Source organism: Anolis carolinensis, unplaced genomic scaffold (assembly GCF_035594765.1).
Source record: "Anolis carolinensis isolate JA03-04 unplaced genomic scaffold, rAnoCar3.1.pri scaffold_8, whole genome shotgun sequence".
Classification (NCBI taxonomy): domain Eukaryota; kingdom Metazoa; phylum Chordata; class Lepidosauria; order Squamata; family Dactyloidae; genus Anolis; species Anolis carolinensis.
In genome coordinates, this window is record NW_026943819.1 from 24,130,945 (window position 1) to 24,203,033 (window position 72,089).

Consider the following 72,089-nt stretch of genomic DNA (forward strand, 5'->3'; position numbering starts at 1 on the left):
ATAGAGGTAGCCTGGCCTTTGTGGCCTGGAGGCACCCTCTGTTTGGGAGGTGTTAACTGGCCCTTAGAAACCCCGGTGGCATCATTAGTTAAATCCTTGTGCCGACTGAACTGCTGACCTGAAGGTTGCTGGTTCAAATCTGCGAGATGGGGTGAGCTCCCTTCTGTCAGCTCTAGCTTTTGGGGACATGGGAGTTGCCTCCCAGCTAACGCATCTGGGTGTCCCCTGAGCAACATCTCTGTTGACAGCCAATTCTCTTACACCAGAAGCAACTTGCAGTATTTTCTAAAGCCACTTCTGACATGATTTTTTTTTTAAAAAAACCTGGCCCTTGATTGTTTGTTGTCTAGAGTTCTCCTGTTTCTGAGTAGTGTTTGAATTTTGGTGTTTTTTAATACTGGTAACCAAATTTTGTCCATTTTCATGATTTCTGCTGAAATTGTCCATCATGCCTGTGGATTTCAATGGCTTCTCTGTGTAGCCTGACATAATGGTTGTCAAAGAGGTCTAGGATTTATGTGTTCTCAAATAAAATAATAATAATAATCACCAGAATTAAGACAGAAATTAAATAATAAACACCATTCAGAAATAGGAGAACTCCAGACAACAAGCAATCAAGGGCCAGTTAACTTTTCTCAAACAGAGGATGCCTCCAGGCAACAAAAGTTCAGATTCTGGCTTAACCATTTCTGAGTCAATTGGGGAAGGAGCAGGTCTTTTGAATGGCTGTCAAAGGGGATAAAATGTTTTCCACTGCATTGTATGGCTATGTCAAGATTCCTTTTGAGCGGAGACTCAGTACCAGACATCCTTTCAGACCTGAAAGTACATTTAACCTCTGTTATTTCCTTCAAACACGGTCTATATTTCTTCTGTCTGTTAAGGTGACACAGATCCATTCCGTTCTTTAGCAGCTAGCTGATACTTCATCCCAAGTAAACATATCAGAAGTAGAATTGACCCGAAGACCAGCTGGATTACATCTTCCCACAACCCTAACATTTTAAACTTGCCCTGCCAATAAGATGCAGATAACAAGACTGGCCTGCCTCAGACCACGAGCTGCAGCGAGGATTATTGAGATAATATGTGTGAAATGCTCTGAGAACTTCAAATGTACTGTGCATATAAATGCTATTAAGCACCGGCTTATCGCTCCTGCTGTAAATTTCTCAGTGGTGTTTAATAGGTTTACAGCTAAAAGTAATATCCCTCCAGGAGCATAAGCTTGTTACAGTAGGAGACTGACTGGGACGTGAATAGGGTTGCCAGGTTTTACCAGTCCCTGTTCCAATGAAGCCTAACCTGCAGATATTAGCAAAGGATTGTCCTTTTTTCATATATTGCAAGTATTACAGGTGAAGAGTCTACAAATCAATCAGAGAGCTCAATGCAGAGGAAACAGTGTGGGCAGTTCTCTTATTGCTTGGCAACCCTACACCTCAAAACGTTTTCACTGTACCACCAAAAATGTATCTATATACCTTGCAGCACTGGGAATGGATGCTGAGTTAGGATATACCGACTGCTGAGCCAGGGCAATGTGGCAAAGCTTGACATTAGCTTGATATTTCAGTGACATTCTCTCCTGGCGCTACAGAAGCACAAATGCTTCGGATGAGGATGCCAGTGGATAGTATAATACAGTTGCAGAGCTGGAAGAGACATAATGGTGCATTTGCTGCCTTCGCTTGTCGAGTCTGGGTATTATATGCCTAAAGCAGAAGCCCTAGAAATCTCTGGCAAGCAAGAATCCACAGCGCATAAGCATCTGGCTTCCTTATCAAATTGCTAGGTAACTTCTCAGCGGTTTGAGTTGGAAGTTTGCAGCAGCAAAGGCATCAATGGGTAGCCTTAGTCAATCCACTTCCTACTGTAAGACAATTACAGTAGAGTCTCACTTATCCAACACTCGCTTATCCAATGTTCTGGATTATCCAACGCATTTTTGTAGTCAATGTTTTCAATATATCGTGATAGTTTGGTGCTAAATTCATAAATATAGTAATTACTACATAGCATTACTGCATATTGAACTACTTTTTCTGCCAAATTTGTTGTCTAACATGATGTTTTGGTGCTTCATTTGTAAAATCATAACCTAATTTGATGTTTAATAGGCTTTTCCTTAATGCCTCCTTATTATCCAACATATTCGCTTATCCAACATTCTGCCGGCCCGTTTATGTTGGATAAGTGAGACTCTACTGTACCTTCAAAGGGTCCTGGCTCAGGAGGGAAATCAGGCAGAAAACCCAGTCTCGTGAGAGATGCAAAAAGCAAAGTTTATTTTCACCACACCTGTGAGAAGGTGACAGCCGTACTCACCGCAGAGGGCTGTACTATGCAAATGGCCATTGCAAAAGCATGTCGTAGCAAACAAAGAATGTATACCTTTGGCTTATCTAAAATTGACCAATGGCTGAGGGTCTTCCTCACCTTCCACACCCACTTGGCATAAGTGATACCTGTGACCTCACTTGTTGATTTCAAGCTAACTTTTGGTCTTGGAACTTTCTGGAGAAAGGCACCAGCTCACAGGAATGGAGGGGCATATGCACAGGCAAAGCTACATAGGCAAAAGTTTACTATTTTCTGGCTTCAGCATTAGGACTCAATCAGAACTATGGGAACAATCATAGAATCATAGAAGTGACCAAAAGTGTCATCCAGTCTAACCCCTTTCTGCCACACAGGAAGACACAATCTACTCCCCCACCCACGACAGATGACCACTAAGCATCCATTGAAGTGGACATAGGATATTATTTGAGAACACAAAAATGCCGGACCATGCCAACAACTATCATGTCAGACTACACAGAGAAGCCATTGAAATCCACAAGCATGTGGACAATTTCAACAGAAAGGAAGAAACCATGAAAATGAACAAAATCTGGCTACCAGTATTACAAAACTCCAAAATCAAAACAGTTCATGAGAACCAACACTCTGAGGGCTTGACTGAACAAAGGATGCCCCCAGGCAAGAGACAAAACATTTCCAATGCTAATTAGGGTGATTAACTGAAACATTAATGCTGACTCCCAGTGACAAAGGGCTCTTGCCACACCCTGGACTCTACACAGATATATATTCTTTCCTTTCCTTACTTAGTTTATCCATACCTCACAACCTCTGAGGATGCCTGCCATAGATGTGGGCGAAACGTCAGGAGAGAATACTTCTGGAACATGGCCACACATCCCGAAAGACATACAACAACCCATCCATTGAAAAATTTCCAGGAAAAAAACTCTATTGGACTCTATATTCTGTATTTATTGTCCTGATTTTAGAGTTTTTAAAATACTGGTACCCAGATTTTGTTCATTTTCATGGTTTCTTCCTTTCTGTTGAAATTGTCCACTATAAATCCCAGCAACTACAACTCCCAAATGCCAATGTTTATTTTCCCCAAACTCCACCAGTGTTTACATTTGGGCATATTGAGTATTTGTGCCAAGTTTGGTCCAGATCCATCATTGTTTGAGTCCATGGTGCTCTCTGGATGTGGGTGAACTACAACTCCAAAACTCAAGGTCAGTACCCATAAAATATTAAGGGGTATTAAGGCATTAGGAAGGCTGAGAACCACATACAATACGTTGTGTACATACTCTACATATTTGGTGCAACCTGAATTTCCCAAGCCCCGCCCACTTCCAACCCTCAATCATGGCGGGAAAGGCAGAACGCCGCTCTTATTCCCCTTGGCTTTGATTGGCCGGCGTCGAAAGGGGGGCGGGTGCAGCGAAAGGATGAGTGCGAATCCCTCATTGGTTGAGATGGATGTCTCTCGCGACTTCTCTCCCCGCCCCTTTCGCTGGGACCCCGCAACTAGAGCGGGTGGGGGCGTGGCTTAAGAAGAGGCCCCTCCCACCGCGGTGACGGAAGCCGGCGCTTGTCCTTGCAGTTGCGCTTGGGCGGCGGCGGAGACGGACGGCAGTGGAGGATGGCGGCAACGACGACGGTTCTCCCGGAGCGGCTGGGATGGTGTCCGCTGCTCTTTCTCCTGCTGGGCCTCACCAGCCCGGCGTCGACGCTGGCCGGTTATATCGAGGCGAGTAAGGCCTGTAGATCAGACTTGGGCCCTCCAGGTGTTTTGGACTCCAACTCCCAGCATGCCTAGCAGCCTCAGGCCCTTTCCTCAGCGGCTGAGGGGGAAAAGGAAGGGGCCTGAGGCTGCTAGGCATGCTGGGAGTTGGAGTCCAAAACACCTGGAGGGCCCACGTTGGCTCAAGCCTGCAGTCAAGATGCAGGGATTTTATTCAGCCCCAGAGAGAAACTTGTTGATATTTGTATTCATTTCTATTGTTGTTGTTTAGTTAGAGTGCTCATTAAGTAATGAGGTGAGTCATACCAGTATGTATGTATATCATAAATGTTCCTTTGTGAAGCAGCTTTGAACTGAAGCCAGGCATTTTGGAGTCGCCTGGGGTGTTTTGTGACTGGGTTTCTGTGAGTTTTCCCTGCTGCCTAGCCATGCCCCAGAAGCATTCTCTCCTGACCTTTTGCCTGCATCCATGGCAGGCATCCTCTGAGGTTGTGGGATCTGTTGTAAACTTTACAAGTAGGGTTTATATATTCAGGGTGGGAAGAAGAACGCTTGTCTGTTTCAGGTAAGTGTGAATGTTTCAATTGGCCAACTTGGTTAGCATTGAATAGCCTTTTAGTTTCAAGGTCTGACTGTTTTTAGCTTTTATTGTTTTTATATGGAATGTCTGTTTTGAGTTGATGTTTTTATGTTTTATGTATGTTTTTAAGAGGATGTGAGCCGCTTTGAGTCCACTCTGGATAAAGGAAGGTGGCATGGAAATCTCTGAAATAAATAAATGATAAGTCGATCCATCTATCTGTGACACACATATATATTATACATATACACACATCTATATCTGTATTCATAGGTGCTTTGTTGGATCTATGAATTGTAATTAATTTATTCAAAGACCATGAAAATGTGTTGTTAAAGTCACTCGGTTGCTGTGAGTTTTCTGGGCTGTCTAGGCATTTTCCAGAAGCATTCTCTCCTGATGTTTCACCTGCATCTATGGCATGCATTCTCAGAGGTTGTGAGGTTTGTTGGAACCTAGGCAAATGGGTTTTTTTTATCTGTGGAATGATGTCCAGGATGGAAGAAAGAACTCTTGTCTGTTTGAGGCAAGTGTGAATGTTGCAACTGATTGCCTTGATTAGCATTGAATAGCCTTGCAGCTTCAAAGCTTGGCTTCTTCCCGCCTAGGGTAATCCTTTGTTGGGAGGTGATTCGCTGGCCCTGATTGTTTTTTTCCTGGAATTCTCTGGTTTTTGAGTGTTGTTCTTTATTTACTGTCCTGATTTTAGAGTTTTTTAGTACTGTATATATGTGTTTGTTTGTATATGTGTGTGTATATATATCAAGTAATTTTATTCAAAAACTATGAAAATGTTTACACAAATGCCAAGATTTTTTTAAAGTCTCACCTACATTCTAACCTCTACTATACTGATACAACAGCTAAACAATTACTACAAGTAACAAAACTCTCTCTATCTCTGTATATACACACTGCACCAAACCTTATACTTAAGTCATTTGCCACAATACAATATGCACTTAAACCCCTTAAGGATGGGATTGAATCCAATTAGGATGGCTGAACTAGTGAGTTAAAAAACGCCGGATCTCCTAGGAACCTTCCTTTTCCTGCCCACTCTGCCTCCCCCGCCCTCCAATTTCTCTACTTCCACTCGATGTCCTCCATTTGCTTATAGCCATCTCTTCCTTCCACACCTTGAGCGCTTTCCTTTCGTTCCTTGCAGCCCTCCCTCCCCCCCAATCAACACTGTAATCTTTTCTAAAGAAGTGCTTCAACCTGAGGGGGAAATTGTTTCTCTTTCCCTAAACCCGTCATCTCTGTTTGTTCTCTTCACATACCTGGTTTGATGATAGATAAATGGGCCCAGGCAGATCAAGTGTAGTGGCAGAATATCTTGAGAATTATATCTTGGCTTCATTTCCCGTATTAGGCTGCTTAGGCATATTTTTCATGAAAGTTTCCTCCGTTTTTTAAATATTTTGACATCCTCAGTTCTGGCCAGAAGTGTTGAAAAACAGTCCTGTGCAATCAGGTGTGTCACATTGAATCCCTTCTTGCCCCTCCTTTACATAACTGTAGTTTTCCACTTTCATTGAAGCTTGATGGTTTCAAATTCTGTTGATCTGCAGACTTGAGCTGTTCCTTACTTGCTTCCAAATCTTGCAGTGTTTGTTTTCAAACCACTCACGGTTTTGGGGATTTTCATTTTGTTTTTTGGTTGCTTCTGGTTAAAGTGCCCTTATTGAAAGATAACAAGCTTAATAAAACTGTGCTGAAAAATGTACTCTTGGTTCTGAATTGCTGTTCCCAGAGCTTTCTATTCAAACTGTTATCCGTAGGAAGCTCATGCTTTTAGCAGTGCTGTTTTATAACAGGATTTTGCCTGTACTCGAGAATACAGCTCAAGCATCTCACGTATGTAAAGCTGTTTTCTACTCCTATGGGAAAGGCTTGCCAGTGTGTCCTTAAAATGGATGGATGTCTGCCATCCAAAGCTTTTAGGTTAAAAACTGTTTTAAATTGAAGTTCACAAAGTGATGGTGCAGTGACAGGCTTGGAATTTGGATTGCTACCTGGTGATTGTATTGAACATCGAAGTCTTTGTCTTACTGTGTGTATAGGTGAATGCAAATGTATGAGTTCTGACCTCTGCATTCTTGGCACAGTAAAAAGAATGGTGAGTGTCAGGTTGGCTTAGGTTCTAGATGCTTGGATTAGAGGACAGATTTTTAAGGGAAAATGATCGATTTCATCAGTTAATGTTGACAGCTTAATAGATCTCGATTAAATATTCCAATGCCGACTGTGTCACATTTTACAGCTTTATCAAAGTATAGTAGGTGTATATGAAATATTTATTTTGTAAAACGAGGCAGATTTCTGGCTTCCCATTGGTGCTGTTTTCATTAAATCTGAAGGTATGACAAACCCTTGCAGTATAGAATGATGTTATCAAATGTAGGATGGCTTTTAGCACTAGGTTTTTAAAAGCTCCTGCCTCCCGAAAGAGGAATGCAGCAGACTGGTAGTCATCTAAATTTGCCTTGAACAAATTGAGGCACATACCCCTGTCATTAGCACAATCCTTACAGTATGTGAAAACATGTTTCAGTCATGCTGTCCTCGTGCCCCGCAGGGCTAATTCTTCATATAACACAGCTATTCTTATAAGGAGATTGTGCTCCCTCTTTGCAGGAGCTGCCTCACTCATTATGTCTGTATTCTTTGGCTGCCTTGAGTAAAAATAATACGTTTTGTCTTCATTCTGTTGTACCTATCATTCTCATCAGCTATTTTGCAAATACCATTTGTATAAGTATTTGGATTAATCAACAACTGTAATGTGATGGCAGTTCGGCAAGAATTAGTCACTTGAATAACCTGTTGTTTTGCCAGGTTGATAACACGGTTCAGTGAGGTTCGGATGCAGGATTCCCACTAAACCCTCTATCGGATTACTTGGCATGGCTGTACTGGTGGAGAACCATGGTATTGCTTTATGATGATGGGTTAATCCTTTGCACCTGTTATTTTTTTCCAACTTGATACCACTTCCTCTCTCATATTTGAGACATGTTCAGCTGTTTATCTGTATCCTTTCTGGATGCTTATGTATTAGTAGCATGCGTGTGCCTCCCCCCCTGCCCCCCAAGTGCAGATATGGTTTGTGCAAATATCTAGTTTTATTTGCATGTTAGTAGCTGAAGCAGAGGTGTACAACTGGTATGATGCTAGGTTTACAGCTTTGTATGGTGGTTTGGGAACCGACCGTGCTGCTTAAGCTCTTGACTTCCATGTATCTGTTTTAATCAGACAAAGGGAGTCTGAACACTTGTTGGGGAAGAATAATGATCGCTAATTTGTTGGCATGCCTATTACTTGGCTTAGGTAAAAGCTAAGATTTTTCTTTATAGTATTTGCCAGATTTTAATTCTGTCACTGGGAAGACAGCAACACAACATGTAAAATGTCAATTGTCTGCTAGGTTGATATTGTTTCACTTGATTATCCTAGCTAACCGCTCCCTGTCCCCAAGACACCTATTAATCTGTTTAAAATCTATGACATGTCTGTTTCCCATTTGTCCTCGTGTTTGTAAGTGTATGTATGTAAAGCTTAACATTGAGCGAGGCATTCATCGGCTACAAAATGGAACAGCAAAAGTAAATTAGTCACTACTATGTCCTTACTATTTCAAGACAGGGGTTGATACCTTGTTTTTAAAGTAACCACTTTTGCCCTCACCTTTCAGATACAAAGGGCACTAAGGCAGTTTAGAGTGATTAAAATAATATACAAGTAGTAATAGAAGACTATGGGCGAACCAAAACATTTGTAACAGTGAGTAAATACTCATAAATTATACAGACAAAATAATTAGATCTTTATAATTTGCCATTATTCTCAATCTTGGTTCTGATGTTGAGAAGGCAAAGGAATGTAAAGCAACGTCTGTAGTGATGGAAGAGAATGATGTATAGGGCATGAAAGAGAGCAGTTCTTTAACTTGCTTCCCAAGCTAATAACTACTAGTGGTTTGATGTGAAATGTTACTATCAATGAATAACTTGGGTTTCCCTAGAACTAATATAGAAACTTAGCTTTCCTTGTATGTCGATTTTATTAGCTCTGGTGCAAATGAGGAAAACTTAGAGGCAACAGTAATCCTATGCTAAAGTACAGGAATACCCCAAAAGGAATAAAAACTGGATGTTTCCACTTTGGATTGATTTAATTTAGAGCTGCCATCAAATGCAGATGGTCTGGTTTGATATAAATCATTTTGTCCAGTGTGCCTTTGGATAGGTCAGAATTGAATTGTTGAGTAAGAACTTCATTTTTGGCTGTGAATACTTTGCTTTTGATACCTTTATTAAGCTAAACAACAAAGTCATTGCATTCCAAATTAAGCATAGCAGTTCATGAGTCGAATAATGTTGAGCATAGAAACTGCTCCACATGGTTTACCTTGACATTCTTTGCTGCAACAAGTAAACCCACATTCTGTCTGAAGATGGATTTATGTGAACAAATAGAATTCACCGCTCTCAACTCTGAATAATACCCTGTATACCTATACATAAGTCTAGACATTTTTATAAAAACATCAGCCCAGAAAATATGGGTTGAGTTATTCATGGGTCAGTGTGAATGCTGTACCTTATCTCTTAATAAAAAAGAACATTCTTTGAGTAAAATGGCAAAAGGCAAGAGTTTAGTCCATCTGTGAAGAACCAAAAAGAAATATTTGGCTCCCTCTACTCTCTTTGCCAAGTTGCCATTTCTGGCCTTTTTGAACAGCTGGGTGGAGAGATGGCAGTGGCTGCCAGGGGGGCTGCTCCCCAAGGCATTAGTGATTTCCCTTCTCCACAAAATGGCCTTCCACTTATCCATGGATCATATCAAAATCCATAATTTTGGCCTCCATTAGTTCAACATACACATTTATTTATTTCGTGTCAAAAGCATTGCATAACAAATACATTTAAAAATGATGAAAAAAATAGAGGAAATCACATGAGGATATACAGTAATTAGAATAATTTGGAGCTATGGGTGGACCCCTTTAATAATAATTATGGGAAAGATTTATATGATCTGAAGAGAAACCGGAGTATAAATTTTATGAAACATCAATCAGAGCCAGACAAAGTAATCAAAAGTAATCATGCTTTTAAATTCCCAAGATTTTAACTGTTGACTCACAGTGGCAAGATTTCTGAATGAAGCCTGCAAATTGAATGTATGGCCAATGTGAAGTTTTTCTATTGTTTTTCTGTTGTATAGTATATTCTGCATTTTACACTGTCTTGATATATATGCCAATAAAGGTTTATTAGATTGGATTAGATTGGAATAATATTTATGGAATCACTTTTGAACAGTGAAATTCGATGTGTTGTGAAATTCGAGCTTTTACCTATTCCAATAATAGTTCTGTTATTCATGTACAAAAAGTAAAAACAGAATGTGGTTGTCATATACCAGAATACAGTTATGATGCAGTACAGTATCCTTCTGAAATGGCTTTAATAGTTATCAGCTAAATCAGAACTTACAATTTGTTTATAGCCTTTGGCTATGCACTTTATGCATTCAACCTCTTTTATAGGACACAGCTCATTGTGTTCAATTGCTCAATATGTTTTAAACCAGTAACTTTACCCTTGAAGTGTTGTAAGCAGCATATAGCTGGTTTGTACTGCTTCATTAGCTCCATTTTCACATATGCATTAGCTTTAGACCCCATTCTTAAAACATTCTCTGTCGCATCATTTTGCCCTTTGTGCATCTGTTTCAGGTCATGAAGCAGAATAGTCCTGGATATGCCACCCTCTTATAAATATTTCTTTTTGTTTACTCTTTCTCATACAAGTTATTCTGCTTCAGTGTAGTATTACGAAATCCTAGCTAGTAGGTGTGGTATTCCCAGTATTTGTTCCTATCCGCAATTTTTTACTCTTTAGATGAGGGAAAATGATGTTAACTGACTGATGAGGTTTAAATTATATGTTGGGATGATCAAAGTTTTATAGTTTGCAAAAGGCAGCTCGTTATAAATTTTGAAAGCCACAAGCCATGCACATTTAGACATGTGTTAAAATAAGTGTTCTAGTAAAAACAACTTCTTAATGGTCAGACATCAATTATGGATTTTTATTTTTGATTATGCATAATTTAAAGGTAGCGAACTTATTTTCACTAAATTAGATCCAGAAGGGTATTTAGAAGAAAACATTTGGTTTTTTCCCCCCCATAATGCTATCCCAAGGTGTTTATCCTGAATTGCATTGTTTTGCAAACAAGAAGAGGGAAACCCCCCAAAAATAAACGTTTCTTCCATTCTGACTTAAAACTTCATTTTCCTTCTTGATGCATGGGTTTCCGGTAGTTTGACGTCATGGCTTTCACAAAATCCTTTCCATTAAGAGAAGATAAAATTAAACTCTGGCATCAGATCAAAAGTGATGCAGTGCAGAGTGGTGAGTCCAAGTTTTCCTTTTCAAATATGTCATGCAATATAGCACTGTGCAACAGTGTTTAAGTTATAGAAGATGTATGTTTGTCTAAGGAAGACCTGCAGATCATGGATGAAGTGGAAAGACCTTTGCTAAGTACCTGCTATTCTCTTCCTTTGATGTCTTGTTAACATCTTCCTTTGTGAAGCTTGAGGGGAGATATGGAGAATTATCTATAGCAGGCATTGGCACATATGGCAGGGCAAAAGGCTTGCATTCACTCTCTTGGAGGACTCCCCCTCCGTTTTGAGAGCCCCTCTCAAAACAATGACACTAAGTGACATTGTATCACTTCCTGCCACCATTTTGACGGGGATTCGAATCAAAATAGAGGTATGGGAATATTTTGCAGTGTTGGAGGAGAATACTGTGTAGTTTTTAATGAAAATTATTTCAAAAGCATGGCCATTTTTAAAATTGGCAGTTGGGGGGCTCTGAAACTGTGATGTTCATAGTCCAAAAGAAGCCCATGAGCTACACTTTCTCAGCAACCCCTGGTATAATGGATGATTGAAGACATTTACAGTATGAGTTTCATTCTGTTGTTTCTAGCCGATGTAACCATGGCAAAATTTGGCTGGCTTGTTTGGTTCAAAGTGCCATCATTTGCTTAACAGCAGGCATCTGTTTATGAAATGTCTTTGTAGATTATGCATGGAACAGCAGGCTTACAAATTAGTTGTCCTAGAGTACTTTTGACTTGGCTTTCTTACAGTATGTACAATGTTATGGCTGGACTTGGACTAATTTTGCTAGTGTGGAAAAACTGGCATAGAGATGAGACGGGAAAAGCCTAAGGTCCACCCCAGCACTGTGGAAAGTGCAATCTGGCTCTCTGGGTGCTAGACTAGAAGCAAAAGTAGCATGATGTACATAAATAATAGAGCTTACAGACATGTGCTTCAGACCCTCTGTACTGTGGGTTGCCCTACAAGTTCACGTACTCATTTTTTGGAGAGCCATTTTCATTATGGAGCATTTGGCCAAAGGCAGAGGTTAAACAAAGCCTGTCATACAGTGAAGTAGTTTCTGTAGTAGATTCATCACATTCTTCTTCTTGATTACAGTACTGAAAATTACAGGCCAGCATGCAGCACTTGCTAACTGCTGTGGTTTGAGTAAGACTGATTACAACCTATAGCATGATCTGTAGAGGTTAAGTGGTGAAAGACTACTGGCCACATTTTAGAAGAGAGCAGGCTTAGAGGAAATGAGAAGAGTTCAGATCTATGTTAGGAAGACTGGCAGAGCTCTGATTTAGAAATACCGGAAACACCCAAACCCACAGAGCTACTTCTGGTGAAGACACAAATGTAATCTATAGGGCAGTTGTTTCGGCTTCTCTTTCATTTCGGCTTCTCTTTCATTAAATAAAAGTACTGCGAAGCTCTAGAGTGGATGAGAATAATATCAGATTGTGCTGTTTATATTCTGATCAGCTTGCTTCTGATCATATATTTCTTGGGAGCATTGCATTTTTATCTGAGTGTTATTTTACCAACTAACTAAATGTTGTGCGGCTCACAATTATCTTTAATCTGTCGTGAAATAGATATTACCTCTTTCATTCTGAAATGTTTTCACTTGTAAACTACAGAACAAAATAGAAGCTCCAAATCAAATTTGTTCAGCAGTTTGCCAAGTATTACATGAAGTCCTACATAGTTTCCCTTTATGGCAATATAGTAAAGAGTTGTAAAATCATAAGAGTTTGGATATGAGTCAGGATATTAATGCTCATTAGTAACACTGACTGAGTTTTAAGTGGCTGATCTGAAATGTTTTTTTAAACAACTGATTTTAAAGTGGAGATAATTGTTTTTAGTGTTTATGTATATTTATAGTTTATTTTATGTTCTGGCATTGAATGTTTGCCATATATATGTTGTGCTCCACCCTGAGTCCCCTTGGGGGTGACAAGGGCAGGATATAAATCTTTTAAATAAATAAATGAAGTGTTATTTTGATTTGAATTTTTCAAAGATGGCTGTACGCCTAAAGCAGTGGTTCTCAACCTGGGGTCCCCAGATGTTTTTGGCCTTCAACTCTCAGAAATCTTAACAGCTGGTAAACTGGCTGAGATTTCTGGGAGTTGTAGGTCAAAAATATCTGGGGACCCCAGGTTGAGAACCACTGACCTAAAGAATAATGGGAAACACAAAAAGCTGGATCCTTCTTAAGAAATTCACAAGTAAAGTATTGGATACTGATATTCCAGTACCCCAAATGGCAATGCAGTATATTTGTAACAGCCTTCAAGTTTTTATGTTCCTATTTTGGAAGAGCACAGTATTTATCATGCTATGTACTTTCTCTAACAAATAGTATTTTGATTTTTAGAAGTTGAGAATCTTGACAGATGTTAATAACGAAAACAGTTTCTTATGATTTCAGGATTTCTTGGGACAGTTCATAATTTCTATATAAAGTATTAGGGCATAATCCCAGTTAGTATTTTATTTTCATAGCATAATATTAGCTTTTATTCTAGGGATCATGGTAGTGCAGCATTTTATCACCTACCTTGTTGAAAAGATGATGAGAATAGAAGGTTTTTCTCACCGGTCAAAGAAGGCAGATAATGCATTCCATTTACTGATAACTTTCCTGTATCTCCTTGGGCGAGGAAGCTGTAATTACTGTATTGATTTTCTGTTGGATTCTGTGTATATATTCCTATATGGAATCCATCCTCCATTGGCTTGATGAAAAGAATATGATTCTTTTGGTTTGGTTTGATTAGAAAATGGTGGTGTGCAGCCATCTTTGAATAATTTTACATATTATTTGCAAAGCTCAATTTTGTCTTCCAATTTTATTATCTGATCTATAGGACAGTGTTTGTTTTTGGGGCCATACATTGTTGCCAGGATGGTGATTCTCTATCATTTAAATTTACGAACACTGATAGTATGCAGAGTAGTGGCATTTTCATAGTCATCAGCAAGTATTTTTGTATTCTAATATTTCTGCTTTGAAAATAAGTGCATTTAGAAACTAGCAAGTGCAACAATTAGCATAGTTGTGTCCATCTCAGTGCTGAATATAAGCCAGGTGGTTTGCTTTGGACTTGGTAATTGACATACATAAAATATAAATCCGAGTTTCCCAGTGGCCTCTGTCTAAACTAATCAGTTCAGTACATTATCTTCATCCTTTGGTTCAGGATGAGAGGGGGGATGTTTAGAAATTACCCATCATTTTCCTAGCCGGAGGCCGAGAGACCTAGAGTTCATTGGTACTGTAATCAATATGCCTTCCAGATCAGCTCCCCATTGACAGAATGAATGTGTGGAGTCAGCACATTGACTCATGCTTGAGCCTTTTTCGAACAAAAGGGAATGAAAACTGGTTGCATGCTATGTCCCAGTCCTGTGACCTGTGTTCTTTGGTCAACATTCTGAACACGATACATAGGAATGTTAGCTTCTAAGCCTCACAGTTTCCTAGATTTCTCTTTCTAACAGCCAGTATAGCCAGCCTTGTTTACAGAGACTAAAGGCTAACTTGAACATGCCACTGTCTTCTGGCACTCCTAGTCTGCATTTGTCTCTTTCTTGCATCAGTCCCTGGGGTCTTTGATGACTTAAGTGTAGCCAGTTCTGAGGGATCTGCAGTATCTAGTGTTGGTTACTGCTGCTAGTATAGACTCTAGCAGACTAACAATGATCTCAGAATGTCATCCTGAAGAGTGAAAGCTCTTCCAAGAAAATTCTGGGCAATTTCATTACACAATTTTGTCTTTCCATTTGAACCAGGAAACAGCAGTGCCCAGGTTGAAGTGTTGAAAGTGAAGTGTTCCAGAGTAAGAAGTTGGTCTACCTTCCTAATATACCATAATCTGCCCCAATGGAAACAATTAAAAACAGTCAGAGAAGATGCAACTACTATACAATTGTTAAATAAAGTGCTGAGAGCACTTTTACTTTGGATTTACTTTGTAATGATTACAAAAGTGCTTGCTGAAGATACAGAGACACTTTATAATACCATTAAACAATGTTTCAAAGATGAGATCTGCATTTCCCTGTTACAGACTAGATTAAATTAAATAAAATACAAACTTACAAATAGGTGATAAATTGGTTTATTAATTGCTTAGATAGAATGATTATGTTCCAAAACTGGATGCAGCATTTCAGTAAATATAATTTTCTATCTTGAACTTCCAGCAGATAAAATTGCTAATTAAAGTTTTCTGATACTAATATTCATACTCAAGTAATATTGTATGATAGTCTAAGAACTGCAAACCTGATATGCTTAATGAAGTTACAGTTCTTTTGCATATGTTAATCTTCATTGAAATGAATATGTCACGTTCATGTCTTCCCATTTTTCCTGTGCTTGCTTGCATTTCTTGGCTAGGAATATGTTACAGTCAAGGCTGTATTTGTTCTCTCTTCCCTGGACTGATATGTTGCAATAGATTTAAAACAATCATCTATGCTCAAATATAGTCTAACCCCCTTAATAATTGCAGGGAGTCACATGAAATTATGAATGATAGAGAAAACATCAGATTTCAATTTGCAAAATAGAGCTTGAGGATATGAGCAAATAATATACCACTCTGATTTTGTTACTTTGGCGTTGATAAACTTAGACTTCTTCCTATACCTTTCATTTTATTTCCTTCTGCACTATATAGTCCACATTTTTAAAATAAACAAACAAACAAACATAAATTTTGGCAGTAAAAATAAATATTCATAGTATAGCATACAAGATAACATTGATTACAATATGACCCCAATAACTTTAGGGGATATGTTCCCGAACTTGGCAGGAATACTTGCAATTTCAGATAATAGTGATGCTATTTTCAATGGGATGAACAACGGAGGTACTGAAAACTGGGTGTAAGCTTGTACAGGAGGCTAGAAGTGAATAACTGAGTAAGTGAAGCTGTAGATAAGGGAAAACATGTGTATCTGTTCCACGGATTTTGATGTTGTACTGGTTAGTTTCTGCATGAAAGCTTTCTGGCATCTGAGTGCCCACTAAAAGTAGCTGTATAGACTGATGAATATCTGGCCAATGTTTTTTTTACCACAGAGTTGCTGTGAAAAAAAAGAAAATGTATGCCTTGACATTGGTGAAAATGAAGTATTTATTTTTCTGGACAGCCATGGGTCAGCAAGCCACTGTTGCTCCCTGACCCCTGCTCTCAAGATAAAGTAAACATGTCATATTTCAGAAGGGTCTACCTCCCAAATGAATGTTAAAGGAATTGAAGATGTTCTTTATTGCATTTCCCCTTAATATTGGATGACTGTGTTCTGTATAAGTGGATTGTGGAAGCATAGAATAATGAATCTGCAAGTTGATTCTGGCCATGTATAAGAGCCTGTTTTAAGAGTTTGTTACTGTGAGCCCAAGTGTTGATTGCATTGAACACATCGATGTGTATGTCTACTTTCTGTTGTAAGGCCTAATGTGCATGTACTGCCTACTGGCTTCAGTTTGGTACAAATTTGGCTCTTAATTTTAAATTGCTAAGATTTCATAAACATTACCAAGGGGGAAATTACAGTGAAAGAGAGAGAATGAGCATTGCTAAAAAACAGGTTGCACTCAGCTGAAAGTCTATGCATTGTTCCCATGCCCACCTTTTATATGGGATTTAAGGTCTACTGGTAAAAGAGTGATCCCGGGCATTATATCTAAGTGATTGTTAAGTGTTATTGAGTTGCAAGGAAAGATAGGCTCTTTCGGACAAGTGTGTAACTTTAAAACTATGTCAACATCTGTGGTTTGTGAGTTAGATGTCCATAATCCCTTTGGGAAAGCAGTAATGTCTCAAACTATATAGGTTAGTGGAATCAGGAGAGGTGGGTACAACAGTGTTCCCTCACTTATCGCGGGGGTTACGTTCCAGGACCACCCGCGAAAAGTGAAAATCCGTGAAGTAGGGACACTATATTTGTGTTGTTTAAAATTAGCATCTCTGTCCCCTCCTCGCCTCTCAAGCATGCACATGCCTTATTAGGCGAAGACACAGCTGCTTCAGCCAACTTTTCTCTCCCTTCGGCTTCTTCCTTCCCCCCTTCCATAGACTTCTCCTTAAGAAAGAAGTAGAAAGAGGGATTTGTACTATTATTTTATGATTTATACTATTATTTTAGTGTTTATTTAAAAACCGTGAAACAGCGAGGGTACGAAAAGCAAACCGCAAAGTAGTGAGGGAACACTGTAAACTTGTCTGAGTAATTACCTTGACCTTGGCTGAGTCCTCTTATGTTTTGCTTAAGGTATTCAACCAGTAAAACTGGTCTGTTTATCTGGAGCACATATGCCTCATTATCTAAAAGGTAAATGGGAAGTAGCACTCATTAAAACCAGAGGCAAGCCTTAAGTATGCAAAAACAATGCCTACTTCTCAGATTTCTGTTGGCATAAACTTCCATAGGCTACAGCCCACCAGATTGTGTGATCTGTTACTGTTAGTCAGCACGTAGTGTACACTCATACACAGTTTTATATGTATGTACTTATGGTATAAAGAAATCAAACATTTGGACTAAAAGACCATCCAGTGTTATGGATTATGGATATTTGTGCTAAGAATCAACAGACTATTATGATAAAATTGAAGTCCAGTCACTCCCCCATACCCATAGATTCTGCATTCAGGGATTTAATTATCCATTGCTTGAAAATGTTTTTTTTTTTTAAAAGAAACATTCAAAAAAGTAGTCCTTCATTTTGATAATAGAATGAAATTTAAAAAGAATACCTAATTTAAGTGCTGCTTTGATTTTAGAACTCTTTTCATGGAAAAAACAAAAGGGAAAAATGTAGAAAAGGTCCCTTTTTTACAATGGAAAATTGAAAGCTCTGGGAGAATATGGAGGGGAGTAGTTATTTTCCTCTCTGTTGGAATTGGCTAAATCCTTTTTAAGTCAGGGTTTTAGTGCAATCAAAATCTGAGTAATTACGAAGCCCACAGATTTGCATGTAAAGAGCTTCTGCAGAATTACAGAAAAGTCATTTGTCCAGAGCAGGACAAAATGCAGCACAGGATTGCATATAGCCCTCAAGATGGTTTTGTAGTTCTTGATCACCCCAGACTTTCTAGATTACCACTTTTCCTGGTCAAAAATGATGATTGTCCCACTTTGTTTTTCAAAACCAGAAGTATGTTTTCAGCACCTCTACTTTGTATGGACAATTTTTGACAGTCTGAGTGGCCCCTGAAGGATTCTGCCAACTGAAGATTGATTCCTTAGGCCTTCCAGTTAGACATATACAACATTTAAATCCAAGATACATCCTGTGTCTAGTGGCCACTCTCATCTTCATGAGGAACATATATGTTCATGTACATGATTTCATATAATATTATATTGCCAAATGGGCCCTTTCTATTTCCTACGAATGAGAATAATCCATTTTTGGCAGTGTTTGCCCCAGTGGAGAATTACCTTCTTTTGGATGACTTCTAGTGCCAAGTTATAACATGCATTTTAGTTAAAGCCTTAGGATCTAATGCATTCGACCAATTTTGTACCAATATGTGAATTTAAGTATTTGAATCCCTTTTACTTTCTAAAGGTTAAATACATTGTATTACTTTTGGCACTTTACATTTTAAATTGTTCTGAATTCTGAATCGCTATTGTTAGGGATGTTATTATGTGGAAAGGGGTATAAATCTCTTCATGCATAGTAATTTCAGTGTTGTGATATTATATATAGTTCAGATGAAGATGCAATATTTAGACGTGTTTTTATGTTCTCAGGTTTTATCAAGATTCTATGCTAAGCACATTAAACCATTCCCCATTTTGTCTCCAGAAGGATGGTCTGAATATTATTTTTCTATCTGAAACAAAATCTTATTATAGAAATGTCAGCCTTTTTTTTTTTTTGCAAAGAGTGAGGGTACAAACTTAATTTTTTTATTAAAGGGATTTTTCTGGATTGAGATTTATTGCATTATTTTGTGTTTGAATTATGTAATTTGTTGAGTAGTCTGTTGACTAGATCAATTACAACAAAATCCTTTTACATAGATCTGAATGGATCTTTGCCATATATTGTACTACAGAAATGGTGAGAAAGGAGTTAATTTTTAGCCAAACAGGACTATGCTGAGGCGAGCCATTTGAATTCAGGAACCACCTCTGACTGGTATTATCAGCTTGCACCAGATCTGACTGCAGACAATAATTCTTCCTCTCTTGGACACTCGCCCATACATTATTGTAATTATCAGCATTTTTAAAAAAATAAAGCAGTAAAACTTGGGTGAGTTGCTCATCTGTAAATCTCTTGGTTGCTATGTCAGGCATTAATTCATTTCCTTGAGTTCTTCTGGATAAAGGCAGGAAGAGCAGATAGGAAACAAACAAAGGATAAAACAGTTTGAAAGTAAAACATGCTTTTCATATCAACAATAAGTACAAAAACATGATGTGTCTGAAGGATTCTACTCATTCCTTCTTACACTTAAGCTAAAAGGGGTGCTTCTGGAGACTCTTCACAAATGCCTGGAGGCATTTGTATTGTGAGTATGTGTGCGTCTGTGTGCATTAAGATTGCTGAAAACAGTGTTCTAAACACTCACCTAGGATGCAGTTCAGTTTTTTCTTTAGCAACTGAAGAAGGCAGAAGCTGAAATGTTTTATTCATTTTATACTTTTGGTTTCTGTTGTAAGACCTAATGTGCATGTTTGTGTTCAAAACGTGATTGGTGTCATTCTTCTGGGGCTCAGGGAGAATTGCTCTTGGTTTGCTTTTTAATCACCTATATGCACATGTAAGAGATGCAGCGTGAGCGCAGGACGATACTTTAATCCTGCTGAGCGCCAACTCTTGTAGTGGAGAGGGACTACACTTCATTAAGTAATTTGCAGATAGGAGAGAGAGGGGGAAATGGTTAGTTCACATGGGCATATTGATCACAAAAAGAGACAACTGACCAATTCTGAGCTGGATTAACTGGGTAAGAGGTGGCGTATTTCTTTTAAAAAAATCAAACAGGTTCATGACATATGTACCCAGAGACACAAGGGTTAGTCGTTTAAACACATTCACATTGAACATGAATGCTTCAGTTTCTGGGTTTCTGCAATGCCCTGTAGTGCATTTATAGCTAACATGCCAGTACAGTACAGGCAGTCCTTGAGTTACAAACATCCAACTTACAAATGACTTATTGTTTCAGACAGGGGTGAGACAACAGGAAGTGAGAGAAATCTACCTCTAGGAAGGGAAATTCACTCCTGAAAAAGTTATAGGAAAAAGATGTTTCCAATGAAGCTTCATCACCAATCCTTGTTTCCACAACAAGCCAGATTTTTCAAAATCCAAGTATTACAGGAACAGAAAGTGATATCAAATCTTCTGAGGGGCACAGACAGCAAAACAAACTCCACAGGGTGTTTACCCTTCTTTATGCTATCCAAAACCTAGCAGTTCGAAAACATGCAAACGTGAGTAGATCAATAGGTACCGTTCCGGCGGGAAGGTAACGGCCCTCCATGCAGTCATGCCGGCCACGTGACCTTGGAGGTGTCTATGGACATTGCCAGCTCTTTGACTTAGAAATGGAGATGAGCACCAACCCCCAGAGTCAGATACGACTAGACTTAACGTCAGGAGAAACCTTTACCTATGCTATCCAAAGCTAATAATGCTGGAGTTACGGTTAAAAATGTACCAGATCTGACTTACATATAAATTCAACTTGAGAAAAAAAAACCTACAGAACCTATCTTGTTTGTAATGTGAAGACTATGTGTATATGTTTCCCAGCCTGGACCTCTCAGCTGCTTTTTGGTACCATTAATTGAATATTGACAGCTTTTCTTTCAATGGTTTCGTCTGTAGTTGTATAGCTAGAAGATTTCTGCTCTGCTCCATGGCAGCTAATTTTTGGTGGAATTGTATTTTTCTAAGCATATACATAAAATAGATAAGAAGTTGTCTAGGTGTGTGTGATAATACCCAGCCTTACTACTGGTTTTCGTCATGTGAAAATAAAAGAAATAAAAGTAATGTGATCTAGCAGAAGAGGAAGCCAGTGAATTGCCAACGCTTGCTGCAAGCAAGATAAGGGATAGTCTTGATGGGTGGTTTTCCTGCCTTAATGAGTGACATTTAACATGTTTTTAAGTAGGTTTGCTCTCTAAATGACCTAGCTCATAATTTAGGAGTTCTTATTGATCCATCACTGTGGGACAAATGAGGTATACCAAATGGTTCAAATGAAGATGCATATCAGTAGTGGACCTTAGCTGAAGTGCACTGTGTTCTCCCCAGAGAGGTCTATTTCAATATCATTTCAGCACTAGACAGTTCTTAATACAATTTCACATTACAAGTTACAATGTTTATTTCTTGCTCAGTGACTTTTATTTGCTTTGGGCCTTCCTTTTTTTTGGTGATTTAATGCTGTGCTTTGTTCTGTATATTGTTACAGTTTTACACTTCATAAATCCATGAGTCTTCAAGAGAACCAATGATAGAATAGTTTATAAATATGTGGCCATTACAGGAAACAAAATTATGTTTGTTTCCATCAAAACTTAATAATACTGTTGAGTAGTTTAGCCAAATCGTAAAAAATTCTGTATCAACTCTCTGTTTCTACCATAGATGCTTAATTTTTTTCCTGTTAGGCTTTCCAGCTGGCTCACACTACAATTACAGGATGTGACATCAATTGTTAGCTTTGAGAAATCCTCTTAGGTATCTCATGAGTGAACTTGAATTTGAGTTCTGTTTGGAGTGTGTTTTGCAGAGAGACAATGCATAGTGATGTCAGGAACATATGACTATTGTCTAACCCTAGAAACCTGTTCATACTGCATTGAAAGGTTTTCTGTTATTATATCTGCTTAGGTCTTGGCCTAGTGCAGCCTGGAGCCTGCTGACCAACGCAGTTAAAACCAGAGAATACTCAACATGATTGTATTATTAAGACCTCAGAAAAACTTACAGATTAAAGCTTGACACTTAACCAAACAAAACAAACACATGCTGCTGTTATAAGAAATACAGATTATTCTTCCCAAATTGTTCTTACTTTCCTCTTCCAATATTTAGCTGCTGTGGAAATAAAATACTCACCCTGGTATGTATTTTAGAGCTGTAGTGAGGTGTTGAAGGATTCTGGAAAAATGTAGAGGTTTGCCTTTAGTGCTCCAGACAGAAAGAAGAACAGTCTTAAGTCACTGCTTTATCCACTCCATCTAGCACTGCACCTTCATTGTACTCTCTCTTTGTCTCTAAAGTTTACCAATTGTTCTATTAGTGGATGATGAAGTCCTTATTCAGCCCATATGCTTCCTATAGCAAGATTTTGTAGCATCTAGGACAATTATGACTTCGTACTCTCGTTTTTGTGCTTCACTGTCTCTTACACTGCTGGATTTCCATGACTGGCTATATATCCCAGTTCAGTTTAGTCAAAATACTGCTCTTTGGAAGTAAAAGGAAGTCATCTGCTTTTAGAACAGTTCAGTCAGGATGGACATGTTTCAGTAGTAAACACCAAAACCCCGTGATTCTTGCCATAGGCAAATCAGTGACCTATTTGTGTTGCAGAAGTGCAAAAACAGTGAATTGTAGAGGAAATGCTGAACGTAAGTAATTATATTTTCCTACTTAGCTTGGTCCTAGTTTCAAATCTTCTCTTCATTGCAAGACTGTAACTTGGATCAAGAGGCTCTACACAGTGAGGATGTGATCATAGTAATGAGTCATTTTAGTGCTGGTGCCACTTTTTCTGTGTACATTAGGATATATGTTGGGAAATTGACCTAGCTTTTAATATAAAGGATAAATGAATGGCTGTCATTTCTCAAAATAATTATATCAAAAAGCACAGTAGGCTATGAAGCTGGGTGCCAAAGTGTTAAGATTTCAGGTCTCATCTGAAGATGTGCCTCTTGGAGGAAATTGACCAGTAACCCAGCAACATTTTGGCTGAGTTGGTAGCTTTTACTTTCTCAGGGATATGTATGTAAATCAGACATCTAGTTAATTTTGAACGCAAAGTGAATAGTCAGTCATATGATCACTTTAATCTATCTCAGGTTTATTTTTTCTTGTGGAATGATGATAGTTTATCAGAAGTTGGTAAATAAAGAACTTGTCATGAAACATGAAGGTTCCTAATACACTAATTTAATTATACAAAATTCCACCTTATCATGTGTTGTTTCCCTTGAAAATCCATGCTAAGCTTATGTCTAGGTTTCTCTTCTCTCAGATGACGGATGGAAGTTCACAGGAAAAAATGCCCTTGTTGCAGCACAAAATTTTTATTGGGAGACTTTTAAGTCAAGATGACCTCAGGAGGTTGAGAAGTAATAAATGCCTTGAGTAAATAATGACAATATAATTGATGAGCGAGACTAATTTTCACTTCCATTTTGGCCCCTCTTTGTAACATTCAGTGTAGATGTTTGGATATTTCAGCAAAGATTAAAAATGCTTAGAAAACCCTTTTTGGAATCTGATATTGAAATAATTATTGCCTATGATCAGTGACCTGTATTGCCAATGTTAAAGGCTGTATAACCCCCAGCATTTAGTTTAGTAGTCTTCATATGTGGTTCATAAATCTTCTGCCTCTTTCTGAAGAGAAATAAAACATTGTGAGGCTGAGGGACTAAGTTATTCAGTTGTGAATAAGAATCTAAAATGTCACTATGGCAACGTGTCTCCAGTGATATGTAAACTATTTGAACAATCTGAGGAAGAAAGGTACCTTTCCCTTGGTATCTGTGGCAATAAGCTGGAAAGTAGACAAAAATAAACACTTCTGCATTAATGTTTAAACACTGCATCATCTTTCCTCAGAGGTATGTGTTTGGAGAAGGTTTATGCTGGTTCAGAATATAATTTCTAATAGGTGCTGCTGACCTTGCAGCTTCTCGCTCCGTTTCACTACCCATATATTAATATACCTCTGAAGAAGGAAAAGTGCAGTGGCCTAGAACTAGCTCTTTCAAAAGACCTTATAAATCCTCCACAAGTTACAATTCAAAATCCAGGACTATTTTGGTATAAAACAGCATGCAAGCAAGGTTAACATTCCAGACACTCCCTATCTCCTGTTGCTGTTGGCACCCTTGACTGTTTTTCTCTTTCTCAAACATTACATTTGCTCATCAACATGGTCCACATTTGCCTTTGCCCCTGAACTGAAATAAATCTGGCATGTTGGTCAAGGCTAGTGTGGAGTTAAAAGGCTCATTTTTAATGAGTTTACAACACAAAAATTGGTGGGCTCTGCAGACCATTACCTTTTAGCACCAATTCTAATGGTGAAAGAAAGCAACACAAGGGCACTCCCACCCTTCACCACTGCATGGGTTATGTACATTTAGGAGGAAAATTTAGATGCCAAATGATCTTGCCTGGTCTACTACAAAGGCTTTCTCAGACTTAAGAAGCCTCCTTAGTTCAAGGAAAAGGGAAAAAAAAATAGTTGATAGGAGTTTCACCTTTGAGCTATGGTGACAAGTAGTTAAAGGTTAGAACTACCCCTTGTTTATCACAAGCAAAAAAATTCAGCTATAGTGTATGTGAAGGGGATGGTAGATCTATGACTTGGATTCTCAGCCTTGCTGTAGAAACACTATTCAAAATACCAGGCTGTTGTAGCATATTCAGGCTATTGTCTGCAATGCTTTGACAGTATAATCAGAGGCTAAGAGTGTGCTTCTATTAAGTGGATTGTTAAAGCTACAGCCAGCCTGTTTTTCAGCTGGTTAGGCTATTTAAATAGTTCATCTGAATATATAATTGTTGATTTGGCTGAGATGAAGAATTGCTTGTTTTATAATTCAATGAACCTTATTAAACTTTTAATTCTTTCTTTCATATATTATTCCATTCCTTTTCTTCCTTCTTTCCTAAAGTCTATCTGTGCCTGTTTTCCTTTAAGAAAACCATTAAATGTGTTCTTGGGAATTTTATTAGGGAAGTAAGTGATCTTCTTCCTAATGTAGGCAAGATTTGGAGAGCCTAGGAGGAATCTGCTCCTGGGGAACAAACTAATAAATCACATCCTTTATTGAGAGCAATGGCTAAGATGGTATTTTGTATCAGTGTCTGGTTTATCCTGAGTACACAAACCTCAGCACTGTACCTGTGATCCTGTCCTTTATAGGTTTGTTATAAGTCGAAGTCAACTTGGTAGCAATTAATAATGGCAAAGTTCTTGAGGATGAAATACTGTAGTTAATTTTTTTTCTCTGTTGCTCCTTAGACTCGGAGCCAGTTTAATATAGCAGCAGGTTGAAAATAGCAGCATGGCAATGGTGAACATTCTGTTTTATCTAAATTTGTAGCCCTCCTCTTGACCTTATTTTGGAAACAGCTTCAGTGCTGTAGTGTACCTATTTAGCCCTACAATTTTATACCTTTTGGCAGGGATGGTACACCACTTAGCTTTATTATTCATGTTTGTCTTAAATTGACTTGCCCACACATATTCAAACATTGCTCTCCTAATGAAAGGATGCCTTTGAATCCTCTAACCTCGGAGAAGGTGACATAGAAGCCATAAGGGTTTGAAGGATTAGTTTGCTTGGTTCTGCATTTCTAGTGGACAGAGGAAGAGTAGCTCCACTGCTAATTTTGTTTGAAATGGTGGTGCGTTATTTCATCTGTCAGCAAATGCATTTATGCCTTGCCCAAGGGTAGAGTGGTAAGTGACATCTAGTCGCCAGGGCTGTCAAATAATTCATTATTCTTCCACTCCACCTGGCCTAGCATCCTGATCTGTATAAAACGTCTGGAAAAACAGATTATAATAGTAGGAGAATGGCTTTTAAAAATGAACAAAGGGCACTGTTTAAGTTAAATTAAAGAAATACTTTGACATTATGGAGATAAAGTTTGGAAGTTTTAAATAATCATGTGGCAAAACTACTGAAGCTTGGCGCAGATATCTATAAAGGGGGAAACCTGTGACCTAACTGACCTCAGGCTGCTTTTATAAGTCTTGCTACCAGACAATAATATTTGTTCATTTATTTCAACCTTGAATGAAGAATCTGCACCCTTCAGCCTAATTTTACACAGTTATCAATAGAGTCCCTTCTTTATTCACTTTACTTGTTTATATTGAGTGGTAGAGAAGTAAGAGCCACAGAGTGGAGAGAGGTAAGGGAGGGGGAACAAGGTGGTACAGCATAAAAAAAAGGCTATGGGATGGCATATGCAGAGAAAGGGGAAACATGCTGTGGGTTATTTCTATGTCCGCTGCCCACTTTGGGCTCCAGCCATTGCCACCATTAAACTTTAGCTGAGCCGTACAGATGGTGTAGCAAACGGGTACTTGTCTCCAGGCTTTCCAACCCGCTGCCAATTCTAATTCTGAGGCACCCAAGTGAATGCTGCCTGATTGTGTGTAAAATAAGATTCTTTCCCCCATAGGCGCTAGCTGCCAATGCTGGCACTGGATTTGCAGTGGCTGAGCCTCAGATTGCCATGTTTTGTGGAAAGCTGAACATGCATGTGAACATTCAGACTGGAAAATGGGAGCCTGATACTTCTGGGACCAAAAGCTGCTTTGGAAGGAAAGAAGAGATTTTGCAGTACTGCCAGGAGGTAAGCTTATCCTCCTTTCAACTACTTTTGGCTATCATTTGGAGACTGATGACTCATTCTTTCAGCTAAAACTTCCTAACTGCAGTGCTGTTCCACAGAGCATTTCCTCACTACCCTTTTTGTTGGTGTCAGGATAAATTATCTCTGTAGACTTAATTGCCTTGCATGCAAAAGCCTACAATTATGGCATTTATATTACCTTTAACTGTTAATTTGAAGTATTTAGCTAAGGACCTAAGCATCAGTATTCATGTTTAACTATTTTGGAACATGTAAATGACATTTATTTTCTGTAACACATTTATTGGGATGCAGATTGTCATTTCTCTGGTTTCCTGGGATAATTAGCAGCAGTTACAGAGTAAGTAAAAAAATGTAAACAGAAGCTGCTTGCATCTCTGCTTTCTAACTTTCAGGGTTAAAGAGGGAGTACAGCTGCTTAGATTTTATTTCCTGTGTGTGACCGCGTTGTAAGGCAATCAGATCCAGTGACATCTACACCAAAAGCTGCCACCTTTGGCTCAGCAATGTCAAACAGCTGGTGTTGTAGTATAGTAGAAGCAATATTTAATCTCTTTATATATGTAACAGTGGTAGAAATCTTATAGTACTATACTCCAGTAAGAATGAAAACATCATGCCTGTGTGGTATAGTCTTTGAGGTTAGCCATAGAACCTGCTGGGTGACCTTGGGCAGGTCACACTGTGTCTCAGTTTTGGAGGAAGGTAAAGCCTTTCTAAACAAGTATTGCCAAGAAAACCCAGTAATTGTGTGTGTGCCTTCAAGTCGCCTGTTGACATATGGCCATCATAAATTTTTCTTAGGCAAGGAATGCTCTAGATGTGATTTTGCCAGTTCCTTCCACTGAAATGTAGCCTACAGCGCCTGGTATTCATTGGTGGTCTCCTATCCAAGTACTAACCAGGGTTGAGTCTGCTTATCTCCCATGATCTGGTGTCTTTAGGGTGTTTAGGCTAGGGTTGCAATAAGGCAGAATCAGCTTGAAGCTACACAACCACAAGGACAACAAGAATATCAGCACCATCCTTAGAAAAACTCACAATTGAGTTCCTCAATGTTTTGCTCCTTTGGCCATTATTTGCTCCAGGAGAGGCCTTTTTCTGCCAACAAAAAGTGACCTGTAAGTTCATTTGTGGATAGCTTCCTGTGGCTTTAGCATTATGAATGGTGGTTTTGAGAACTTACTTATTGTCCACATATTATATGTCTTTCAATGAGTCAACCAATTATCGTGACTGTGGGTGTATTTGTAAAAATAGATTTATCCAGAGCTTCAGATCACAAATGTTGTGGAAGCCAATCAACCAATCAGCATTGAAAACTGGTGTAAAAAGGGCAAGAAGCAGTGCAAGGGCCATACCCATATCGTTGTGCCCTTCAAGTGTCTTGGTAAGTACTTTAGGTTAATTAATATATGCCACTTCGAGCACAGTTTCTGTTATTTTCTTTAGTTCCCGCAGTTCTTCTCCAAAGTTGCATTTAAGACCTTCATGGTAGTGTTGATACCACATATATTTGCATTAGTGTGTCTCAGTGTCATATCACTACAAACATCAGTGTCACAAACACCTAGAATTCATTTCCTATTTCATTTGGGTTGGGTTTCAATAGTGGAATTAATCTGTTAGGACTGACATTGATGTTTGTCTTAGACTTAACTGCATGTTTCTGTAGCTTGTTACTATCTATACTGAGCCTTAGGCATGAGGAGAACCAGAACTTTAGTCTAGTGAAGTGCACTACAAGCAACCATCTTTAGCTGGATTTAGAAAACTGCTTTGTAAAAGAATAAATTCTGTTTATGAGGTCTTTCCTCAGGAGAAGCTAACCTTAATTTGGTTTGTGATCCTCCTGGTACATGTTAATAATTCTGATTTTGGCAGATCTGTTCCAGCTTTCCGTGACTCTGTTTAAACCTGGGTATTTCTAGTGATCTCTTATTGAAAATGTAAAAGATTTCAAGATACAGCCACTGATACTTACAGATTAGTTTTCAGCAAGATGAGCAGTGATACTTCCCTATCCCTCTGATTGGAACTTCTAAATGATTCGTAAACATAGATATGCTGTAATATTAATGCAAGTTTTGTTACTCCCTTCGCAAAGGTGCTTGAAGTGCTTGTAGTTCACACTAGTCCATAAAGTGCTCATAATCTATGACTCAGATGTTTAAAAGCAATTCCTTATGATATGTTATGTTGTTTGTTCATGGCTTGTTTATGCAGTCTGAGAGTTGTTGCATGAAGGCCCAGACAAGGAAAGAAATTCATTTGTGGATTTTTGATGGATACTGTTGGTCCCTGCTAGATTTCCAAGCAGTTCATGAACACAAAGCTTAGTACGTAATACTCCTTAGCGGATTAGGTGTCTTTGCCCTTGTAACTGAGGATAAGATAGATAAGTCCCTGCATGTCATTCATACCATAACAGAACAAAGCAAATTCATCCTTTACCACTCAAAAGTGAAAAGCATATATGAAGAAATGGTGCAGCATACAGTTTTACCAAACCAATGTGTTTGGCTGGAAAATACTTATCAGTTGAATATTGTTCAGAATTAGAACTAGAGAAATAAGTGCTGTGCTCTTTAGACTCTGTTAGTTATAACGTCAGTTGTAAAGTACAAATAATAATAATAGTAACAACAACAACAACAACTTTATTCTTAATATTTCACTCCATCTCCCCAAAGGGACTCGTGGTAGCTCACATGGGGACCAAGCCCGGAATACAACATAAAATACAACATCAAAATGCATTTAAACATATAAAATCAAAAGGCATATAAAATACAATAAAAACATAGTCACAACTGACCAATAGCCAGGCGCAGTGAGCATATTCAAGATTGGAAGTAAGGCAGTAGAATTTATATATGTGCAATATCTTGCAGTCCCTAAAACTGGACCCCAGAATGAAGCGCAATGGCTGGGTATAGGTGGAGGTAAAGGACACCATCAATTGTGCCAAATCAGTCAAACTCACATCGCAATAACTAGGTTTTCAGCTCTTTCCCGAATGTGGCCAGAGTGGGGGTTAGTCTAATTTCCCTTGGGAGGGAGTTCTAGAGTCCTCTGTCTCATCCCCACCAGCCGTGTTTGGGACAGTAGTGGGAGCAAGAGGAGATCTGAGAGGGAGGCCTTAAAATAAAATATGAAAATAAGATGCCAGTTCAGTACAGCCGTCTACCAGCCTTCTGTGTGGTCTTGTTCTTCAATGTGCCAATGTAAAAAGGTGGCATCTCAAAGGAAAAGGTGTGTGTATAGTGGTGTCAGCATCAGTTATTCCCTGAATAAGTTGTGATTCTTGCTTCTATCTGCATAATAAGCACATAGAGACTGACTTGCAATTGAGATGAGCCACGTTGATAGCTTCCACATTGACACAGCCATTCTGGTAGTAGTTTCCCATCGTTTCATATGAAATTCTGTGGGCTTAAATTATGGACAGTTGTCAAATACAGAAAAAATAATGCACTGTAGGACTCAAGTTTTGGTATTGTAAGACTATTGTAAACAGGTGAACTGTGGCTGTAAAAAAGGAAAGCTCTCCTGCCGTCAAAGCGCTTATTGTGCTTATGAAAACAATGCAGTACTGTTTCTTCCATCTTTCCTTAGTCATTTTGACAGGACTGCACCTGCTGTTGGAAATTTAATCTTGCAAGCCTTGAAGGTGGATTTGCTCTTCCCCCCCCTTTGGAGCAATTGGGGATGAAATGCAATTAGTACACTTTTTGAACAGTTAATATGTTTGACAATCGGATAGTGGGAGTGGGGCAGAACCAAGTCTGATGAAGCATTGTCAGTAATAATATCAGCACTGATCTTGAAGAAGGGACATTCACATCATAACCATGGTAATTTCCCTAGAAACTCTATAAAATACAGTATTTAATAAGAATGGCAATTGTCTCTCCAAACACAGAGATGAAATTCAGTACATGTAAATGCTCTTTTTAAAACAAAATTAGGTCCCTCACTTTGCTTTTGATGTCATCTTATTTAGTTCCTGGTGTTATGACTGAAAGGGTTAGGGCTGGATGGCCCTTGTAGTCTCTTTCAATTCTATGATTCTGCAATCACAGCTATATTTCCACTAAAGTACTATCATCACCCGCAATTCAAACAACATCAGAAGCATTTATTGTTCATGGTTTTAAGAAGTAGATGTTGATATTGTTAATAAACTGCTGGTGAATTCTTTTATCTTAACTATTAATTGTACGGTTAATGTTGCATTCTAGTTTATTATGGATGCTCTTGTGCTATTCATTCACATTTTCAGGTCGCTACTTTGAAAACAGCCATTGGAACAGGTCAGATGAGGTTGTCTCCCATTTCCGTAAACGGCTGTTAATATATTTCTAGAATATAATTAAAATTTATATAATTTAGCAATTGCAATAGTTTTGACCTATGTCCTTCTATTTGTATTTCTAAAAATTATGAAATATGGCACAAAACAAACAATCTGATATTAATCATTGGTTTTTATCAAGCCCGTTTGCACTTCAGAATTATAACATGATTATTCCACTTTAATTGCCCCAGTTCTATCTTGTGGAATCCTATGATTGGCAGTTTAGGGAAATGCATTTGTGAATTTGCTGCCATAGAGCTCTATTCCCTTACCGAACTGTAAATCTTACTAAACTGTAAACCTTAGGATTCATGATATGGAATCATGACAGTTAAAGCTGAATAATAGTGTTGTGTGCACAAGCCCCATTTGCAAAGCTACCCTATTCTTCTAGTACTCTGCAATGATCATAATTAGAAATATGACTGAAATTCCAGATGTTGGTTGTAAATATTTTATTAGTCTTATAAGCATTGAAATAGGTTTTCATAGGATTTAGTTTGCCATTATCATTCCCTATGATATGGATAACAACTGCACTCTTTCTGAGATTATAAATGTTAGTAATATCTTCATCTAGGGGAGGAAAGTTTGGAGTGGTGCATGAACTTGCGGTTGACTTGCAATTTTATTTTTTCTTTCCTCCTTTTACAGTGGGCGAGTTTGTCAGTGATGTCCTTTTGGTTCCTGAAAAGTGTAGGTTCTTCCACAGGGAGCGGATGGACGTGTGTAAAAGCCACCAGTACTGGCACACTGTAGCAAAAGAAGTAAGTGGCTGTAAGAGGATTGAATGCCTGATCTCCCAGAAGATTCCATCATATGGAACTGTGGCATACCTTGCAATGCAAGACTATAAATGGCATTCTCTTTATAAAGAATAATAGAAAGGATTCATCTTATTTCAAATCAGAAATACAGGTTTAAGTTATTGACTGGCTGTCAGTTGACTAAGCCACGGACACAATACAAGTGAAGACATGGCCTTTGCTTGGCAAAATGATAAGCCATTTATTCCCAACTCACAGAAATCCTAGTTTTTTCAAAATTAACTAGTTTGTGAACTCCAGTTTCTGCTTGTTTCATGGAAACATTGTTTGCTTGTAGAAGCAGTCTGACTTTGTTGCTATCAAACTCTTTTGTTATGAAAATAAAATAGCCTGTTTGAGGCTTAAAGCTGCTGGAATTAGAACACCAGAGACTTCGGTCTAAACTTTTGGAAGTACAGCCATTAAATTTCAGATTTTTTATTTGATAATCATGTCATGTGCTATTAGAGATCAGTTCATAAAATGCTAATGAGGAATGTTCACCTCTTCATTTACTCGGTTTAAAAGGAATAGTATGTGAGGTTCATGTTTGGGCTTTGAACTATACTGATTCCAATGCTTATATATTATAATTTTAAACTTTCCATGATGCCCATTGAAATAATAAAATGTCACTTGCAGCCCAATAATGTATTTATGTATACACTCATGAATACGTGTCTTACTGTGCAGTTATGATTCCTAGGCATGAATTTGGAGATTTGTGTTAGTTCTAGGATTGTTTGTTGTCATTTGAGCACCACTTTAAAACAGTTACTATTTTGAGGCAGACTGTTTAGACATCTCTTTGTATTTTTGTGCTAAGGTAGATGCTTCAGTACAATTAATACATATAAGATGATGATGCAGTAGTATTGGTGTATGCTAGGTTCAGAGAGAACAGGGTTCAAAGCCATAGAGACCCTTTGGATGACCTTGGGCAAGTCATTCTCTCAACTTTAGAGGAAGGCAGTGGCAAATCCTTGTGGTTTGGGGATGTTTTTCACCCACTACTTTGCATACTGTCTAGGCCTGTTTGACTGAGGGGACAATCCTGCACAGCTACGGCATGTTGCTTCCTTGTGGAGTAGACCAGTTCCATGGCACAGAGTATGTATGCTGCCCTCAGATCAAAATTGTTGATGAAGCACTTTCCAAAGAGGAGGAGGAGGAAGAAGAGGAGGAAGAAGAAGAAGAGGAGGAGGAGGAGGATGAAGATTATGACAGTTACAAAAGGTAGCGGTTATAGGTTGTCTTATTTCTGTGTTTTTCAGGAGTATTTACCCCACACGTCCAAAATAAGGGTTTGAGAATTATTGGAGAAGCTGATTCCATGCCCATAGCAGATAAACAAAATAAGACTTCATTCTATGATTTAAAGTTTGTTATCTTTTTTTCTTGTGTATCAGTGTCTTGTGTATATGGTCCCAATTCCTAGTTCAGTTCATTGATTTTTATCAGGGAGTTTAATACTGTTCTGCTAGTGGATTGTTTCTGCTGCCTTGTACCCTTCTTACCCTTCTAATTGTATCCTTTTTAGTGAGTTGCCTACTGAGGCTGATACAGATGATTTCACAACTGTAGCCCTGGAGATGGATGAGGACGAAGAAGAACAAGAGGGGAATGAAGGAGAAGTGGTGGTGGACCAGAATTACTATTTTGATGATTATAAAGATTACAACGAAGAGCCTCCAACAGAGCCAGGCCATGAAAAATCTCTCTCTGAGAAGGAAGTAATGAGCGATGTGAAAGGTAAGCAGTCATATTTCATCTTTATCCAGCTTTTCTTTATCCGGTAGTTGTCAGTTGATCTCTGCAATCCATATGTTCACTATTCAGTTGCTAATTCAGGAGTTTAAATTATCCAATATAGATTATTCTTCTACCTTGTAGGATGAGGTATATTGCCCGCTGGACAACTTAGTGGCAACAGTTTTCTTTGGCACTCAGAGTAGGACCCCTTAAACAAAACAGCATTGAAATATAATTGTGCAGTCTAATTTTGGGTGGAAAATACTGTAGATTGAAATGTGTAAAAAAATGGGTTGCCAAGGTAACAAGCTGTTCGTATTTCCTTCTGAATGGAGGTGTTTGAATGCTTCAGTATAAGGCCAAACTACTTCAATGTAGAATATAATTGGTTGGTGATACAGTTTTGCTGTGTTAAAACATGTCCATCAAACTTTACAAAGTTGTATCTCACAGAAAGCTAAACCCAATGCAGTCAGTCCTGTTTGTTTGTCATAAGTGCTTGTAATACTTGCTTGAGGCGGTGGCCTAAATCTTGTTAATCTCAACTGAGGTAGAGCCTTTGCATCAGTTAATTTTACCTAGATACTGACTCACCATTCAGCAGCTGATTCACTGAGTCTGCTATAACCAACAGAATTCCAGTTCATTCCTGTCCAGTCACTGTACCTTTGGCATATCAGAAACAATTTACTGAACAAATGTCACTAACTCTTATCTAGCTACTTCATTTATCACGCCTTGTTCATAAATGTGATTTTCTGAAACAGTAGCTCAGCTTGCATTGTGGAATGCAGCTGTCTGGGACCACATCCTGTCAAATCATGGGCTATAACCCTTTCTTCCTTTGGTGAGATTCTGTCAAAATTCCAGATTACAATAATTAAGCGATCTTCCTTCAATAAGATTTGATTCAATGTCTATAGATTTTTCTTAACTGAAGTGTTCCCTTTAGTGACTTTCATGCAGCAGTGGGCTTAGGCTCACTTACTGTCTAAAAAAGCCAGCTTTGGTTCTCTCATCATCCAGGGTAATATTCTGATCTATTCATACTGTCTATTCACTAATCCTCACATTGCATCTGTGTCCAGGCTAATAGCAGATAGCATGAGGAACTGTCTCTTCTCTCTACTATGTGGTTGTACCTCAATGGAGAGGAAGAGACCCGGTATACCTTTCCTGGGGAAAGCCCATCTGGGTGTGTTGTATACAGGGCATAGAGAGTTCAGTCTGTACAGTGCAGCTGATTTGCTTATGAGTGTGATTCAGATGCCTGTTTCGCACCTTAACAGATGGTGCCTTTTCTGTAATTAATGTTTTTTCTCTGTTCTGTGGTCAGTAGCGTAGTGTTCTAAATCTTAAACCTTTTAACTCTGTTTCTTTGCAGCTTAGTTGGTTAAAGGATGATGTATATTGGAAGATGCTGCTTCTATTCTGTATTTGCTTATGAGATGAATGCCCTTTTGCTATTCAACATATCTAGAGCAATAGGTTTTAAATCATAAATAAAATAGAGCATTTTTGCCATTATATCTAATAGTAGTCTGATTTGTTTCCAAGCTTTCATTCAGATATATTACAGTACCAAATGCCTTCCAAATTTTATACTTTGGTACTTTAAAGACACAGGTCCTTTGAAATATCTAGACCACATTTGGTCAACTTTTGTTGTTGTTTCCCAGCTTCTGTAAAGGTAGACACTGCATTGTTTCCTTCCCAACAAACATGCTTCCACAAGACTTTGATATTACCAGATACTGCTTATCTCCTCTTTTCTCTTTGCACAGCAATTGGAATTTGCAGCCTCATTTTTCAGTGCTAAGACAGCAGCCCCATTTTGTGAAACTTAGAAGGATAGTAGTCACTGGGATAGTATAGTGTGCCTGGATTTTTCATGTTATATGTAGGAGCTTAATATGGTGGAGTGTGTTCTCACCCCACCTTCCCTTTCTTTTACATCAAACATAAAAATGCCAGGAAGAAGAGTAGGCTTAGAGCTCATCTCTTTGCAGAAGGAGGCTTTGTTTTGTTTTTGATGATATGGAAAAGCATTTCGTTATGTGAGTCCCTGCCTGCATTTTATAATGGCACAAGGTTACTGCCTACCTAGAAAACACTAAGTCAGATGCTCTCCTTTTGTAAATGGTCATGTAAACAAGACATGAAAACGTAGTTCCATTCTTTCAGTCTCTCTTGGTCCCTTAATGTCATCTTGATGCTTTCACATCTAGTATAATACTGATTTTCTATTATGATGGTTCGAGAGAAGGCTGATAACTATTGTTTACAGTTAGACTAAATTCTATTTCAATGAGTTCTTGACATTTCACCCTTTGAGAATTGGGAAGAACCTGTTTAAAAGCTGGGAAACCAACAAAGGGATGATAACATGGGGAAGGGAGTGGAAATACCCAGAGAGATTGGTTTGGGGGTGGGGAGAGGAGATTGGGGAATTACAAGGCAGATTAATTGGGGCCCTCGGCCCATGTTTCTTCCTTTTTTACGTAAAATGTGGTTTCATAAACCCGGAATAGTATTTTTTGGCTTCACGTTCTCAGGTTATTTTGCATAGTTTCTCAAGGAGCAGTGTATGAACTGTGTGAATCCCACATGTTAGATGACTAGCTGTGGTTTTAAAAATAAAAGCCTAGGTTTGGGGAATTGAAACAACAAGGGATTTTCCTTCTACCTACTCTTTTTTTATTTAGGCAAAATGTTGTTGCCACAGAGAGAACACTTCTGGCTAAAAAACTCTTCAAAATTTTTGGAGCTGCTTTCATGGTTCAGTATGACCTAGATACTGCTGCACTATGACATCTAAACCTTCCCTCTGTGGAGGTAGAATTGAATGGAATGAGATCTCACCACTCTCTGTGGGTTCCCCTTTTGGCCTCAGCAAATAGATTTCTTTTCAGTGATGGGAAATATGGAACGATATGGATAATAGATTTGCCCTGCTCCAGGCAGATGTTGATGTTTCAGCTGAGACTGACCTAGAGCCGTCATTGCTGTTGAAATAGCTTCGCAGAGCTGTGCTTGTCACCAGCTGATGCTCTAACCATCTCCCACACAGCTGTCTGCTCCCAGGAGGCGATGACAGGGCCCTGCCGGGCTGTGATGCCTCGTTGGTACTTCGACATGTACAAGAAAAAGTGCATTCGCTTTATATATGGAGGCTGCGGAGGCAACAGGAACAATTTTGAGTCAGAGGACTATTGTATGGCTGTGTGTAAAAAGATGAGTAAGTCCTGCCTCCCACTGGCCCTCTTGCAGCAAGCTGTTGTCTTTCTGTCTCCTTGTCCTTGACTCCCTTCAAGGCAAGAGCTATCTGTAGCCTTGTCCCTTGGACCCTGGTGTCTGCTGAAATTGGTGTCTGTCCTGCCGTAGTCTCCTCTTGTCTCTGTGCTACCTTAGGTTTTAGGCCCAGCTTGTGTCCCTGCAGCCGGGAAGACTGGCTTTTCGTCACACGCTTGCCTGCCTCTCCAAACACCTCTTGTTTTTCTTGCAAGGCAGTTAAACCTGGCCAAGCCTTCAAAGTTGGTATTGGGTTCCTGTTTTGTTAAATTGTTGTTTTCATTCCCCTCGTTTGTCCCCCTTCCCTACTGCCTTCTCATGAAATCATGCATTACTTCAACTGCTTTCTTCCCATTGTAGCCACTGGTAGGGGGTCTCTTTGGTGCTATTTTTAATGCGAGATATTATTCCATTTTCTACACTGTTAGAAATATGGGCCACAGCTCGATGACTCTATTTGATAGCTCGAGGCTTTTTGCCATATTTTTCCAACTCTTACAATAAAACCTCCCACGAAAACAATTTATTGTTGGATTCTAGCACTTCCATCTTGGCTGCTGCAGAGGTCTTTTGAAAAGCTTTTTTGTGCTCTCTAGGGTTTGGCAGTCTGTCTATATGCAGCACTAATCCTGTTTACAAAATTGGTTCCATACAAATACTTTTGATTGGGTTGGTTTTGATTGAAGTGGTGGGATAAAAGATGCAGATGTCAGAAGCTTTTTGGACAAAAGTTCATCCTACCCCAGGAGGATTTGGAAGTAGAAATTGGGGCCTTCATATCAAATTCTGATTCAGAAAAGCTGTATGTAACCCATGCAATTTAAGCTCCCATTTACAGAGAAGATGTCTTTATGTGAGCCGTTAATGCTGTGCAGCCACTTTTTCACTCCACAATTCTTTCCCATGTTTGAGTAAAAGTGTTGTGGATATCTGCATCAGATAAAAGGTCCCTTTTAGAGTTCAATTGAAGGGATTGGACAGATATGCTCTACAAAGTCTGATGGACCTAATTTCAGAAAGGATGGATCCAGGAGATTTAGGTTTGTGATGAGGCAGTTTTTCAAATCTTTGGAGATTTTTTTGCTTTCATAGATACTTAGTAAAAGCTGTCAGTTGCTATAAAAATAATTAAAATCCAGGGTTTTGTACCATATAAGCGCAAGACAGCTGACCAAACAATTTACAGAATTATGACATTTTTAGAGCAGTAAGCAGGTATTTCTGATACCCCAAACTTGTACCCTTTAGTAGTTCAAATCATGGTACTTGCCCTATACTTCAGAGTGGTTTAGAATGCATGCCTCCATACTGTGAATAGTAATAAGTTGACAAAAGCTTAAGTAATCTACTGATCTTTCAGTGAGAGATTGCAGTGTAGATTCAGCCAGATATCATGAAAGTCTGGTAATTGTCCAGTTGTGACTGCACAAGTGGACTGTCTTGCTGTAGCTCTGTTATATATAGAATTCTAGAGAGACCCTAAGGACCATTTAGTTCAACCCTCTGCCATACAGGAAAATACAATCAAAGTACTTCCGACACTTGCCCATCCAATCTCTGCTTAAAAAGCTCTAGAGAAGGAGACTCCCAGGAAGCATATTCGGCATGTTTTTGTTAGCCTTTCACCTGGTGCTGTGGTGATGGCAAACAAATCTTGAAATATGTAATCTCTCCTTGGGAACTGAAATGTAAAAAAAAAAATCTGGAGGTTTATTGCTATTTGCAGTAACTTTAAACATGAACTGCCTATGGCTTAGTATCTATCCACCAGACACTTTTGGCGCTAGGAAAATAGAACCCTGAGCAATGCCCCCAGTTACACTTCTTACATATGATGTGCCTAGAGATACTTTCCCTCGCAGTAATCTTAGGGACTGCAGAAAACTGGCAATCAATAGAAGTTAAAATGGAGGATGAATCAGTTAGCAACATCTAAATACTCTGCATTATGGACGCAGCTGCCTATAGCAGAGCTACTGATGGAGTGGATCTCCCTTCCTTGCTTTCTTTCCAGTTCCTCCTACTCCTGTGCCTACGGATGATGTGGATGTCTACTTTGAAACCCCCGCAGATGACAATGAACATGCTCGTTTCCAGAAAGCAAAAGAACAGCTAGAGGTCCGACATCACAACCGCATGGACAAAGTAAGTCTTCTCTGAGCAATAGTGTTGCTGCTCTGGTTCTATTTGTTCATCTTGGCAGCTTTGTTGTGGCCAGCCAGCTTTCTCCCTGCCATCAATTTGGAATGTTGCATTTCCTTTGGGCCATGTATTTCTCTCTCTCTCAAAAAAAGTTCTAAGCTTGTCTACAGGGTAGTAAAAGGTTTATGAGCCCTCTTCCCCCTTCCCCCCAAGGATAACTGCTTATTTGAGAGCTTAAAGTAGAGACGTCTGTCCGTTATAGTTCTCCTACACTCCAAAGCTGCCTCATAAGCCTCTGCCAAATTGCTGTTTTATAATTTTATAGTGAAAGAAGCTCCAGAAATTGAATGGAGCGGTAGAGTACGAAATAATCTGAAGAAATATTTCTGCATTATATTGGAATCAATCTTGCATATACACATGAGCTAAATTTCTGTGCTTTCTGGGACTTTTTAGGTGAAGAAGGAATGGGAAGAAGCCGAACGGCAAGCCAAGAATCTTCCAAAAGCTGAAAGGCAAACCCTCACACAGGTAGGATAGTGCATCTTGGGAATCCTGGAGTTTCTTTTGTGAAGACAAGTTCTGAAGAAGAATATAAGGGAAGCAAAAGCTATCAGCATTGTGCAGTTGCCGTCTCATTCGTACATCTAGGTAGATAATCAAGATAACTTTAATTCATTTCTCTTTTACTTCTTAATAAAATGAGTGCAATCTCTTTAACAGCGATTCCAAACAATGGTTAAATCACTGGAGAAAGAGGCAGCTAGTGAGAAGCAACAGTTGGTGGAGACACACCTTGCTCGTGTAGAAGCCATGCTGGATGACCGCCGTCGCGTTGCCCTGGAAAACTATCTAATTGCTCTGCAGACTGACCCACCACGGGTATGTTCCTCTGAGATGCTTTGGACCTGAGAATTCATAGATGTATGGAAGGGGAGCAGACATTACAAACGGGTGACAGAAAGAGTGCGGGAAACATGCAGATGTCAATATTATGTGAAGGCAGGCACTTAGTTCCTTACTGCAATGCAGAGGAAGAGCAAAAAGTGCAGCTTTAATAGCCCTCTACTTCTTTAACTATGAAGTTTAAACTCAAGCCCTGTGTTTACTGCATTGTAATCTTTGTTCTGTGTCTTTTAAGATATGTATTTTATATAATGTTTTATGAAGTGTTTTAACTATGCTGTGCCCCTCCTCGAGCTGCGGGAAGAGGTGGGTAAGAAATAAAATTATTCTTATTATTAGCCTCCCTCTTCATAAATTACCTCTCTTGGAAGACCCCAGGATTAGCAGTTAACTTTTAAAGTAAATGTCAGGAGTGCCATTCATTATTCTTTTTGGTGGAATTTTTAGCAGTGGTCTCTGGAGGCTCCAGGGGTTGAAAATTGGCACCAAGATGCAACTTAATATTATTACTAGCTACGCATTTTATTGTAAGTGTGAATTTTATCTAAATTCTTCTGCTTGGTATAGTTCTGGCCTATGCTGCTGCGTGGTTGCAGATCATGTATCTCAAATGTGTAGTCTGAGGACATAAAATAAGAGTTATTTTATTGTATCATATCCCGTGTACTATATACTGAAATGGCTGGAAAGACTTTGCTCATTACTGTGTTCTCACTAGCCTGGTTTAATGTTTGCAGCCTCATCGTATCCTCCAAGCCTTGAAGCGTTACATCCGTGCTGAGAACAAAGACCGCCTGCACACAATCCGCCATTACCAGCATGTTTTGGCTGTCGACCCAGAAAAGGCTGCACAGATGAAATCGCAGGTGCAGAGAAACTCCTAAATAATATTTTGTCTAATATTTAGGACCAAGTCCTAGCCTCATAGAATCTACCCTACTTAGATATGAACTGAATAAATTAAACAATTGTGTTTTTTTTTAAGGAAAAGTATCCAAGTCTCTTCCAGGTGTTTTATTTTGTCATGAACCGTGTGATTTGTCTTGCAGTGTATTTCCTGCAAACTATGAGCTGTTTGAGCAGCAGAGTATGCCATGATTTAACATAGTAACAAATAGCAAGCACCAGACTCCTACTACAGAATGGCTGCGAAACTCAGATTGTTTGCTTCCATAATTAGCCAGAGATTGTGGTTGTATCCATAGTTGACAAACTGTAGTTCATCTTAACTCTGATATGCCTGAAAAAAGCCAGATTTAAATTATAAGTTTTCAGGGAGGATCTTACGTATGGTTAAAATTAAAATTAAACACAGTTCAATTTTTGGCATAATGTTAAACTTAGTTCATTAAAAACCTACACCTGAAGCAGAGGAAGAGAGGAATGCTACTGTGACTGACTGTCGTAGCCTACCATTGTTTGTTGTGATGATCAATTTGTTGGTATGTTTGCCAAGAGGCTCTATGCCACTTAAACTGAAAAGGATACTTATTCACACTTCAGAGTTTGTGTGAATTACATGTGGATGTTAGCTATATTTATATGGCTATATATTACATTTTGAGAGATGGACAGTCTTTAAACTCTGATACATGCTTGGTGAGGAGGTATTGGAATTCATATGTAGATTACATTCTTGTCTTCTTGGTTGTCATCTTAAACTTGGCAAGAATGTATGAAGATCCTGGGTGATGGGTTTTGTTTTTTTGTTTTTGGTTGCTTACCAAACCTCACTTACCATTCTTCTAAATGTTGACGTGTCATGATTTCATTTCCACACAAATGTCATTGCTGAGGAGCAGTTCAGTACAGGAAGTATTACCTTTCTCGGCCGTCCTGTCTCATCCATGACTCAGAGAGTGGAAGGAGAAAGCTGGAATGCATTGAAAGTCCTTATCAAGGTCTCACAATGTCAGATCCATGTCTGAATGCCACCTTTTGTAAATTTTTCTTTTTTTCTAGGTGGAAAAAGTCACTACTAAAAGACTATTTTGTATTTATTTTAGTGACCTATATTGTCTGTTGAAGAAGGTGTATCCGATATACTAGGTTTTTTTGCCATGCAGCTGTAATAAAATACTTCCGTTGTTTGCTACATTACCTCTGGATGCTGAAACCTCCACTTTCTTGTAAAGAGAGTACATTGAAACAAAGAATGTTTTGAATATCATTTGACTTGTACACGTTTCACTCACTGTTTGAGTCCAGTCTTCCAGCATTGCCTTCACATAGCTTGCTAAATTGACCAGGAATATCTCATTTGGTCCAGGAGTGTGTTAAGCTTAAGCCATAACATCTTAAATGTTCTCTAATTCATTGTGCATGCTCTTGTGCTTACCAACTGGCGTGCAAGGGATGTGGGTAATACCATTCAGTTCAGTTTTCTTTATTTTTTTAGATGCAGTTTAATCTACTAAATTGGCAGGCTGCCACATCGAAAGAATAAATTGCTTTTACGTCCTCCTTTTAAAGTCAGATATCCTCCAAACTATTAAGCAGGCCCATTCAGTTTGTTCACCTTCTCCCAAATTGGTTATCCCTATTTACTCCCTCCCTTTGCAGTGCATAATACTTTTTTTAATGTTCAGTACCCTCTGCTGGCCAGATATGCACTAGCTGCTAAGGGAAGTAGCTGGCTCTAAAAGCTCATTGTATGAAAACAGGAACTTGATTTGTATGGACAGGAAGCCACACCTGACCATCAGGCCCAGATACATCCCTTTGAATAAAGGCAATGTTTTCTTTTTGGCTACTTTTTAAAACTTCTATGTCTTTCCTTAGAAACAGACATGCTGTTATATGTTCTCTTTTTGAAACTTATGCTACATAGGATAATGACTTTATATGGTAAAGTGACACATTATTTCAGGTTTTCTGGAAACCTAAAGCATAACCTTCAGAATTAACACTGTGTATAGATACATGTTTTTAGAAGAGAAATTTCCAATGGGGCAGAAACCGGAAGATTGCAAAACTATTTTTTAAACTGGTGGGAAGTTGTATTACTTTGACTATAATATTCTGAATCTTCAGTTACATGCATGTGATAAAATACTTGGAGATCATTTTGTATTTTCTGTACATATAGAGTCTTGTACTATTCTCATAAGTGTTTATTTTTTATCTCTCCTTTCTCTCACTGTAATTTTTTTAAAATGCTACAAAGTCAACTCTGTTTTCTGTCGGTAGGTGATGACTCACCTCCATGTGATTGAGGAGCGGATGAATCAAAGTCTATCCCTGCTCTACAAGGTAGCTTATGTGGCTGAAGAAATCCAGAGTGAGATTGGTTAGTACCATTGTTGTCCTTTTTTGTATTTACTGAAGTGGTTTATTAACACCTTGAAAGCACTTATGGGCAGCTGAACCTCTGCAAAGGTAGTGAACATGGTTGTGACAATTGTATGTTCATTTTCTGTAGTAAATGCAAAGTATTCCCCTCATAGATGAAAAACATAAAATGTAAGACATTAAGCCGCACTATAGGATGAGACTGTTGTGAAGCTGCATTGTCTGGTGCAGCCATGATTTTTGCTCCACTTCTCAACTTTTCTTCTTACAGATGAGCTGCTTCAGGAGCAGAAAACTGATATGGACCAGTTTACCTCTTCCATCTCTGATTCTCAAGTGGATGTCCATGTGAGCTCGGAGGAAAGCGATGAGTCTCCCCTCTTTGATGGTAAACCTTTCCGTCCATTCCAGGTGAAAACGTTCCCTGCTTCATCAGAAAGCGAAGGTATGTTGAACGGAGAATATTTCTGTAGAGGGCATATTGCCGTCCCTGGCCTAGTGATTTTCTGCTTAAGATACAAACACATTTGTTCTCCCTTTTTCTCTAGATCATTTCTTGTCAAAATTGTTCTAGCTTGGAGTGTAAAAGAAAGTTGGCAACCAGTTTCTAGTTATTTTAGCATTGGTCACTTCTTGAATTGCCCATTTGAGTTTAGCTTCATAATTTAATTTGTGGCGTAGCCATTCGAGAACCTTACTGTCTTCCCAGAATGCTGTCTTTTCAGCTTGCCTATAAATCTTCTTTTAGCCCAAATATTTCTACAGCCTTCTAAAAATGCAATTTCCTCACTTTCTGTCATCTGTATATTAGGACAGGTGAACAGAAGCCTAAATGCCCATTTTAATCTCAGACCTAAGTGATACTTGGAGTCCAAGCCAGCAATTGCACACAAGCCTTTTTCTTTTCTTCCCTCTTAATCTCCTCTCTCTGCTATTTTTTTGTTTTTATTCTTGTTTTCCCCTTCTGCTGTAGATTCTCAGCCGGATTTGTACCATCCAGTGAAAAAAGGTTGGTTCTAAACTGATCTTCTGAATGCCTTACGTCATTTCCCCACCACCCCACTGTTTTAGTGTGTTTCTGTTTACTTTTAGTTTCATAGCATCAGCTTCACCCTCTCCACCATCCCGTCTGTTCCTACAAAGCTTTAGGAAAGGATTAGCCATCCCTTATATAAAATGATCTGGTTTAGCTGCCTTGGATTTGATGACAAAAGTTGTCATTATGGAAAGAATTACACAAGCAGAGTATGTACTTAATATTTTTAAGCAGGAAAGTTTAGAATGTTTTTCAGTCTTTGAAGTAGCAGGAGTCAGGTCAGTGTTATAATGTTCTGATCAGATTAGATGAAAGGTAAATTATGTAAATTATGGATCTGTTAAAGACTGAAACCCTAGGAAGAATGCAGTGGTCTTTCTATAGCAGGCTTGGTTCTAATTTTTTAAGTCCAATGTACTGAGGCGACCCTCTTCCTGAACTTCTGTAAACTTAACCAAAAGTAGACATTGTGTTGTTCGCTAAGTTGTTGATGGTGAGCTCTGGTGTATTTATTTCTGCCTTATTCTCTTGGTCTTTCAAAAGCACAATTTTAAAAAATGAACTGTGCTTTCTCACAGTGTACCAGTCTCCTTAGAGCTGTTAAATAATGCCACAGTATGTCATAGTAGCTATCACAGCTGATGAATTTTCATCCCACAGCCTCTTGTGAATAGAGACTGCAAGGTGAGGACAAAAGCTGATTGGGAATGGCTTCTAGAAAATGACCTAAATTCTATGTATATCATTGGCTTCAACAGTCCTTAAAAGCAATCTGGAGTGTGCTTGGAATCCAAACCAGCATTTCCTGGGTAATTTAAGGAGCAAAAGAAAAGGGCAGCGAAGCCAGACCACTCCTTGATTTGTTTGGCACCTTCCAGCCAGTAAAAAGCTAAACCATTGTCACTGTAATAATGGATCCTGCAGCATAGTTAAGCCAACTGCTTTCTTCCAAAGAACATAGCTTTCTCGTTTTATTACTTTGTTTCTGAGCATAGCAAATGTGGGCTGTGAGCAATATTTAAAGGAATGTGGTTTGTCCTATATGGGGCTAAAGGTGCATCTTAGAGTACTTCAAAAGCTGCCTTGAGTCTTTATGCAGAAAGACATTTTGCAGAATTTCATATTGATCCTTGGTGTATCCTGGGTAGTTTGACATTCTCATGCCCTTTTCATCCTGATCCATCTGGAATTGTTCAGGTAATGCAGAGCAGTCTTGGCGATATCCTCCTTCCAGGTCTACTACCTGAATGATACTCGGAACTCCATTCACTCCTCTCTTGAAATTGATTCTGGACTTGAGCCAGGCACAGGACAGGAACTCATCCAATTATTTGCTCAGTGCCTGACCTTTTTGGAAGGACTTCGAAGCATGAATAGCTGATACACAGTCTCTCAAAAGAGATGGTACTGGTTCTGCTAAGGCAAGACTGTCTCCCACATAGTGGCTAATTCAGAAGGCTTATGGTGTTAGCATTTGGGAGAGAAGGTACAGTCTGTAAAGAAAACACTGGTGGACTCACCTTGCTTTGGGCCATGTCATTGCAGTATTAGTAATAGATGTATGCTGGGACTTTCTGGAAAGTGCACGACTTCTGTTTTATATACCTCACCTATGAGACTTTCTTTCATTGCCCATTGTTTCTCTCACCGGTGTAACATTTTGATGTCTCTCAAATTAATGTCTAAGGGAAAGAAGTTATGGATCACAATAGGATGCCTCTCAGCTCTGAAAAATGTCCTTTTCCTTTATGTGATGTCATATGTCATTTCTTCTCTGCAGGGTCTGGAGTGGCTGACCTTGATGGACTGATAGGAGCTGAAGAAAAAGTCATCAACAGCAAGAAGAAGCTGGATGAGAATGTGGTAGGACCCTTTGAATATTATTCTTGCACAGGACCGCCTGGATCTGATACTGAGTTCTGTTCAGGGACTTGGTTTTGTGGATATTGATGCTTACATTGGTCACTGAATTCATTATCCGATATGATGCAGGGGAGAGGCAGCTGAGTTCCAGTCACTATAGGAGTCCAATATGTATCAATAAGAGAAGGATAGAAGTATAAAGAAAGCAAAGACAATGCCTTGACATTGGGGGGGGGGGGTCTTCTGATAGAGTATATGTATATCTTTGCTGTGTCCTGGGCTTCCTTGGCAACTTTGCTAGCTGTTTGGAGTAACTGCTGTTTTTAATAACTATCAAGAAAAATTGATATTGTGGGATTTTTTTTAGAATTGATGGCAACATATAATGGAATGTTGTTTTATGTTTGCATGCTCTCACTGCCTTCTTCTTGAAAATTACAAATGTTACTCTGAATGAGATTTTTTTTGTCAATCATGAGGCTTCTCCATGTGAATAGAAACCTCAACTAGCCCAGATTTTTGCTTGTATGGAGGAGCCCCATGTGCGGGAGGGTTTGTGTATGTAGGGTCCAATTACATGGAGACCATACATGTGACCGCTCTGATATATTCACTGACATATTCACTGTGTAATTAGAGAACTGTTAACACCATTTAGTCTTTGGAAATGATTGGGATTTTGCTAAATGTGTGAAATTCCCTGTAGTGAGGATGGGAAACATAATAATGAATTAACAAACAATTTGCTTGGCAGAAGTTGTTTTATTCATAGAATGGCATGAAGACATCATCGACTACAACTGTGTTTGATTCCCTTGTGCCAATAAGGCAAGACTACATTTTTTCCCATTGTAACTATTCAAAATGCAGGAATAGAAAAGAGAAAAATATGAATTGGAAGCCTAGTGATTAATAACAAGGTCCCTCGCAGTCACGGTTGGTGGGGACAAGGGAGAGGGCCTTCTCCGTCGTGGCCCCCGGCTTTGGAACTCGTTCCCCAGGGAGATCTGGCAGGCCCCTACCCTCCTCTCCTTTCGGAAGAGCCTAAAAACTTGGCTCTTCCAACAGGCCTTTGGCAGCTGATCTAGTAGGATCGACCTGTTGCCTATTCATTAATAGTCCCTTATGTACGCCTTTAATGGCTATGACAACTTGGATAGCACTGATGATATCAACAACTAGCACTTTCGGTCCAGTTCCTCTGGATCCAATCCAAGATTTTATCATTATATTTTGTATGTGATTTTTTATGACTTGTTTTTATTGTTGTTTGATCAGTTTTAATGCTTTGTTTTTATATTGTTGCTGACTGGGCTTGGCCCCATGTAAGCCGCCCCGAGTCCCTTTCGGAGATGGGGCAGGATATAAAAATAAAATTATTATTATTATTATTATTATTATTATTATTATTATTGACACAACGATGTTGTATGACACAGCAAACAAGATAGACATGCTGGATTTCGTTTCACAAAACCACAAGTCGAACACTTCCCAAGTGTCTAGGACTGTGTGATGTATTTTCGGATGATGCGTGCAGATCCCAGCAGGGTGGCCTTTTGCAGTTGGCAGATTGTAATTTTGTCAATGTCTATTGTTTCCATTATTATTATTATTATTATTATTATTATTATTATTATTATTATTATTATTATTATTATTACCTGGGTGAGAGAGGGTGGCATATAAATAAAGTATTATTGTTATAATGAATTGAACATGTTGAAATCCTTGAAACTGATTTATGTAATGGAAGCAGCCAGGTGTGGCTGATCCTGAGTCTGCATTGATGCTTTCCTGTCTTGTAATTCTGCTTTATCTGGTTGGCACTTGGGAAAGAAACCCAGCAGCAATGATTCATAATGTCTCATTCTTGTGAATCAGAGATGCAAACCCAGAACCAATATTCCTCCTCCTGGTGATTTATCCCTTGGATAAAATTCCTTTGTAACTGTTTTCAGGTAATTGATGAAACCCTTGATGTGAAAGAAATGATCTTCAATCCTGAGCGTGTTGGTGGGCTGGTGGAAGAACCGGTATGTTTATAGTTTGCTTAGAACCCATAAATCCTTGCCTTGGTACTGGGTTATTCCTGCTGATTCCAAAGACACTGGGAATGTTGCAGAGACCAATGCAGGATAATATGGGCCACAAATGTGGTACATGTGTCTGTGTGACTGACTTTTATCTTCTAAGACACCCTGAGTTCTGGTCTAGGGGAAAAGATGGATGAAAATAAGAGAGTGGAATACAATAAAATAAGCCGGTTAAATCACAATGGCAGAGACCAGGGTGATATCGTAATCGGGTGCATCCCAAGTTTGTTGCAGCAGTTGTCCAAAGAAAGGCACCTCCAATGCTTTGGTTACTGTGAGCATTTCCAGGTTTCACTTTGCCTTCTCTGCCTTTCAGGAAAGTGAGAATTCCCTCCGTGATGACTTCAGCTTCAGTAGCAGTGCTCTCATTGGCCTCCTGGTAATCGCAGTTGCCATTGCCACAGTCATAGTTATCAGCCTGGTGATGTTGAGAAAGAGGCAGTACGGGACCATCAGTCATGGCATTGTAGAGGTAAAAAGGGTCTTGCGATACTTTATCTGCTGTTAAGGAATTGTGGCAGCGATTGATGTTTTGCATGGAGCCCTTCTGCAGTGTTGGGTGCTTCAGGCACCACTCCGTTGTTCATGGAGGAACTTCCCTTGTTGGAATGATGGAATCCAATACTTTGGTGTCTTTAATATGTTTTATTGATTTGCTTTATATTATTGTGTTTTTATATTGTCTATTCACCTGGGCCTGTTCCCATGTAAGCCGTCCCAAGTCCCTTCGGGGAGATGTAGGCGGGGTAAAAAAATAGTTATTTATTATTATATAAATGTCCCACCTTAATTAAGGATCAAGGCATCATAGTTGCATCCAAAGGCCTGTTATCAGATCCTGACAAGTTCTTGATGCTCTCTCTTTTTTTAAAGGTCGACCCAATGCTAACCCCAGAAGAACGACATCTGAACAAGATGCAGAACCACGGCTATGAGAACCCAACATACAAATATCTGGAGCAGATGCAGATTTAAAGGCTGTTGAAACTGCAGGAGCCCTGATCAGCAAAGGGTTAGGGTAGGAAGGGCCAAACTGGTCCAGTATTTTGGATCAACTACTGACCAACTGTTGCTTGAAGATGACTCCATCTTACATTCAGATTTCCTGGATCATTTTAAGACTTAAATTACTACTGTAGAGTTGCAATTTCCATTCTTTTAAATGGGCGAGGAAATTATAATATAACAATATATGATATATAAACCTTAAATGGAGAAATGGATCTATTGCAGATATTTGAGATGTAGTTTTTTTTTCTTTTTTAAAGAACTTATTCTAATGAGGAGAAATCCCAGTGCTGTCGTATTGTCTGGATAACAAAGCTCTCTGTATAAATGAGAAATGTTGTTTTATTTCTGATATACACCACTTGTATATTCAAGGTCATTTCTACCAGCTGCATTGTATAAATGAGACACTCATTCTTTGATCATTCTGGCTTTTATATATAAAAGCAGTATTCCGTTGTTTTTTTACAAAAAAGAAATTTGTGTTTTCCTGGAAGTCACCAAAATAACAAATCGGATTTAGGGTCATGGGGTGGGGGTGGGGGTGGGGAGGCACTTCCGTAATGATAGTGGAAACCTTGCAGAAATTCTCAGATGCCAGTAATGTGTGCAATTCTGCTGCTATGTGGCTTGGTTTTCATGAATTAGAGGCACGAAGGTCAATTGCTTCTGCCCTTTTTAGGCCTTTCTAGTGGAATATTAGGCCATGGTTTGTGCATATTGGGATTGTGCACCTACCTTGCTTTCTCGAACCTAACTCTGTCGTAGAGTCGGAAGCCATGAAGTCCAAAAACTGAGACTCTTCCTGCCCCAAACCAGCCTCCTTCAGCACCTTGCCTTGTATAATCTAAGCCCTCTTTGTTTATGTGACCCTCATGTTAAATCAGAATCGTTACAGGTTTAGAGGCTGCTGTGTCTTTCCAAAAGATACTGGACCAGAAACTGAGCCACTGACATGTTTGGGAATAGCTAGGCCTTTGGGGGAGCCAAAGACTCCTTGCCTTGGCTCTCCATTTTTGGAAAGGGCTTGGATGGGCATCTAAGGGGTAGTGGCCAAGTTATGGGGAAGTGAAGGGAATTGATGGGCACTGAAGTGTTAATGGAGCTTGTTCCATTCACCATCATGTCTTTGTAATGCTTGTATAATTGGTGTTAATGCTCACAGCTCTTTTTTTAATTCTGGAGGTTCTGGTAACCTGTGGTGTATTTCTTTCTTTCTTCTATTATCCGTGACTTTTCTTTACCTTCCACCCTTTTCCATGTCTCTTCCCACTATGCACAGATTTACTTAACCTGCAAACTCCTTAGTGTGGTCTGTGGGGAATGTAAAAAGTTGGAAACACATCAATAAACACTTTAACTTCCAGGTGGATTCTTGGGTCCTTTCTTAAATCTCTCAGGTGCTCTAACAGTGGCTTGGGGAATTGTGGTTTAAATCCCAGTGGTTCTCAATCACATTTGGAAATTGTTGGGTAAATTCCAAAAAAGGAAAAAAGCATTTAAAAAGTAAATCAGCAACAAGAACAGCAGTTTTAGCAGATCGGAAGCTTCTTGAGCACAGCAGAAGATTGAATGAGTTTCAGCAATGGCAAGAGCAGAATCAAGCTTTAAAAACTACAAAAGATTTTATTGAAAGGCCCTAACTTTTCTATATTGAACTATTTAGATCTCTGGAGACATCTTGTCTCTCCATGTTCACAGGGGAAGTACAAAATGGAGGACTTGGGGCTAGAAATTTTGAATAAAAAGAGCAGTGTCCCTGAGAAGTGTCAGTTTAACACGGAGGAGATGTCAGGAAAGAAGGAGAGAGAGGCAAAGGAGAAAGAAAGGCCTTTCCTTGCCAGCTAACTCAGCCGTATTTCCTTGTTGAGGACTATAAACTTGTGCAGGATGTGGCTGAATTCCAACAGAAATCTCTTTGGGCAGCCTGGTTCCTGCAGCCCTTTGATCACCCCCCCCCCCCCTTTTCAAAACAACACAAACTAGAGATTCAAGCTTTTGGCAGCTTGAAGCAATTCTGCTATGACTTGCTGTGTTTCCAATAGGCTTGGCAGTTTAAAACAATTGGAAGAAAATACAAGATGTGGTCCTTTATGTAAAGATTCAAAGGTGACATCCTTGAAAATAGACGTGTGCAGGTCATCCTGGAGCCTTTGTTCTCGAAGCTGCTCTTTTCCATTAGCAGCGGGATGATGTACAGCTGTAGCAATCATCCAGATAAGCATCTTTAGCCTCTACTCGAGGAGACTTTGATCAATGCTGTAGATGCCCAACAGAGAAGGCGGAACTGAATACTAAAATGCCTTGAATGATGAATGATTTCGCTTACACAGAGGTGATGGCAAATGAAAGTATCTCCCCTCCTGCATAACACATTTTGAGTGAGTTTTATGTAAACCTATTCATTACTTGAGGGGCAGCATAGATTGTCTGATCTTGGGAGCTAAGCAGTGTCTGCTCTGGTTGATACTTGGATGGGAGACTACCGGCAAGTAATCGGGTCCTGTAGACTACATTCCAGAGGAAGGACCCGGCAAAAGTGTCTTTGAGGACTCCTTACCTAAACAAAAAGCCTATGAAATTCATGGCATCTCCCATCACGCAAGTGTCTTGTAAATACACACATACACTGAAGCTGCAATATGTGGACATTCAACTGTGCCTTTGTGACTGAATGGGATTTTGCATGTTTTCCTATTGTGCAAAATAAGTGGCGAATGAGGTGACAGTTAGCAATAATAACACAAAACAATTTGTTGGGATATAGCAGACCAGAGACTTTTCTTATAGCATGTTATCTTCTTATGGCACTGCTCTGGGTGTTGTCATAAGGAGCAACATATTTTAAACAAACATGGGATGGGGTTCCCTTTAGTATGATGGTGATACTACTTTATTTAGACATTATCTTACTGTTCAGCTTTCTTACATACCTGTAATATGAAGCCATTAATAATGGAGAGGAAGAGAATCAACAGCTGTACAGTGCCAGGAGTAGCACATATCCCTAATTATAAGGCTCTCTCTGCACATGACAAATGTAGCCTGGATTAGTGGAGAGAAGTCAGAGAAGCATCTCCATCCCCCCCCCCCCCCCCCAGAAACTGCTCTGTCTTTTATAATAGCAGGACAACACCCACTTGTTGCCACCTGAAATGAATGTGAGCAAAAGGAAGGTCTCCTTGGTATCACCGGCTGCCACTTTAGAAATTCAGATTTTAGAACTACAATGTTTGCAAAATTTGGCTACTGCTATATTGCAAATCTCTTCCTCATTCCACTGGAATTATCAGTAGTCTCTACTACCAGAAGGTGTTGATACTCATCTCTTTTACAGGGAGGTCTCAAATATGGTTGGTGGGGATGAGAGAGAGGGCCTTCTCGGTGGTGGCCCCCCAACTTTGGAATTCCCTCCCTGAAGAGATTAAGTTAGCTTCCACTCTCCAAGCCTTTCGGACTAATTTAAAGACATGGCTTTCTAGACAGGCCTTTGACCTTATGTAATTTTATGGCCAGATTTGGGGATTTAGCGATCACTGCACACCAGCACTTTGGATGGCTAATTGCAGATAACCAGTTTTATTTGCATGTTCCACTCCGTTTTATGAATGTTATAATTTTATTAGATAGGGCCTTGTGTGTGTTCGTTGTTTATAAATATATGTATTGTTCGTTTTATGTGCAGCACTTTAGAGTGTTTTTGTGAGCCCCCCTCCCCCCCAGTCCTTCCAGGGAGATGGTGGCAAGATATAAATTATTATTATTATTATTATTATTATTATTATTATTATTATTATTATTATTATTATGTAACAGCACATAATGAGTCGCAACAATCAAAGAACAATTCTATGAGCCAAGATCCTGGCATTGTTGCACTTGGCTTGGCGGTGCTCTCCGTCATCCAGTAGCCAAAGAAGGATGCTGAACATTAAGAAATGTGTGCTCTTCTACATCTGAGAGCAACCACTCCTGTACAATATGCATGAAGGCTGTAGATTGGGAGGGAGACAACAGCCCTTCGCCTTCCCCATCCCTTTTTCGCCTCCCTCCCTCCCTCCCTCCCTCCCTTTTGGCTACTGGACAGTTTGTGCTCCAATCTTCAGTTGGCCATTAAATGTCAGAAGACTTTTCCCTTAACATCAGCATGGGCTGGCAGGGCGAGGAAGTCGACACTGTGGAAGGAGCTATTTAATGTTCTTTATATGCTCAAGGAATGTTGGTAAAATTCCAAGGAATGTGGATGTAATAATCTGCCCTGAGTCTCCCTGGGAAGATAGGGCGGCATTTAAATGAAGTTTTATTATTTAAGCAGGCTTCTCTCCAGCGATTCTCACCAGAGAAAGAAATTAGTATCTCTTCCATTTTTTTTTCATCATGTCAGAAGCAACTCGAAAACAGACTGTGAGTCGCTTCTGGTCTGAGAGAATTGGCTGTCTACACACAGAGACGTTGCCCAGGAGACACCCGGAGGTGTTACTATTCTGCTGGGAGGCTTCCCTCATGTCCCTGCAAGCTAGAGCTGACAGACGGGAGCTCACCACGTCTCGAGGATTCAAACCGGCAGCCTTCAGGTAGGAAGTTCAGCTGGCACAAGAGTTTAACCCAGCATGTTGTTTCGTTTGATATACATTTTTTGCAGGTTCTTAATTTTTTTGTATTGCCATTTTTTATCTGAATCTTAACCAGAGACACAGAGAAAGCAGCAGTGAAAGGCAGGTTTCCATCCCTTCCAACTTTGAGTTAACAACAAGAATTCTTTATTGACTAGTCACTTTTGACCATATCAAAACATGTAAAACATACAATACGTACTTTGAGTTTTCCTCAGTGCATTTGTGATCAAAATGGTTGTCTTGGAGTAAATATCAAACTCAGCCCATCCTTAATTATTTATTTATTTATTTAAATTGTAGGTTAATTAGTTTGTTTTAATATTTATATACATTGAAATATATTATAATATTTACCTTTTGTATGCTTTTAAGTGTGAGCCGCTTTGGGTCTCAATACTGAGGGGAAAAAGTGCATTGAAAATAAATATAATCATCCTTTATTTCTTTATCTATTTGCTCATTTACTGTATTTTACCCCACTTTATCTCAACCCCGAAGGGGATTTAAAGCAACTATTTATCATGTATCTATTCCTATTGTTTAATCAACAACTTTATTATACTAAGGGAAGGAAAGATATTCATTCTTCATCAGATCCATTCAAAAGAGCAGTGTAGGTCTTTGTGTCTGCTTGGATGAACTTCTGCATTTTCATTCCTTCTTCACAGTTTCCTTTCAGTATCCGAAGAACCCTACAAAAACCAAAACAGAGTATTAGATGGTCAAATAGAGACTCCGGACTGATGGGTACATTAATACCTTCTGCCATCTTCCCTTCATCCCAGGTGACTGTTATTTGAATAGTTTCTATGGCCAGTATCTAAAGGGACCGTCATGCACTGGTGCTCTGACACTTCCGTTGATACAACTGCACGAAAAAGTCCTAAATCCTCCTTGACTCAACCAGTGTCCTTCAAATGCATGGGGCTAAAATCCACATCATCCCTGGCCACAATCTTTTTCTAACCAGTGCCAAACACACACCCTTTTCATCATCTGCCATCCAACTCTTTATGAACATGGCTGCTTTCCTAAAAGTGAAAGGACAGGCCCTTAGCCCAAAGGTCTTACAATCTGAAATAGCCTTCTAAAAGATCAAACCCCATTGAGAGGGGAAGGAAATGGCATCAGGTCAAAGGCAGGATTCATCAAGAGGACCGTTGCAGCTTCTTTGTATTGGGCTCAACCAAGGTCAAGAAGAGATGGTGTCCTCCTGTTAGGCAGCTCTCTTTCTAGAACACAAATCTTTGTGCCCCAGAAGAACTCTTTCCATGAGTCCTGACTTCTGAGACTCTGAGAAACCTTGAAACAGCTCCATTACTTACCAGTAGACAATGCCATAGGTAAAGGCGAGGAAGAGAATGACACTAGCATAATGCCAAGAGTAGCATATGGCCATAAATACGTTGGTCTCTGGGTCATTGTGGTCCCAGATGGAGGTATCCTGTAGCACGAACCCAATCTGGATGAATGAAGGGAAGAAGGAGAGAATGAGGAGAAGCCTCTTACTTTGTGCCTATCAATCATGATACTTATCTTCGTCTTTATTTATTGTTCCCTTTTCCCTCAAAATGGTCAATAGTTTGGTGAAAACTGCATGGCAGGGGGTTAGACTTGTGGTTTCTCCCAACTATGATTCTATGAATCTGCTTTGGGCTTTAATTGACAGTTGAAAGGAGCTTTTCAAGCTGCTGAATCATACCAACAGAATGGTTTCAGCACCCTAGAATAGCTCCTTTAAATTTTAGACTGTAACCCACAGGGTATTCATCACTGCTATCATGGGACACACCAAGAAGCACCTCTGATCAGAACTAACCTGCCAAAGCCAAGTTCCCTGGGTTATGAACATGGAAGTCCTGAACAGTTCCAGGACTGGGTTGTTTCTGAGCCACACCTCAAACAAACTGCAAACAGCCCCGCTCAATATGGGAATTAACAGGATGTGATGGATGTATTTATCCAGAGCAGATATCCGGTGTGAATGGGCATAGAACATCAGCCCTAGTACGGACATACAAAAGTACAACTTGTTAAGTGTTGAATGCTTGAAGGTCTGTTGGGTTCTTTGTCATTCAATTGGATGGAAAGTGAATTTACGAATGCATTGAAAGAAATATGATTGCAAGAAAGACTGAAAGTGAGTGAAGTGACAAAGCAAATCCTTAGCATGCCAAAGGTCCCGGGTCTGCAAGAAAATATATGAAACATCGCTTTCTGAACACCTAGAGAGTTGTCTCAGTCAACCCAGAAGAAAATATTGAGTGAGGTAGACCAACAATCTGACTCCATATATTAGCTTCTTTTGGTGCTATGTCTCAAATTACATACATAGCAGTATACAGTGTGGATTCTTCCAATTTAATTCCAAATTAAAGAAACCACAAAACAAGCATGCTCCAATAAATTCCGACACTGGCCCTTGAAAAGAGAATTCCATATGTAACTAACAGAGCTTGGTAGCAGTAATATTAGTTGCAACTTACTTAAGAACTGCTGATTCCAACAGGATTTAAGTGTAGCAAACATTGTCTGAAAAGGATTGCCATAATTGCCTCTGCTGCTCACAGTTTAAATATTAACAACACTTAGGTGTAGGGTGATCTTGATAAATATGCCATTATATGCCTTGAAGGTATTTCTGACATATGATGGCCCTAAGGCAAACCAAGCAAAGGCAGAATGTGTTCAAATTGGGCAAAATCTTCCCTTGAAGCTGAGAGAATGTGACCTGCCCAAAGTCATCTATAATGTTTCTGTGCATGTGCAGAAATTTGAACACAGGTCCCCCAGTGTTTTAGTCAACCCTCAAACCATTCTCTATGGGTTTTGTAACAGAGGCTGAAATAATGAGGAAAAAAGAGGTACATTTCTATAACCACCTCCCCCCCCCCCCCCCCAAAAAAAACAGTGCACCCAGTTTTTGCCAACAGATAAGGTTAACATGGCATAACCCTACATAAGTGAGCACAAATATTCTGGACCTTCTAGAGAACATTGAATGCCTTCTTTCTAAACCAGTCGAGGTGAGCTTTGTCTTCCCATGAAATGCACACTTACCTTCATTGAAAAGTGCCAGAGAGAACAGGAGGTAATCTAGTCCCACGGGGATCTGGAACTTGCATCGAGTGAGGACGCCAACCACTCCAGCCATGAGAAAGAAGGCGTGCACTGTTGAATGTTGCCAAAGGTGAAGGCCCAACCACTGGTGGGTAGTTTCATTGTAAAGATGGAAGCAGGGAGCTCCAGGCACACACTGCTCTGCTATAGCGCCTATGGATCAAGCACAACAGAACATGTACATCCCAGGTCGTGATCATAGATCTAGCAGGGAAACCCGAAATGCCATGCAAGCCCCCACCAGTATGTGATTACGCATAAATAGAGAAGGCTCCTTCCCGGGTGCTGCCCCAGCACTCTGGAACTCCCTCCCTGCTTCATCTCCTCTCAGCTTTAGGAAGTGGGTCAAGACTTGGTTTTTATTTAACAAGATGTTTAATAGAACCATGGGAGGAGGTCAGGGGTATTAATGTTCGGTATGTGGGGTCAGGTATGGGGGAAGAGGCTATAGTTTTATCGGATATTTTGGATTTTATCGATTCATGGGTTTATCTTTTTTATGTATCCCTGATTGAAGGATTTTATTGACTAGTGTACTGTTATTTATAAGCCGCCTTGGGTCTGCTCTTTTCTCCCAGGGCGACCCAGAGCCCATGATCAAACGTTCTTACTATAAAACTGAATTGCGCATCAATTCAGATCCATTAAACTTGTTGAATTATTTCCTTGGCTTCCAGAGTTTGACTGGATTAAAAAAATCCAAAGGTTTTTGGGCTAATTAATAATGGCAGCGGCCCACAAGAAAAACATAGTAAGGAGGGGAGGGTGACATAGAAAGACAGAGAACTGTGCATTGGTCTAAGCTGAAGGCTTCTATTATGAAGTCTGACATGAAAACAAGACTCTTCAAAACAAACTCAACTTTCTTTTCCCTGCAAATCTGTGTTCTTTTTAGTTGTTCATAGATGCCTTTGCAATAGTTTTTCCTCTGTTTGCACTGATGCTACAAAAAGACAAAAACTGCATGCCACATTTACCTGAGAAGCAGATGATGACCATGCCTCCCCATTCCATAAGCTCAACCCAATAACAGAGCTTTTCAATCTGTAGAGAATACTTTGATTTCCGGCCAAGGAACCTCAAGGGGTGTTTGATGGCCCATACAAATCCAATCAACAGGAAGGCTGTTCCATGCAATGAATGTCCCATTAAATACCCCATTATTGTGGAATGGGAATGGTTAAATATACCTAGACGGGAGAAGAAACAAAGATTTGAAGAGTGGTTCCAAACTGGGGAGGGCATAATCTTTCCAATGGTTCAAGAAGAATTGAACTTCAGTCATTATGGAGCCTAGAGACACTCCTCATCAGACCAGATTTCAGAGGAGGCAGGAAGGTGCTCAGTTTATTGGTTACAATAACGGATAATAAATGCAGATCATGAAGAGAACATCAGAAAGTCTCTATGCATTTCCTAATTATTGCTGCAATGCTAAGCTCAGTAAAACTACCTTTCTCCCATCCTTGATGAAGACTTTACCACTGTTCTTATTAGTTCTCTGTTGCCCCACTTTTCCATAGCTTTTGATAGTCCCAGTTTCTTTCCCCCTTCCTTCATTCATACTTATTTCAATTCTCCAAATTTGATTCAAAGTGCAATATATCCTTTGTCCTCAGTTAACTGAAGAAAAGGAAGAGTAAAATTTCCTCGCCCCAGTAGACTAGACAAAGTAAACTGCTGAAGCCTCTCCTAACTTTGTGTTATTTCTCTTTACAACCATTTGGCAATTTGAGCTGATGTCTTGGCTATGCTCTGTGAAATGCTGGAGGTGAGCAACCTCCAACAATGAAACTTCGAGAAAAGTTAGTCCTTTTAATAGGAAGGAAAGAGTACAGTTCGTTTCTCAGAGTAGAACATAAATTTGGAATACGATAAGGGATAAAAAGAATCCAAATAAGAAAGTTGGATAAATATGGAATCTGGTCTAATTTTCCTTTGTTCTGTTGTTATTTCAGATCATAATACAATTGTACATGGGATTTTTTCTTTTGAAATTTAATTTAACTGGATCGCTATTGGACCAAATGAAGTACACAGTTGAATCCTAGAAATACAGTACAATAATATATGACATTTGTATGCTATCTTTGCAGAAAATTTTCCCCCCTAAGTTTTCAATCACCTTATTTATGTTTTCAAAACGAATAAATTTATTGTTTTAACTATACAAGTATTTAGGTTATATCGCTACCTGCTACGGTGCTACTCTAGCAAGATATTTAAAAAGATATGCTTATATATTGGAGGTGCCAGCAAAATGGTAAGATTGCATGCACTTAATAAAACACATAAAAATCAGGTTAGTGAATCAGTTGCACTGTCCACTGCAATAATATTCAGAATGATTATGCAAATGCTTCTTGCAGCTTGAGCAAACCAGCTTATCTTCATGAAAGGGCTCTAACCCTATAAAGATGCCAAGGTATGTCACCAGAAAATCTCCATAGAGTTCTGATATATGGGGAAACATTAAAATGGAAAAAAGGAAAAGTATGGTATATAATATAAACTAAGTTATAGTTCTATATTTTCTCAAGTGATATAGTCACTTCTATATTATGATTGTGGTATCAGTTTATATATTCCAACTGTACAGATAAGTACATATTTCAATGTCCAATTTTAACAAATATAATTATTGGTACATAAAGTAGTCTTATTAAAGTCTTGATAATATTCTCAAGGTTTGTAACACTTTTCTTCAAAATCAATCATTCAAAGCAAATCAAAGTTCCATGTCAATAGTAACTCTGGAGTATATTGGTGGATTCCAGAGTTTATGCAGTATATGGATCCCGGAGATAATGTGGTTAATCAAATCTGGTTGATATGACTCGTCTCCTGTGCTTCAATCGTCCAACTAAAACTAATGCAGGTAGTTGGAAAAAAATAATTCTGTAAATGAGGTTCTTGGAGAGGTTAGCATTTGTAACATAGATGGTGCCCCTCCTTACCTGTTCAAGTTTTCAGTGTGCGTTGTTTCCTTCTCCTAAGACAAACAAGCCGTGAAGTTTCTAGATGAATGGTGACCCACTGTTTGCCACTCTTGAGAAGTGACGGGCTTCCAACGGTGTTCCAGAAATATGAGTGGAGTATAGGAAGGGGCAGGCTACTTATTTGCTTACTGAAGGAATGAATAAATGTGCTAATTATATTCAATAAAATGGCATATGATGCACCATGAATGCAAAAAAAGAATTGTACAAGCTCAGATCTTGCACTACATGGATCCACCCAACGATGCTTTCAAAAGCAGGCACATGCTCATCCGGCTGCCTAATGGCTTATCTGGCAAAAAAGTAACCATGCAATACATTTATAGGTAACACAATTGAAACATTACATAGCTTTTCAGCCCTTCAGTCAAGACACACTCTTGTGCTACAATCCTTAACAATTGCCACCATCAACAGCAGAACAGAACAGGGCTTACCTAGGTAAAGATCATCCTGAACAGTTCCAGGACTGGGTTGTGTCCGAACCACACCTCAAGCAAACTGCAAACAGCACCACTCCACATGCATTTTGCAGGGATTTAGAAGAGCACCCTGGTAAAAACAAAAATGAGTACCGTATAATATATAGGGCGTATGTTAACTGTTGAGCAGGTACAAGTCTACGGTCACTGAGTTTGTTCAAAAAGAATGGCTAGAAATTAATATGAGACTTTTATATGTGGAATAATGTGTTCTGGAATAGAACTGGGCAATTTCGTAATATCCTTGTTGATCTAAAGGGCTGCTATAACATTAGAACATACAGGTGTACATTAGGGCACCATGTAGGAAGTGCAGACTCATAATAGGAGCAACCAATGTGCATCACAAGGGCCTGATGCTCATTGATAAACCCCCACTGCACATGGAAGCACCCAATATGCATGTCACCGGTGCAGGATTTAGTTTTTCCCCTGAGTTATTTTAACTTGGGGTGCAGCATTCCACCTTTGGCCAGCAAGTCCTGAAAATGCTTCCAGTTACTCAACTGGGAGATGCTGGGAACAGATTTTGCTCTAACCATAAAACAGGGTTGTCCAAGACATACTAAGCTAATGCGAGATGTACCTGTATTAGTAGTAGGCTTGATCGATCCATGAAAAATTTGATTCTAAACTCGTTTCAAAACTAGAGGGGGGCAGCTTTTCGTTTCTGATGGTATTTCCGAATTTGGCCCCCAAAAATTTTCGAAATTAACGAAAATTCGTTATTTTCAAAATTAATTCGTTAATGGCGGACGCGCATGCGCAATTCCCAAAAACAGCACAGAGGGAGAGGACTTTACAGGACTCTCCCACCCTCATTTTTTGAGTGATCTTCTTCAAACTTGGTACAGTGGTAGAACACATTTAACACTGATAGCTCACCAAAATTTGGAACGTTTCCCTTATCCTCTGATTTTTGGAGAATTTTCATAGCTTTTATAATAAACCATTTTTTAATAATTGCAGAAATCTGTTCCTGGTTTGAAAGTCTTATTTCCTGTTAAATTGGGTTGTCTTTACTGTGAAAGTCATTGTTCTACTTCAGAAACTTTGTTTTTGTGGCTGAAACTTTGTTAAATTGGTGTGTGTGTGATATATAGTGACATCCGGCAGGCTCCCCAGTGACATCCGGCAGGCTCCATCCCTTTTGGGGTTCAGGAAGAAGCTGAAGACCTGGCTATGCGCGCAAGCGTTTAATGAATGAACTCAGTTAGCATTGACATGGATCGGATTAAGGCTTTTGCACAAGGTCTGATGGATGATTGGTATATATATTTGGTGTTGCATTGTTTTAAATTTTTATATATTGTATTTTATTATGTTATTTAATTATTTTAACTGTTTTATTCTTATTTTATTGTATTATGATGTACTGGTAGTGATCCTACCAGTTGTGTAAGCCGCCCTGAGTCCCCTCGGGGAGAAGGGCGGGGTAGAAATATTGGAAATAAAATAAATAAATAAAAATATACTGTGTATAGTCCCTGCTTATGTGTGTGTGTGTATGTGTGTGTGTGTGTGTGTGTGTGTGTGTGTGTATAGGTAAAGGTAAAGGTATCCCTTGACGTTAAGTTCAGTCATGTCTGACTCTGGGGGTTGGTGCTCATCTCCATTTCTAAGCCCAAGAGCCAGTGTTGTCCATAGACACCTCCAAGGTCATGTGGCCGGCATGACTACATGGAGTGCCATTACCTTCCCAGAAACACCCAGAAAATGGGAATTCCAGACAGGAAACAATCAGGGCCAGCTAATACCTCCCAACAAAGGATTCCCCCAGGTAGGAAGCAGCCAGGCTTTGAAGCTGCAAGGCTATTCAATGCTAATCAAGGTGACCAATTGCAACATTCACACTTGCCTCCCACAGACAAGAGTTCTTTCTCCCACCCTGGACCTTCCACAGATATATAAAACCCACTTGCCTAGCTTCGCACAGACGTCAAAACCTCTATGTCTGCCACAGATGTGGGTGAAACGTCAGGAGAGAATGCTTCTGGCACATGGCCATAGAGCCCGGAATACATACCACAACAGTGTGATCCCGGCCATGAAAGCTTTCGACAACACAACCACAGTATCCATTCAAGTTCATGTAGCGTGGTATGGACTGGAGACCTGTATTGGGGGGAGGGAGGGTGCGAATCTGGGCCCCTGGGAGTCGTAGTCCTCCCTCCCTCCCTCCCTCCCTCCCCGGGAGCAGCCGAGGACGGGCCTGGCCCACACCCCCTCGCATCCCGGGCCTCTTCCTCCTCACCGCCGGGCCCCTCTCTGTCTCTCCAGGCCTGAGCTGAGGCGAGGCGGCGGCGGCGGCCATTTCCCCCCTCCGTCTTCCTCCTCCTCCTCCTCCTCGGCCTCCTTCCCCCTCGCCCCCTCCCATTGCCTGAGCCCGTGACGCCCCTTTTGCTGAGGGACAAAAGGAAAGGAGTTTGGGTGATTTGCAAAAGCTTTTTTTTCCTAACGAAAAAAACGAAGAAATAAGAAAAAACGGCCTCTCGCGATTCGAAACCGCGATATCCAGACGTGTGGACAATCAAGGTCGTATATTGCTTCAAAACAAACGAAAATAACGAATGAATAACGGGTAACGGGGAAATCGAATTATTTGAGCAAGCCTAATTAGTAGTATTTGCTTTACAGAAGCTTTAAATTATGTCTATGTGCCTTTGAACTATTTATTGCCAGAAGCATCTGCGAAGATGCAACCACCAAAGACTCAGAGAGGAGACCTTCTATTTTTTTCTTTCTTTCTTCTTCTTATTCACTTTAGATGGTAACGCAACTTGGTTTATAATATATGCGACAGAGGCTTAGATGTTGGAGGAACAACAACAAGTTTATTCAGGCACAGAGCTTAGTGGTTACAATGTTGTTTCTCACTTAGAGGCACTTTTATTAACAGTTACAATACTAGAATGAGGTGAGTCAAACTCCCTAAAGTGTCACTTCTTTTACTTGAAGTAGTTAGAACTTCTTCCTCTGCTACTTTTAAACCGCACTCACCCTGTGATATACGATCACAGATTCTCTGTTCCTTACCAGGACACTGACTACATTAAATAAGTCACCAAACTTATTTTAAACCGACTCAAAATGAACAATTGAGTCTCCTTGATCCCCTCAACCTAGGATCAATCTTCGCTGTGCCTCATCAGAGCACAGACTGAATCCCTTTTTTAAACTCTGCACTTTTTCAACAAAATGGCAGTTGGCTCTGCCTACTTCTCCATGGCAACCAGCCTCTGAGTGCTGAGATGCAATAACTGTAATACTTACCCTTTTAAAACACAAACACACAATTAAACATAACATCTGCAAACTAAAAATTCATACTTCATTACAGCATCGGACTTTGGTTTTGAAAAAGATAACAAAACCTAAATGCATTCAGAGCAAATTCTGTATATTGATTTATGCATTGGACTTGAAGCTGGTTTCTCTGTGTGGTTTTATCCATATTCTGCTCAACGGTGGCTGGCATCTGTTTGCAGAATTTACAAAATTTGGGCTCTATTCTGCAATCCTCTTGGGAACATTTCTCCCTTTTAGCTTGAGAATTGTCAGCTTAGTATTGCTGCAGTCCCAACATTTTACTTACAAGGAAGCTGCCAATGCTCTCAATTTAAAGATAATTGACTATGGGCCCATCTACAGTGCCAGTTTCTGATCCCAGATTATCTGCTTCAAACTGGATTATATGATAATCTAGATCCTTCCCTGAATCAATTGGAATTTGGTAAAATCAGCATTGACATAAATCCCACTGATTTAATAAGTCTGATCTTGATGGCCTCTTTCTGTCTCCATTCATTGATTCAGAGAAGCTGAAGGAAGGAGAAGCGAAAACAACTTGACCATGATATTTTGCCTTTCTTGTTCATAGACAAGACTAATGGGAAATGCAAATAAAGCTTTGCTGACATAACATTCCTAATGTAACAGGAAGGAAAACAAGAAAGTTTATATCCATAGTCTCATCATCACAAAGTTTTGGGGTTTTCAGTGTGGGTTACTGTTGCCCTTTTTGCAAAAGTGCCACTGTCCTTGTCACCGAGACTGATTTGGGTAGGGCAAGAGATCTCTGATCTTGTGATTAATGCAATTGGATGCATTACCAGCTTTAAGTTTCCATGTGTGAATGTGATGGGGAGGCAGAACCCAAAATGAGACAGCTGATGCGAAAAGGACGGTCACGCATACTTTCCCCTCTCAATATGATGACACTGTAAGATGCCATCAATTTTAAGACACACACTAAGCTCAGTACCAGTAGTCTCCGAGGATGTAACACGAGCACCTTCTTGTCCAGTTTTGATGTATTTATTTCAATTAGTGCAGCTCGAGGATGTGGACAAGATTTTTGGAGAAGTGAGAACAACCACATGCATCCTAGATCCCTGCCCATCCTGGTCAGTTTCTAATCTCCCCTTTTTTGGCATAGTATGGAATGTGAGGTGGCCTCCAGGTTTTCTTAGGAAAAACTGATTATCTGGATTTGGTGCAGTCTGGCTTTAGGCCAGAACATGGAGCTGAAACAGCCTTGATTGCCTTAGTGGATGATCTGCGTAGGGAACTTGACAGGGGAGTGTGCCCCTGTTGGTTCTCCTGGACCTCTCAGTGGCCTTCAATGCCATAGACCACAGTATCCTTCTGGGATATCTCCCAGGAATGGGGAGTTGGGGGCACTGTTTTGCAGTGGCTCCAGTCCTTCCTGAAGGGTTGTTCTCAGAAGGTGTTGTTTGGGGGACACCTGCTCGGCCCTGCAGCCTTTGTCTTGTGGAGTCCCACAGGGTTCAGTATTGTCTCCCATGTTGTTTAACATCTACATGAAGCCTCTGGGAGAAATCATCCGGAGGGGCTCAGGGACAAGGAGAGAAGGATGACTTCAGGTCAGGGCTGGAGTGGTTGGTTGGCCACTCCACCCCACAAAGAGCCAATCTGTCGGAACACTGGCGCCTTAAAGAGCCACACACACAATACTCAATCTTAACAGAAGATTTATTTAACTCAAAAACAGGCTCAGAGACACTTAACTTCAGTATCTCTGACCAAAACTCAAAGTTTTAGCCCAAACTGGGCTCAAAAGGAAGAACAGAAAATAATCCGGATTAAATGGATGGATAATCCGGATTAAAATGCAGTCAATGGAATTGGCAGCAAACAGCGCTGTAACAGACTTCCTGGAAGACAGCGCTGTACTCAGAAAGTAAATGAAACCAATCCAAAGGTAGTTTTCCAAAGAGGGTAACCAGAGCAGAAGTGAAGTCAATCCAAAGTCAGGAAGGGAGAAAGCTGCAACTGCGATAAGCCAATCCAAACGTCATTACCGGAGGTCATCAAACAGAGTCGAAGTCGCCAGTCCAAAGGTCCAGGAAGGGAGAAAAGCACACTTACGACAGTCCAGTCCAAATCCAAGAATCACAGGAACTAGGAACACCTGGTTGGGTAGAGCCAGGACCCAAAGCCCAACAGGAAAAACAGGCAGGGACAAACCTACGCCAAAATGACACTTTGCCTTCTACAAAGAATCCCCATTTCAGACCCTACTTTTAACTTAAACATCATTATCTGAAGATGAGCTGGCCTCCACCCCATCGTCATCTCCCACAGCTGTTCCTGTCATCACACGTGAATCCCAGTTCTCATCCCTCCAGCTCCTCCATCTTCTATCAAGACTTAGGTTTCCCCATGGCCCTGGTGTATCAGCTGTTTGCCAATCCTCCTGTCCCGAAGACCCCACAAACGTATCACTAGAAGTTGGCTCTGCACTCATATCCCTTATTTCTTGTACCCTAGTCCAGTCCGATGTGTCCTCCACATTTTCATCACTCTCATCCCCAGAGAAACCCAAAAACGACTCCTCATCTGTGGGAGCAGTAAGTATATCCCGGAGCTTCTTCCTCTCCTGTTCCTCATCTGATTCCTGCTCCCGAGTAACCCTTTCACATCCATCCTGTCTCCTTCTTCAAACATTGATTACTCATCGCTTGAAATCCCTTCAAACCTGCCTTCCTCAGAAGGTGCCATAAGTATCTCCCGGATCCGTTTCCTTTGTTGTTCTTCATCTGGCACCTGCTCAAAATTACCCCTTTTCCTCCTACTAGTACTTCTACTACCATTTGTAATATTGCCAGCAGACTCAACTACAACACAATCAGTCCACCAAAGAAGGAAAGGGGAGGAGTGGGAAAGAGGAGACCTGCAGGATGGCTGGGGGTTGGGGACAGAGTGGTTGGCTGGCCACCCTGCCCTTTCCAAGTCTAGTCCAGCAGCAGACCAAACAACGGAAAAGGAACTGGTGGCCTTTGGCAGGCAGGCAGACGGTCCTCTGCCCCACAAAGAGCCAACCAGTCCCCCTCAGAAGGATTGGGGAGGGATGGGGAAGAAGGAGATCCCCAAGATGGTCAGAGGTCTGCAACTCTCATCCCAAACCCTGCACAATATGGAAATTGGCAGTTGCTAGGCTGCTAAAACTTGTCATATTATAATCCCGGGATGGTCGGGGTCTGAGTCTCTTGTCCCATATGGAAATTGGAAGTTGCTGCCAACCCCAGATGGCAGTGTGTGGAGTGGGGGCTGGCCACCCCACCCCACAAAGAGCCACTCCACTCCCCTATAGAAGGAAAGGGTTTGGGGGTAAGGAGGCAATCCCCAAGATGGCCAGGGTGCCGTAGGGCCCAGGCCACTCCGCCCCACAGAGATGGCCAATCGGTCCCCCAATGAAGAGCAGCTTCAGATTGCAATTTGATGAAAGATTTGGCTCAAGAAATTCACTTGACATTGATAGATTGATAGGAGCCAAAGGAAAAGTCATTAACAGCAAGAAGAAGCTGGATGAGAATGTGGTAGGCCTCTTTGAATATTATTTTTGCACAGGACCGCCGGGATCTGATACTGAGTTCTGTTCTGTGGCTTGCTTTTGTGGATTTTGATGCTTACGTTGGTCACTGAATCCATTATCCGATATGATGCAGGGGAGAGGCAGCTGAGTTCCAGTCAATATAGGATTCCAATAAGTATCAATAACAGGAGGATAGAAGTATAAAGGAAGAAAATAGAATGCTTTGACATTGGGGGGGGGCTGCCCATTGATTATTTATGAATACCTTTGGTGTGTCTTGGGCTCTCTAGACAACTTTGCTAGCTGTTTGGAATACAGTAGAGTTTCACTTATCCAACACTCACTTATCCAACGTTCTGGATTATCCAACACATTTTTGTAGTCAATGTTTTCAATATATCGTGATATTTTGGTGCTAAATTCATAAATACAGTAATTACTACATAGCATTAGTGCGTATTGAACTACTTTTTCTGTCAAATTTGTTGTCTAACATGATGTTTTGGTGCTTCATTTGTAAAATCATAACCTAATTTGATGTTTAATAGGCTTTTCCTTAATCCCTCCTTATTATCCAACATATTCACTTATCCAACATTCTGCCAGCCCGTTTATGTTGGATAAGTGAGACTCTACTGTAACTGCTGTTTTTAATAACTACCAAGAAAAATTGACATTGTGGGATTTTTTTAGAATTGATGGAAAGATATAATTGAATGTTGTTTTATGTTTGCATGTCCTCACTGCCTTCTTCTTGAAAATTACAAATGTTACTCTGAATGAGATTTTTTTGTCAATCATGAGGCTTCTCCATGTGAATGGAAACCTCGCCTAGCTCAGATTCTTGCTTGCATGGAGGAGCCCCATGTGCGGGAGGGTTTGTGTATGTAGGGTCCCATTACACAGAAGCCATACATATGACCACTCTGACATATTCACTGTGTAAATAGAGAACTGTTAACACCGTTTAGCCTTTGGAAATGATTGGGATTTTGCTAAATATGTGAAATTCCCTGTAGTGAGGATGGGAAATCATAATAATGAATGAACAAACAATTTGCTTGGCAGAAGTTGTTTTATTCATAGAATGGCATGAAGACATCATCGACTACGGGAGAAGAAACAAAGATTAAAGTAGTGGTCCCTAACTGGAGAGGGCATAATCTTTCCAATGGTTCAAGAAGAATTGCACTTCAGTCATTATGGAGCCTAGAGACACTCCTCATCAGACCAGATTTCAGAGGAGGTAAGAAGGTGCTAAGTTTATTGGTTACAATAATGGATAATAAATGCAGATCGTAAATGCATCAGAAAGTCTCTATGCATCTCCTAGTTATTGCTGCAATGCTAAGCTTTGTAAAACTAACTTTCACCCATCCTTGATGAAGACTTTCCCACTAATTAATTCTCTGTTGCCCCACTTTTCCATGAATGGCATGAAGGTGTCATTCACTACAACTGTGTTTGATTCCCTTGTGCCAATAAGGCAAGACTACATTTTTTCCCATTGTAACTATTCAAAATGCAGGAACTTAAAAGGGAAAATATGAATTGGAGGCCCAGTGATTAACAACAAGGGCAACAAAATCATAATGTGTGAGATAGGGCGGACTATAAATAAGGTATTATTGTTATAATGAATTCAACATGTTGAAATCCATGAAACTGATTTATGTAATGGAAGCAGCCACTTGCGGCTGATCCTGAGTCTGCATTAATGTTTTCCCATATTATAATTCTGTTTTGTCAGGTGGCAATTGGGAATGAAACCCAGCAGTAATTAATCATAATGTCTCATTCTTGTGAATCACGGATGCAGACCCAGATGGCTTGGTATTAGAACCCATAAATCCTTGCCTTGGTACTAGGTTATTCCCGTTAATTCCAAAGACACTGGGAATGTTGCAGAGACCAATACAGGCTAATATGTACTGTTATTGTAAGCCGCCTTGGGTCTGCATCACAGAGAAAGGCAGAGTAGAAATATCCTAAATAAATAAATAAATAAGTTGGCATTGTTAAAGGAAAAGTTCATTAAACTTTATTTATTTATTGAATTTATATACCGCTCTTCTCCCCCAGGAGGACCCAGAGCACATGATCAAAAGTTCTTACTATAAAACTTACTGAACTGCGCATCAATTCAGAGTGGCACTTTCCTTTTGCTCACCCAGTAAGGTGATTTGATCCATTAAACTTGTTGAATTATCTCCTTGGCTTCTAGATTTTGACTGGATTAAAACATTCTGAAGGTTTTTGGGCTAATTAATAACGGAGTATGGCAGCGACCCACAAGAATAACATAGTAAGGAGGGGAGGGTGACATAGAAAGGCAGAGAACTGTCCATTGGTCTACGCTGAAGGCTTCTATTATGAAGTCTGACATAAAAACGGGCCTTTCTTTTCCCTGCAAATCTGTGTTCCTTTTAGTTGTTCATAGGTGCCTTTGCAATAGTTTTTCCTCTGTTTGTAATGATGCTGCAAAAAGACAAAAACTGCATGCCACATTTACCTGAGAAGCAGACGATGACCATGCCTCCCCATTCCACAAGCTCAACCCGAAAAATGAGCTTTTCAATCTGTAGAGAATACTGTGATTTCCGGCCAAGGAACCTCAAGGGGTGTTTGATGGCCCATACAAATCCAATCAACAGGAAGGCTAATCCTGACATTGTATGTCCTAGGAAAGACCCCATTATTGTGGAATGGGAATGGTTAAATATACCTAGACGGGAGAAGAAACAAAGATTAAAGTAGTGGTCCCTAACTGGAGAGGGCATAATCTTTCCAATGGTTCAAGAAGAATTGCACTTCAGTCATTATGGAGCCTAGAGACACTCCTCATCAGACCAGATTTCAGAGGAGGTAAGAAGGTGCTAAGTTTATTGGTTACAATAATGGATAATAAATGCAGATCGTAAATGCATCAGAAAGTCTCTATGCATCTCCTAGTTATTGCTGCAATGCTAAGCTTTGTAAAACTAACTTTCACCCATCCTTGATGAAGACTTTCCCACTAATTAATTCTCTGTTGCCCCACTTTTCCATGAATGGCATGAAGGTGTCATCCACTACAACTGTGTTTGATTCCCTTGTGCCAATAAGGCAAGACTACATTTTTTCCCATTGCAACTATTCAAAACGCAGGAACTTAAAAGGGAAAAATATGAATTGGAAGCCTAGTGATTAACAACAAGGTCAACAAAATCATAATGGGTGAGATAGGGCGGCCTATAAATAAGGTATTATTGTTATAATGAATTATACATGTTGAAATCCTTGAAACTGATTTATGTAATGGAAGTAACCACGTGCGGCTGATTCTGAGTCTGCATTGATGCTTTCCCGTCTCGTAATTCTGTCTTGTCAGGTTGGCACTTGGGAATGAAACTGTTGCACCCCAAGGCTGTTGCAGGCCATCGGAGTTGTTCCGAGTTGTGGGGGAGCTCCTGCGGCCTCCTGAGGCCCAGGGGCTTCCCGATGACTTGGCAACTCGGTGCAGCGATTTCGCGCACCACTTTGCAGGCAAAGTTGCTCAGATACGCCTTGAGCTAGACTCCAGCTCAGTTGTGGTCTCAGTGGAGGTAACCGAGGTACCTGTCTGTTCGATCTTATGGGATTCTTTCCGGCTTGTTCTCCCTGATGACGTGGAGGGGATTCTTGGGTCTGTGAGGGCGACCACCTGCGCTCTGGATCCTTGTCCCTCTTGGCTGGTCAAGCTGGCCAAAGATGGGTTGTTGGATTGGTTTGTGACTATAATAAATGCTTCGTTGGTTCAGGGGTCGGTTCCATCCTACTTTAAGCAGGCGGTAGTAAAACCACTACTAAAAAAGCCCTCGCTTGATCCATCTATTTGTAACAACTACAGACCAATCTCCAACCTCCCGTTTTTGGGCAAGGTTCTGGAGCGGGTGGTTGCCACGCAGCTCCAGGAATTTCTCGATGACACTGATTTTCTGGACCGCTCGCAGTCTGGCTTCAGGCCTGGGCACAGTACCGAGACGGCTCTGGTCGCCTTGGTGGATGACCTCCGCAGGGAGCTGGACAGGGGGAGTGTGACCCTGCTGGTTCTCTTGGACATCTCAGCGGCTTTCGATACCATCGACCATGGTATCCTTCTGGGGAGGCTCTCCGGGATGGGGCTCGGTGGCACGGTTCTGCAGTGGCTCCGGTCCTTCCTGGAGGGTCGTTCCCAGATGGTGAAGCTGGGGGATACCTGCTCGGACCCCTGGCCATTGACCTGTGGGGTCCCGCAAGGGTCTATTTTATCCCCCATGCTATTTAACATCTACATGAAACAGTTGGGAGAGGTCATCCGGAGTTTTGGAGGGTGTTGCCATCTCTACGCAGATGACACGCAAATCCACTACTCATTTCCATCTAACTCCAAGGAAGCCCCTCGGATGCTGAACCAGTGCCTGGCCGCTGTGGCGGACTGGATGAGGAGGAACAAGCTGAGGATCAATCCTGACAAGACAGAGGCCCTCCTGGTCAGTCGCCCGTCTGATCGGGGTATTGGGTGGCAACCTGTGCTGGACGGGGTTGCACTCCCCCTGAAATCACAGGTCCGCAGTTTGGGGGTCCTCCTGGATTCAGCGTTGACGCTTGAGGCCCAGGTGTCGGCGGTGGCCGGGAGGGCTTTCGCACAACTCAAACTTGTGCGCCAACTGCGACCATACCTCGTGAAGTCTGACTTGACCATGGTGGTGCATGCCTTAGTTACCTCTAGACTGGACTACTGTAATGCGCTCTACGTGGGGCTTCCCTTGAAGACGGCCCGGA

At 40.0% G+C, this 72,089-nt stretch overlaps 2 protein-coding genes and 1 long non-coding RNA gene across 6 annotated transcripts; 2 read left to right on the plus strand and 1 right to left on the minus strand.

The window, feature by feature from the left end:
* Positions 1–3,908: 3,908 nt before the first annotated feature.
* aplp2 (amyloid beta precursor like protein 2) lies at positions 3,909–50,618 on the plus strand. 4 transcript variants are annotated; one of them, XM_062961388.1, is made up of 18 exons: positions 3,909–4,066; positions 26,507–26,680; positions 27,962–28,091; positions 31,716–31,828; positions 32,898–33,103; positions 33,408–33,619; positions 36,690–36,857; positions 38,925–39,055; positions 39,509–39,583; positions 39,776–39,934; positions 40,696–40,824; positions 43,148–43,247; positions 43,521–43,694; positions 44,223–44,258; positions 46,066–46,148; positions 48,110–48,184; positions 48,561–48,716; positions 49,118–50,618. In XM_062961388.1, exons 1-18 carry the CDS (start codon positions 3,959–3,961, stop codon positions 49,217–49,219), a joined length of 2,331 nt encoding a protein of 776 aa, XP_062817458.1. In that variant the 5' UTR covers positions 3,909–3,958; the 3' UTR covers positions 49,220–50,618. The 4 variants fall into 4 exon arrangements, with proteins under 4 accessions (XP_062817458.1, XP_062817459.1, XP_062817460.1 ...); XM_062961389.1 differs by lacking the exon at positions 44,223–44,258; XM_062961390.1 differs by lacking the exon at positions 36,690–36,857.
* On the plus strand, positions 4,077–17,776 carry LOC134293536 (uncharacterized). The gene is made up of 2 exons (XR_010000479.1): positions 4,077–4,325; positions 4,687–17,776. It is a non-coding gene; the product is annotated as an uncharacterized LOC134293536 (long non-coding RNA).
* A 3,830-nt stretch (positions 50,619–54,448) lies between the features above and the next one.
* On the minus strand, positions 54,449–55,775 carry LOC107983067 (transmembrane protein 45B). The gene is made up of 3 exons (XM_016994957.2): positions 55,688–55,775; positions 55,194–55,330; positions 54,449–54,560 (listed from the first exon to the last, which is right to left on the minus strand). Exons 1-3 carry the CDS (start codon positions 55,718–55,720, stop codon positions 54,449–54,451), a joined length of 282 nt encoding a protein of 93 aa, XP_016850446.2. The 5' UTR covers positions 55,721–55,775.
* Positions 55,776–72,089: the final 16,314 nt, after the last annotated feature.

Excerpts from the sequence above, each read along its gene's own strand:
- aplp2 (XM_062961388.1), top strand. The coding sequence starts at position 3,959 with ATGGCGGCAACGACGACGGTTCTCCCGGAGCGGCTGGGATGGTGTCCG. Across the intron at positions 44,259-46,065 it reads GTACCATCCAGTGAAAAAAG|GGTCTGGAGTGGCTGACCTT; the intron begins GTTGGTTCTAAA and ends TCTTCTCTGCAG. Across the intron at positions 48,717-49,117 it reads TCAGTCATGGCATTGTAGAG|GTCGACCCAATGCTAACCCC; the intron begins GTAAAAAGGGTC and ends CTTTTTTTAAAG.
- LOC107983067 (XM_016994957.2), bottom strand. The coding sequence starts at position 55,720 with ATGTTCATAACCCAGGGAACTTGGCTTTGGCAG. Across the intron at positions 55,331-55,687 it reads AGGGAACTTGGCTTTGGCAG|ATTGGGTTCGTGCTACAGGA; the intron begins GTTAGTTCTGAT and ends TCATTCATCCAG. Across the intron at positions 54,561-55,193 it reads ACCTATGGCATTGTCTACTG|GGTTCTTCGGATACTGAAAG; the intron begins GTAAGTAATGGA and ends TGGTTTTTGTAG.